Consider the following 72,089-nt stretch of genomic DNA (forward strand, 5'->3'; position numbering starts at 1 on the left):
CTGAACTCTAAGATGGTGAACATGAACATTGAGAGCACTTTAGCATTTAGCTCAAAGCATCACCATGCCTAAACCACAGACTGTAAATAAAGATGGACGTAGCCCCTGTGACGTCACCCACAGGTTTCTGAAGAGCGGTTTTGAAGCTCAGAGTGAGCTGCTCCACCGTCGCCATCTTGGCAGTGTCTGACTCCGCACCTAACTTGCAACTAATCCAAAAATGGGCAAAGAGGAAGGGAGTGTGTGGAGCTGAAACTTTGGTGCATGACGGTTTGTGGTAAGCATACGCTCACCCACTCAAAGAGACCATACCCTCAATTCTACAGAACTATAAGCCTTAATAAAATGTAAACAGGTGAGTTATATAAACAGTTGTCATGAAGGACGAAATTATCTCTAGGGACCCAAACAGTTTTTGTACCAGGCTGTAAACATGTTTATTTCTGCGGTAAAGTTGGACATTTTAACATGGGAGTCTATGGGGACTGACTCACTGTTGGAGCCAGACTCTAGTGGTCATTAGAGGAACTGCAGGTTTTGGTTCTTCAGTTTTGGCTTAATTTTTCTCGGAGCTTGCCGCTTCGCCTAAGCATAGCCCCACTAGCACGGTTGTAGACTTGATTTATACATCTGTGTGAAGGTTACAGCGTAGCTGACATGCGCCTCCTTGAAAATTTAACTTAACATTGAGAACTGTGAAAGAACTGTGGCTGCTGTTGTTTTCTAAGTTTCTAAGTTTCAAAGTTTTCGATCTTTTTACATCAATATTAGCAGGTACAGTATAAGCAGGTTTTTTAAACACTTTTTGACTGCTTTTACACTGCCAGCTGAGTTTGCTGGGGAGGACACACAGAGTGTCACCACATACAGTTACAGAGCACACACACACACACACACACACACACACACACAGATGCAGAGGAGAAAGAGTGAACTGGTACCCACTATGGAGGCTGGTAAAATGGATCCATCATCAGCGTCTTGATGCTCTGATGGTAATTATGTGTTTTCAAAACTTATTTTAGGGCTGCAGCTCACTCTTTCATCCTGGGGCGCAGTGCGGCCGCAGTGTTCCTGCTTCAACAACCACCATGCTGGGAAAAGAAAGAAAAGGGGTGGAAACTTGTGTGTTGATGTGTTTACATCACTGCTGAGTGGAACCGGAGCTGATAATTACCTGTGTCTACTGCAGAGTCATGTGACCCGGGTGTGAATGCTGATTTAACCCTTTTCCATTGCCAACAAAAGCCTGACGTTAGCAGGTCTTAGCAGGTTTTTTGACCAGTGGAAAAGGGGCTTTTGAGAGTGACGGCAACATAAAGGAAGTTCAACAAGGACTCAGTGATCCTCTCATTTTCACCAACAAACATCTGACAAAGCGATCGCTGGTCATCTCTCTGATGATGGAAAGTAGATTGCACTGCAGGCACTTTATTCAGCGACCAGACACAGAGAAGTAACGCCACCATCCTGCCTGATCATACAACACTTGAACCTAGTATCTACTATATTTACTTCCATTGAAAAAAAATTTCACTTTGAAACACAAACAACAAGTGAACTGTGCTCCTATTTGCTACTTTCTTTTTTTAATGAAGGATGTCCGAGACTCGTCTCCTCGGCGACGCCCTCCACTGTCACTCCGGCTGTTTAAGTCGTTCCTCCTCAGGTTTCCTCAGTGCCACTTCTCGGAGGCGTTTAATGACTTTGAGTGAGTCGACAGAGGCCGTGGCACTACCTGTGACTGGGTCTTTACACAGGTGAATATGCAATCCCAGGCTCAGTAAAAAGTCTTTATGTCCATGACATTTCCCAAATGGACTCCCTGTGGGCAAATCCTGCCGATTGCCTCACCATTAGTGTTGTCTCTGTGTTGTCTGTGAGGGTGGCTGCATTACAGACTGTTTTAAAAGTCATACTTCTCATGCAAAACAGAGCATCACCCCCCAAAAATCATGCGCACGGTGGCATTTAGTTCCACCTGAAAATTGGAATATGGAAGAGTGAATTAAGGGTTGACTTTTGGAACGCCTTTTATGTGTGTTTTCTGCTGTTAGGACGGAGCCAGAGGAGACCACGAGTGAGCGATCTGTGGCATCAGCTGACGGCAGCTGTTGTTCATCAGCACACAACAATTATCTGATAAAGTCATTAGTAAATATATGCAAATATTCTTCATACACACACTTACAGCTTATGTGGGTGGGCTATTGGGTGTTATATAGAGTGGAGGGACTGGCAGGGGAGAGAGGGAAGCTGAGCCGCCATATGTGTGGAAATGTTTCAGGTGACAACAGTCACCCCCGACATGTTCTCTGAGGTTACTGTGACGGTGAGGGGTGTGTGTGTGTGTGTGTGTGTGTGTGTGTGTGTGTGTGTGTGTGTGTGGATGGAATATAGGTCACCTAAACCTAAGCCATGCCAGGTCATCTGTCATAGAGGATCTTAATCACAGTTATTAACCAAAGAGCCAGCTGTCATTATCCGTTTTCTCACTAACTGGTAGAAAGAGCCTCAAAATAGCGATGTGTGTAATTTAGTGTTCTAAATTACACACATCCCCACACATGCCCCTCCAGAGGAGCAGATCAGTGCTGTTTCACAACACAGTGAAAATAATTCTCATGGAAATAACATTAACTTTTAGTATTGACTAATAGCTATCAGAGCTTTCAACCACATCTCACTCTTCATCAGTGAATACCCGCGCTGACTTATAATCGAGTCAGTTCAGTTGCTCTTACACGACATGAAAACTCTGGTCACATGACAGCAGGTGTCTGTATATGGCGGGAGATGGTAACTCCTGTCTCTGGTGTCTGAATGTCCTTCTTGTCGACTGACTCTGGTGGATGACCTTTGACCTCTTCTCAGTGGAGGCTGTGAGTGTTTATTTTCTAATGTTGTCTATTTTCTGCTGTTCATCCGGTCTTTCTTGAAAATGCTTTGTTGGTTGGAAAAGCGTCAGAAGAAGTGGATTGTTTTGTCAAACTGCTCTTCATGAGGGGAATGTTCACAGGTATATTAGACCTGATGTGACACCATCAGCCAATGACTCACGCCAAGTGAAATCTCCCTGCCCCACACCCTAAGACATAACCCCCCACACACACAACCACTCCAAATCAGTGTCCATGAATGACTTAGTTGGAAGGTGGTGATACAGATCTACCTGTTACAACAGGTATATTTGGGTCAAGTAGGACAAAGCCCACCCGTCAGCGGAAACATTGTGGTTTTAATAGCACTAGAGTAACTTAAAACGAAACTGGTTGGTTGTTCCATTTGATGTTTAGCTATATCCAGTGGCTACATCCATAAAAATTAGAGAGAGAAAAGTTGCCACAAAAATGGCAACAAGTGGGGGCGCCCTGGTGGCTCACCTGGTAGAGCAAGTACCACATAGGCTCAGTTAGTCCTAATAGCAGCGTCCATGGGTTTGAATCTGACCCACGGCCCTTTGCTGCATATCATCCCCTCTCTCTCTCCCCAACGTCGCTGTCTCTATCACAATAAACGCAAAAATACCCCAAAAAATAACTTCAAAAAATGGGAACAACCAGCCTCCATGCTGGCAGAAAATGACACCAAGGATTTGTTGCTGACTACTGATTGGTTGTCAAATGGACTAAATTCAGATAATATTTCTGTCTTCCTCCTGCTAGAACATAATATTCAAAACTATGAACCACCAACAGAAATCTTCTTCCTGTTTCTCCACTTGTGTGGACTGTGGCCTCTGCACAGAGCATCTAACAAACCAGCTCTAATAGTAAATGGAGAGCAGCCATGAACACACTAAAATGTCTCCCTTTTATTAATCATATTTTAATCCACAGACAAAAGTAATTCATGCAGCAAATAAATAAATAATGGCAGTCAACTCAGCACTCATTGTTTCCTTAAGGGCACATGAATTGCTTATGTAGTATTCATGTGGCTTTCATATGGATTTCTTTCATTTCTGTTCCTATGTAGGCCATTAAAGTTTTCATGGGGTGTTTGTTTTTGTCTTCTTTGTGATTTCTTTTGCAGAGGACTGATAATCAATCGTGTTCTGTCGGGTAGCATGGGCACGAAAAAATGGAGATGGAGAATGTGAATCACTTGTAACACAGCTCGCTTCCTGGATACGAGATACACAAGAGACTCTGGGTTTACAGTGTGAATACAGTGCATGTTTTCCAAAACTACAGTATTGAATAATGAAAACCAGGAGTGTTTTTGCGGAACATTATGATGTCACAGTGAAGTTGGCCTTTGAGCATTTGGATATAAAATGTCATCGCTTCATTTTATCCTCATAGACATTTGAGTTATAATTAATGAATGAATTTGTGAGTTATTGCTAAAAATGTGTTTTGTGAGGTCACAGTGACCTTTGACCTTTGACCACCAAATCATCTAATCAGTTCATCTTAGTGTCCCAATGAATGTTTTTGCCAAATTTGAGAGTTCCCTCAAGTTGTTACTGAGATATCGCATTCACAAGAATGGGACTGACGGAAAATCCAAGAACATAATGCCTCTGTCTTTGACTGTCCCCGCTGCCGAGGGATCAAAACACTTTATCAAATTCAGGCTAAAATATTTTGGACATGAGCTTTCATTTTGGCTGCCAGTGCAGTAAGAGATTCAGCTAGCAGGATTCCTAAAACAAGATCAAGTTATGTGAAGTACTGTTCTTGTTCCTACGTAATAAAATTTCACACAGATAATATCTGCAGAGAACCTTTCTCAAACAACTTTTTAATTTGCAATCTTCAAGTCTGGAAAGATGTGTGTTCTGCATGTGTCTACCTACGGCAATATGGATCAGTGTGCCCACCACTTTGGTGCAGACTGAAATATCTCATCAACTATTGCACTTTTGAACAGGGCTTCATGATCCCGAGATGATGTCTCTCAATGAGTTTCCTCTGGCATCACTGTGAGGCTGACCTTTTGGATTTTGAGTGAAATCTTTTGTCAACTGCAGGACGTCCGTGGAGATTCATCCAGGTCATGACAAAGGCAACTGCACTTGCTTGAGGTTCTTGAGGACAGTCAACCTTAAAGCTGCTTTTACTTTAGTTTTGTCTCTTCGCCAATGACTGTATATAAAGATGGCCAAAAAAAGAGTGATGCCAAAGATGCCAATGCCCCTCCATGTTAGCAGATGGGCCAATTAGTTATTTCATGCTATAAAAAGGGGATCTGATGTCTTGATTGACAGCTGTGATTGCATCGTGATTGGGTCAAGCAGGGTTATGGGTGGGACCTCAGTACTGTGGCTCCACCCCCTGATCACTCCTGCACAGACTCTGGCTCCTAAAGATGTCACCGGCACAAAATGTCAGCGCTCGTATCCGATATAAAGTTTTTGGGAGATGGTCTGTATGATTCGTATAAAATAATTCAGCGTCATCATCATCACACATCACCCCTACGCCATCATCCATCCCGCCACAGCTTTACTACTGACGTGCTGCAAGTGGTGACACACACACATCATCACAACCACATCATCACTACTGTCGCTGCTGCTTCTCACCGTCTCAACTTCAGTCACCATCATTGCCGTCACATAATTAGTGCACAGGTGTCAGGTCACAGCCTCATATCTAACACTCTCAGTCCTGCTCCCATGTGGCTTTATTACAGCCTCACAAACTGCTGTGCATACACTGGTGACTTATCCTCTCCACACATGTTGCTGCATGAAAACAAAATCCCAAAATATCACAAATAAAAAAAAAAAAACTAGAATTACCGCCTTGTGGTTGTTTCCTCTACCAACCAGCCAAGGTACAGGAAATATGGTCACAGTCTCTTCTTCCTGAGTTACAGTGTTGAATAATGGCCAGAAGTGTTTTTACAGGACATTATGATGTTGTTCTTTGACCTTTTGGATATAAAATTGATATAAAAGGTCATCACTTCATTTTATGCTTGTTTTGTGAGGTCAAAGTGACCCTGACCTTTGACCTTTGAGAACCAAATTCTAATCAGTTCATCCTTGAGTCCAAATGAATGTTTTTGCCAAATTTGATGAAGTTCTTTCAAGGTGTTACTGAGATATCACATTCACAAGACCAAAACTGTGTTTTGTGAGGTCACCATGACTTTAACCTTTGACCTTTGAGAAGCAAAATCTAATTACTTAATCCTAGGGTCCAAATGAATGTTTGTGCCAATTTATGTATAGATATACGGACAGACAACCCAAAAACAGAAAAATAGCTGCCATGACAGTGCACCCCCCCACACAGATACTGCACTAATCAAAGCACCATACTGACATCACCAACCAATAAACCACGCCCACTGGAGAAGGTACTGATATAATATAATATAATATAATATAATGGATTTCCCCCTCAGTTGGACCTTTAATATGCTAGCTTCTACTTTCATTAACACCATTACATTACCACCTCACACACATTCATCATTGTGAACTGCATCTTTCTAATTCCTTAAACTGTGTGAGCTTCAGTAGGAAGATCAACTAGATTCTCATGTCTTTACCTTCATTAGCAGACTGTTTGAAGATAACGTATTTTGCAGGACACTGAGGAGATAACTAATTGATCCCTGATGGGGTGAACCAGGGGACAACTGCAGTGAAGCCTAAACTACAAACCTTGACTTTGGCTACCCTCCTGTCAGGGCTTTAATAAGATGCCTAGCGACACAGTGTGTCATAGGGAATGCCAGGACACCAGTGTCTGGTGCCAGCATTGCCCGGAACCACAGAGGAGGGTTTGGAGAGGGTTCCTCTGACCTCTCCAACAGAACCAAGGGGGGACTGGCATCTGCTTTAATAAGGCTGCCCACTCTTCATTCACCGTGTCACCCCCCACTTCCCTAAGCTGTGGAATGGGCACTGGCACTGGGGGAGAGGTGGCAGAGGTAACAGCTGGCTGCAGCCGTGGCGGCATGGCCGTGGCATGACCACAGCTTTATTAGTGGCTTCCAGGACACCAGCTGATCCTCTCCCAGGGTCCCTGTCACACTGATGTCTTCATCCCTAAGCTGAGCAGACAGGCCAGGCCTGCAAGCCAGTGGAGGTGACAACAAATCCAATTACCTCCCCTCCATGGTGCCCGGACCAGACGAGGGGGGGGTTCAGTGGTGGATGTTGCCAGTATAGAGGATGAGGGACATGCAAGACAGGACGGCAGGACAAGAGGTGGTATACTGACACCAGACTGATGCAGAGGCTTTACGTTTGGCCTCTGGATGATGGCACAGAGTGACTGTAATTTTCATGTTGTAACACATCACACAAGAGCTGAGGGTGGAGAGCTAAACCTGGGGACCCAAACTTTTATTATATAGCCATACCAAGCGAGGGGAGGTGGAGGTACAGACCCAGTTTTCAAATCCAGCCACTGTCCTGCTTTTAAAAAGTTACTCAATTAAATCTACATATCACGCAGACTAGTTTCAGGTTGCATCCTTGTTTATCCAGAGTCATATAAAATATGAACCATAACTTTTCACAATTGCTATGAAGTCTTGAGTTAAGGCGGAAAAAGTTCCATCAAGGCATTGGTGAGATATCGTGTCCACAAGAATGAGATGGACAGACAAAAAAACCCCAAAACAATTTGCCTCCTATTCTGACTGTCGCCTGCGCAGAGGAATAACAAACTGGCTCCTTTTGATGGTTTAGGCGGGAACATGTTAAGTTCCGATCATCGTGGGTCAGTATCGATCTGAAATCAACGCTGCTGTCCCCTGTGTGGATTGAGGGGAAACTTGTCTGGCAGAGAGGATGGAGGGAGGGCCTGGAACAGAGAGAAAAGCAAAAAAACGAGGCAAACCGCCAAAGCAGAACCCCTCAGCCGTTATGTTTTCCCTCACTCCGTCAGTCTCCTCTCTCCACCAGAACCCCGCGCCGTGTTGGAGGAGTCTCACCTTATCATCCACAGAGCCTCAGTGTCGGGAGTTTCGCCTTCAGTCTGTGACTTTGGTGCCCAACCGGAGAAGATCATTCACCACTTCCTCTCCTGACATCTCTCCATACAGGGACGGGATGATCGATTCATGAGTGCAAAAAAAGAGGGGACGGTGGGACTGTGTGTGTGTGTGTGTGTGAGAGAGAGAGAGAGAGAGAGAGAGAGAGAGAGAGAGTGAGAAAAAGAGAGAGAGAGACAGACAGAGATGGTGGGGCTCTCACTTTTTAGAAGGTGGTTGCCAAGATCTAGCCAAGATATTTCATATTCATAGTTAAATATTCAGTGCACATGGTGGACAGGGGCAATTTCTGCAGTCAGCCCGCCATTCAAAAGTGAAAGGGATGTGGCTTGTGGATGAAGGGAGCGAGAGAGAGAGACACGCATGGGGCTTCATGGTAGTCAGATGAGAGGCTGCCAGCTGCTGATGGGTGACTGTTTGAGCGTGGCGCCTCAGGACATGCCCGTTGAAAGGCGATGCGATCCGATACCCCCACTTATGCGGGGCTTATATACATATGCCCCCCGCTTATGCAGAGGAGGCCCATATCAATTGCAGAACTTCCAGTGTTTTGGTCATTATGCCAAGTTGTTTGAGCGAGCGCCTTGCATGTCTGAATGGAGAATGTGGACTTACTGGGCTATGACCACTGAGAAAAGCCTCCTCTGCATAAAACGACCTTGTGGCTCCTCGAACATGTTGAATCACACTTTTTCCTGTGTGTCAGCACAGTTGCTAAGTGAATAAAGTTTTGATAAAGCTCCTTAGTTTCAGCACTGAAACTATATTTGGAGTATTACTGGCTGTTTGGCCTGAAAAAGATAAACTGTTCGATGACTACAGAGTGTTATACTAACTTTCATTCTTGTGAAGATGATGAGTATGTCTTAAAATTACAGAATCTAAACCAATACATCTTTGAGTTCTCTGTCTCAATCCAAAATACAGTGGAAGTGAATATACTGGTTTCTACACACTGAGATCTGTGGATTATCCAAGGTCACTTGGAGTCGAAAGCCCTAAAAAAGCTAGTAAGAGGACCTTTGAGTTGAGATTATATTGTCATTCAATGCTCAAGAATAAGTGTTGGTTTAGTTAAGTGGTAAGTGAGTTCAAGTTACAAAGATATTTTGTTGTGGGATGTTTCGTGTTAGCATCAGGGCTAGACTGTCAAATTAGGGGCCCAGAACCTCAGGGGCCCCAAAAGCCCCATGTTGATAATGTGTACTCAGCAAAATGAACAAATACAAAGCTACATTACATCTAATTTTAACACCTTAAAATATCATATATATTCTGGTTATCTATTATAAACCCTAGTTATGATGATGTCACTATGAAAGTCAATTAGCAGAAATGAACTCTTCCAGTGTTTCAACACTCCAGTGTTGGAGGAGTTGTTGGTGAACTATAAACTATTGCATATATTATTTACTCAATCTTAAGACTTACATTTTTTCTTTTCTTTTATTATTGCTGAGAACTATTTCTTTCCTTCACTTCATTTCATTGTATATTGTGCAATAAGGATAAGGACAATTCATTCATGTTGCAGCCAAAAAATGTACTATATGTTCATAGTTTAACTTTGTGTAGTGGGTCAGCTGCAGTGAACCACTGGAATGGGCAGATCCAGGATCAGTGTGAATAAAATGTAACTGTGAAGCTTCTCGAGGAGAAAACTGAGGGACAATCACATTTAAAGAGGTTTCAGATCCACCCTTGTTAACAGTGTGTGGTGAGTGTGCATAAGTTGTGCTGCAGCTTGACTGTTACAATATGAAGTGTTTCCTTGTTCCAGTTGTTCCTCCACCTCCGCTCAGTGAGAGGATAAAAACCACACATCCCTGCTCCCTGCGACGGTGCAGGTCACACTTCTTGGGTTGGAGGAGTGGGAGTGATTAAAAATGACAAGGAGACATGTCGAATGTTATTCTTCAAAGAGCTGCACCTCGCTCAGTATCAGAACCAGCCGGTCCACAGGGGGAACCGGGGCAGGGAAGTGACTCCGCTCCCCTCCAGCCCCAATCCAGACCCTAAAATGCTGATTCCCCCCCCACCCCCCACCCCCCGCCTCCACTCCCCTAACTACACGTCCAAGTGATTACACTACACCCCCCCAGCCCCTTGCTCACACACAAACACACACACAGGAGCACACACACGCTCAGAGGGGCTAATTAAGGCTTTAATATGCAAATGAGAGCCGCAGTAAATTACACAGCTGGCAAATATGCCTGTTTTTGCCTGAAAATACATCAGGAGTGCAGCGAGGAGTGTGTTGCTGCTGTTGTTGTTGTGTTTGCAGAGAGACAGGGGATTGCCCCCTCCCAGCAACCTCAGCCCCCTCTCCCTCCCCTCCCTCATCTGAGACTCATCCAGCTTTGTCCCTTTCAGAGGTATCAGGAGGAAAAGTCGACTCTCTGCACAAGTAATGTTGGGAGGGACACAACAGGAGTTCAGTGGCTTTGAATATTAATGTGCTGTTGACTGATATATACTAGTCTGTGAGGTCCATCTTTCACTAACTAAAAACTGTCTGGGGAACCTGATGTGACACTGGTGGGTGAGGGGTGAGGGGTGAGGGGTGAGGGGTGATGTTCTCAAAAAATTATATCATGATCTTTTTGAAACCCAATCACAATCCACAATCTGAATTCTGATCTTTTTACCCAATTTTGTTGAGGATATCCAGACTCGAATCAGTCTATGGACTTGTCTGTTTGCACCATTTAAAAGTCCCATAGAGTATAAAGGTCTCTGTCCATGTGTAGTTTGATTATAGATCAGGTCTAGCTTCTATATTAATACTGTGAAAGTATGAAAGCCTCAGTCCACAGAGAAATACACACAGCCTGTATTCAGAAACTGAGCCTTAAAACCAGCCGTAAGGACTTCTGGAACTTTGTGATGTCACAACAAAGCAGTCACCATCCAAACTTGCAGGATTTGGTTTCTCTGAGTTTTTACCTGAAATCTGCTATATTTTTATTGAATCACTCAGAAAAACAGTCAGCAAAACAGAGAAGAGGCTCAGAGCCTCCCTCTCTTCTGATTGGCTGACCGACCTGTTGTTACTAGAGTTTCAAAGAGAAGCCTGAGAGAGGAGATGTAAAACTACATTGAGATGGTTTTTGGTTCTTAAAACCACAAATATATCTTCTTATGGATCAACACTTCAAATACAACACAGGAGAAGAGGAAAAGATGGCGCTTTAAACACAATATTCCATTAAAGTCACTGTTTTCAAAATGGCAATCATCTCTTAACTCCCATGTTAACCACAACTTTGAACGGCACCATATCCGGCCTTAGTTGGACAGAACGTGAAGCCTCAGTCGCCTTTCCATCGTTTGCTGCTTTGATCACATTTGTTCAACTCAGTGATAACTGTGTTAACTGTTCATTTTTCAAGAGTAAAACCCTCAACATGTTCCTTCTTCCTTTTAGGGTGGTAACGTAGATTCTTCAGCTCACCGCCAGAAGTGCCAAATGTTTTGCCCTACAAAGTGTACAGATAATTTTGCTTTGAGAAATATCTAACCGTGTGTAGTTGCTCCGCTACGATACACACTACAAAATACTGAACCCCAAATTGCCCCCTATGTATCGGTGTGTGAATGTGCGTGTAGGGTAGGAAAGCGCTATATGTGTAAGGAAAAGCACTGTGGGTGAATGTGGCTTGTATAATAAAGAGCTTTGAGTAATCGATAAGACTTGAAAAGCTCTATATAAGTTCAGTTCCTTTTCTACAAGGCTGCTTGCTCACAATGAATTGTTTATCAGATGTCACACATGAAAGAGATCTTACCATAGAGACGTGATATAATTTGGCCAATGAGAGAAACTATCATCATTCTGTTGGTTTGTGAACGCAGCGTGCATCCATGTCATCAGTGTAGACTGACAACAGCTGGTACGATGGCAAAATGTTACAACCTCAAAGACTCGCGTGAAAAAAACTTTCAGAAAAACAGATTCAGCTAGGTTTTCATATGTCACAAACCTAAGGAACCAATCCTGTCAACTTGTGGGGACGAGGGGCGGGGCTAAATAAACGTGAAACTTTGTCAGTACAGAGAGAGAGAGATAGAGTTAGCATTAGCACAACCATTAACGCTGTCTCAGCCACTGCCAGTTACGCGCTAACAAACAACATAAACAAATAAAAGATGCTAACTACGCTAACCGTTCTGATACGTCTGCTAGTCTCTGCATGGAACTGCACTTCAGAAACCTGTGGGTGATGTCACAGAGGCTACGTCCATCTTTATTTACAGTCTATGGGTAGAACTTGAGCACCAACAGCCATGTGTGTATTGTAGGTTGCAATAGAGTAGTTCTAACTATGGTTAAGATACAGTAGGTGAATACCAGCAGGTCATCTATCATGGTTGTATGCATGCATAAATCCGCCTCGTCTGCCCCTTAATGTGGCACCATGGTCTGAGGTCGGGAGCCCTTCAGATACATAATAGAGTATGGAATTTTCTTTTTGTTGGATACTGTTGTTTAAAGTACTTCTTAATTAGAAGGGCGAATATTTTAATTCAGTGGAAGAGTTAGTTCAGTGTTAATTTCGGTATCTCTTCCAGGGTGAATTTCTTTAGTTAGGTCAGAAACTCTCTGGTGATTCACTCGGTTAAATAGTTGTTAAAAGTAGTTCTTCCTCTCTGCTCTCTGAGCTGCATTGTGTGCTGTGTTTCCAGCAGGTGACTGACTGATGTGGAAGCAGTGTGAACCCTGGTCTCCCGTGGCTGCTCTGAGCTGTTCCCCACTGCCCTCCGAGGCCTTGCCGGGAGGTTTGTTCTGCCTGGTTGCTGTTGTCTGCCTGCGTGCTCTATTCCCCGGAGCAGTGGTGTCATCATGATGTGAGCTGAAACCTGAGCGCCGACTACATGCATGGTCAGGCCGTCCTGTCACCTAGCCACCCTACTGGGACTGACCATGACAGGAAGGGTGCCCAAAAACATACCCAGAGACCTCTTTGTTTCACACGGCTCCGAAAATAAGAACCCATGCTCAGTGCAGAACATTTCCCACAGCGATCTCTCTGCAGACCCACACAAACACATGTATTTCCTCTCAGATGTCACTCCCATACCTCCCTCATTCATGCAAATGTGATCTGAAGCCAGGAAACTTAACTGAGGTGTGAACAATCTGTGTTATTGGATAAAGTAAAGACTGCAGATTGTTGATCTTTGTGCAGATATCAGCTGATATCAGATATCAACTATGTCTCTTTATGTACATTCAAAGCTCATTACATTGGGAAAAACTACAGGATGAACAGAGTAGGCCAGAGGCCCTTGGAGGCCCTTGACATTTGATTGGGAGTCTGCACTACAAAAGTACACTGAGATGATGAAGGCTTAAAGACAGGTCTCTCATTTTTTATCTCATCTCCAGGCCTCTTTATTGAGGGGCAGTGGGTGAAAATCCTGCTTTTAATCATTTCAGTTAATATCATCGTGCACTTTGAAACTGGTGGGCTTGTGAGGCTCTGTGTGACACTTTTCATAATGGATTCTTGAATGCAGCAGGATCTGGGGGTTCAACAGGGGCCCACAGCTCAAATTTGTCCCTGGGCCCCCGTAGCAGCTGTTCTAAGATGACGATTTGTTGTTGATTTTATGTGTGTGTAGAAAAATACCTTTCTTCTCACACTCTTATTATGTATGCATTGTAGTTAAAGCAAGTAGGTATTGAAAGGCTCGGTTTTCTGAGGGCAGGTTCTTCAGAGTAAATATGACCATTGTTTCAAATATGGTGTTTAAAGGCATTAAAGTCATGCACATTGAGCAGAATTTCAAATATGAAATGTCGTATGTATCCAGTATACACACACATATATATATATATATATATAATATATATATATATATATTTATATGTGCGTGTGTGTTGACATTAGATTTGATAGTTCTGTCATTGCTTTTGAATCCCTTCTTAAAACACAAAAAATGCCTTCATCTTTCTGCAATTTTGAATTTTATAATTCTTTTATTGTTGATTCATTCTTGTTTATATACTTTGGGAAATATTTTGTAACTTTTTAAGAAACGTGCAATTCAGATATAAGCTCATTATAATTATTATTATCACTATTAATTATTATTATCATTTGTGTAATTATGTTTTCTATATTCTTGCTAATATAGCTGTCGGTCAGAATATAAGCATGAAAAGCAGCAAGAAAGATTATGTGACACGGTCATAGAAGCAAATAAGCATCTTTATTGCAATTTTGGCAAAGACTATAATTATGCTATGATTATAACACAGAGTGAGGGGGCAAAAACTGGAAAAATGCACTGATGAGGTCAATGACCTCTCAAGGTCACCAGAGGTCAAATATATGATGCTCCACGTCTGAAATAAAACCTTGGAGTATGTAGATTGTATGCTAAAACTTTCATGCTTTAGTCAAACCATGCACAATTGGTTTGCCTGTCTGCCCAACTAATATATACTGTTTATATAAAGGCTTGACTTGTTGAGTTAAATGTCTTTAAACCCTGAAACCTGAAAATACTTTGTTGTCCTTTTGGCTTCCTCTCAAAGACCAACAACTGCTCCTGTTGTCCCCTCCACAGGACTACTCACACAAGACACTGAACCTCCTTCCTGTTGCCTTTCCTTCCTGCACACACACACACACGCACACACACACGCACACACACACACCATACTGCTGTAATTATCACTCAGTGAGACAACCACTCTCTAACAGCTACACCTTGCTGACACGCGACATTCAGGAGAGGACACTCTCAGCGTTATCACTGAACTCCTCTGCTGGAGAACAGCTGACAGGACGCTCACACCAGCCAAATCCAAATCCAAATATTTAAGCATCAGTCAGGTAAACAGGTTGCGAGCCTCCCCTCGTCCGACCCGTGATTAAGAGAGCATCGGGGGGGGGGGGGGTTTAGTTCAGTAGCTGGGCTGACAGAGTCCCCTGATAAGGATGTATAAACAGCTCCACCTTACAGTGGCTACAGAGAGAAGTTGCCCCTCGGAAACGGCAGATTTCCACTAGGGCCAGGGTGCATGAATATTTTATTAGGGTAAATAATTAATAATTAACAGCAAACAGGCCAGTGATCAAATGGAGCAGCGTGGCAACAGACATGAAAAATCAGACTCTTGTAAACAAAGACGAGAGGACCCAGATTTCCTCCCCTCTCGCCACCTTCTCTTCTCGCCTTTTAAATATGCGCATCCTCAGTCGCCCCCCCGCGTCGCCGTAAAACCACACACACACACACACACACACACACACAAATACAGGCACATGTAGGAACACACACAAACTCCATATCAGCGACTCCGTCAAACTCACACAAAGTGCTGCCATAACCCCCTCCGTCACTCACTCACATTCATACCCACACTTATTTTCCGTCACAAGAATGAAATTTTCATGTATTCCTTGGCGACCCGGGGAATGTGACTGAGCGAGAACACTTGATCTGGCCACCCGCTGTTTTCTGATGGAAAGATTTGCTTTTTAATACAATCGTCACTCCTCCCACCTGGATATGCCACACCAAGACAAATCCCAGCTGTGTGACTCCAAAACCTGACAGAGCTTAAAAATTCCCTTATTACCATTCCCTTAAAATACCCAGCCACACTAACTCCCAACAATGGAGGAAATGCTAATCACGTCTCTCGGCGGCTTAGAGGAGCATGAAAACAGAGCCACCAATATGGAGGCTTTGGTGCATGTACAAAAAGTAAGGAAGAAGAAGAAAGAAAGAAAGAAAGAAAGAAGAAGAAGTCCCAGCTTTAATGACACACATTCACAGAAGCGTCATGGCTCTTAAAAGCTGCTTCTTCAAAATCTGGCACATCTTGCCGCTTGACTTTAGCCAGAGGAGACATTTCATAAAAATCAGACTTAATCGTGTAAACAACACGCAGACAAACAGAAAACCACTGCAAACAAAAATAAAACAACTTTGGAAGCTGTGTACGGATCGCCTTCAGAGTTAATTTTAAAATAAGCATCCCGTTCCTTGGAGATTTTAATTAATGCTTTAATATGCAAATAAGTTAGCAGAGATAAAATCATGACAAACAGATGGCAAGTGTGGGTAATTATTTTGTGAATCCAGCAGGGGCATGTATTAAAGTTATGGCATCATTTTCCTCAGGCCTCTGCAGCCATGGAAGGTGGAGAGAGAGAAAAAATACCCACTGATGAACTGAGACACAAATGACTGACTGGTGTCTCCAAGTCTGTGACCACACTGAGTCTAAATATGTCACAAAAGACGAGATGTTACGGAGGCATAATGATCAAGTCACCAGTGTCCCTTAATTCAAAATTAGAGGGAAAATGTACATGAAAGCACCAACAGTCATTTGACTGAACTACAGACCTGAAACGCAAAGTGCATTTGACTGTGACAGCATCACTAGTAGCCTGTACTATTTACAGCAGACAGGGCAGAGTTCATGAGAGCAGGTACTGTTTGTGTGTACTGACACATGCCCATGTAGTAGCTGCTACCCAGTTTGCATATAATCAGATTTTCAGATGCCTATTTTTATGAGCACTTCCAACAATTTCTTGTCCATTTTGGCTTCAAAGGAGATAGACGAGAAATCCTTCAACCCAAGCAAGTGGCTCTGTGAGACTACACCAAAGCATACTGGTGTGGAGCTATTTGTGAGTTTTGCTATTGTTATACCGCCAGCTTTAGCATCAAGAGCTGTTTACTTAACACCAGTCTAGAAGAAACCTTGACACAAGTTCAGCATCAAGCTTCATTCACTAATTCGCCAAGAGTTGTCTCTAGTGGTGGAATGCAAACCCCATCACTTCTTTTTGTCTATTGAAGACAGCATGCTAACCAGCTAGCCTTGTTTCGTCTATTCTAACCTCTTGTAGACGCAACATTCGCTGCTGAGCTTGGCAAGTGACTTCATCAACACCGCCACCCGCTCCCAGCAAGAAACCACACTCAGCGACAGAGAACACATACAAATAGCACCATTGGGGTGAATGCTAGCATCGCAATGCTAACTTGCTCACAAAGGTAATGCTAACATGCTAATAGCCTATTAAGCAGGCATAATATTAACCATATTGTCCATCTTGGTTTAGCGTGTTTGCATGCTAACGTTAGCTAAAGCCAAAAGAGAGGTTCTGGCTTTGTTGAAATCACTCACTACTTCCAATGTAGTCCACTATGTGTGAATGTATAGTGAAAATGATTAGATGAGAAGGATATATTAATGTTTCAAACCCCTGAACTGCTGTTTTACATCTGGGGGGGGGGGGTCCAAGTCTTAACCAGTGGGGTCAGATTCCCCCAATCCTCACCATAATTCGATAATTCTATTGCGCTGGAAGAAAGAAAAATGGCCCAAACCTGAGTAGTGTCTGGAAGCTCACTATATAGTGACAAAGGGAGTGATTTCAGACGCAACCAGTGTCATTCATTCTGCAGGTCATAAACCAAAGTACTGGACAAATTTAATTTGTAAATGCTAAAGTTATCACCATTGTTATTAGGATTCATCTGTTGAGGCTCATGAACGTCTGATCCAAATTTCATGGCAGTCCATCAGATCACTATCGAGCCATTTCAAAACCAAATCACAGAACCTCATTGTTTTGGTAGATGAAAAAATCATTTAAAAGCACAACAGTTCGTAAATTTAAAATTAAAGAAATGTAACAAACATATGTATTTAATGGGACTTTTTGCACTTGTAAAATAAACTCATCAGTGTTCTGTAGTAGATAACAATGTATGAAAAAATTTCTATATAAAAAATATTTCAAGCATGTTTCTTGTTATTTATCACCCAACTTATATCTGTGATAAGCTGAAATCAGCTGATGATATCAGTCACACTGATGTTATCCATCAGGCTCTGGCTGCTTATCGCTGTCGTGTTGAAGCACTCTACTTTTTTCTTTATCAATGGTCTTGGTAAAGTCTAAAAGCCACTGTAGAAAATCTTTAAACCCAAAACCACATACAACGTTACCACCATGTAAAGTCCAGTGAAACATCATATCAAGACCATGATTCAGCAGAAGAGCCAATGTCCTGAAGACCAAACAAAAGAATGAGACCTGTAACTATGACAATAACTGCACCCACCTGCTCCTGTGGCAGTGCAAGGTCCAAATCCAGACTAGCAAGAGAGCCGTTGATCCTCAGGGCCAGACACAGGGCCATCAGGCCCCCGACCTTCACTTCGTTCTGACGGAGGTCCAGACGCTGAATCTGATGGCTCTCAGCGAGGAACTCAGCCAGTGCCACAGCACCTTCACCCGAGAAAACACACGTCAGAAGGTCAGAGGGTGTAGCTGCAAGGCTAGTTTCATTTTGGCAAACTAATCTCAGTAACCTACTTAGTCTAGATTGCATATTTCTATAAAAAAACCCATAGGTTCATCTGTGCGGCAGGTTATTATGACCCAAAGTTAAGTTTTGTTGCTAGGCGACATCTAGTGGTCATACTAATTATGACAGGAGCAAAGGGAAAAGTGCAGTGACGTAGTATAAATTGAGACAAATGTTCCATTCCCAGGTGTTTTATATTGTAACCATGACAACAAAGACTGTCTAATGTTAAGGAAGTACTTACTTTAACCCAAAATCACCATTTTTTCCTAAAACTAACCAAGCCATGAACGTTATTATAGTAACCATGGTGACAAAGGTAGGTGCGCTGCTATCAGCACACACAACGTGTGTTTATTATTGTAACCATGCCAACCAACTGTTTTAGGAGACACTCCTATCAGAGGGTTGATGGTTGTTCAAGTTGGAGGATGAGTTGATTCTTTACTAAACTAGACTTTGTAAAAATTCATTTACCTGCTGAATTCTTTCACTGTTCTTTGGTTTAAAGACCCTGGTGACAAAATCTATAGTTTGGCATGAAGATTTTACGTCCAGAATAACTCTGCCTCTGAGAAATGCTTCTAGAAATAAAATTCAAATCTGCTTTGCTGCTGGAAATGAGCTGGTTCCTGGTGAGTTAAACATGACGAGTCATTATAAGATACAGTAGGTGTGAAAAGCTTCTGCAGTACTAATGACACTTTACAAATTTAGGCCTAAATGTCAATTGGCTGAAGGTGGTTTTAAATGTCACTGATTCAAAAGGGGAAAATCACCAGTTTAAAAACACAAAATTTGACTATTTGTAGTTGATACAATTAGTTCAATTATTTATAATAGTTATAATAATAAATTTATTGTCAGTAATTTTTCAAGCATATTCCAACTAAATCATCAACTCAACAATTTTTGGGTTTTATTCGTCTTCTATAGTTTTAAACTGAAAATCTTTGGCCAAAACAAGCCATATAAAAATGTCAGCTTGGTGTCTTTTGCATTTTCACAATATTTTGACATTTTTTAGACCAAGAAGAAAGCAAACAAATTTTAACAAAATTTTGAAATTTAAATGTACCACAGCTCTATTACAGTAGATTGCTAATTTGGTCACAACTTGATTTTGAATATTTTACCAAATTCAATATTAAACATGAAAAATGACAGTATAATACGGTAAATGTAATTATATATCATATTAAAATTATATAAAAAAATAACAACAAAACATATTCAATTTTAATGGGCCTCATCTTGATGAAATGATCCAATACTTTTAATGGATCGTTGTACCTTCACAGGTGATACTGGCCTGGGCCAGGCCGAGCTGCAGCACTGAGCAGTTCACCATCAGGGGCATCCTGATCACCTGGATCCCCTCGTTCCCCAAGAAGTTCTCGCCCAAATCCAGGACCTGCAGGACCTTCAGCACGGGCTGCAAAACAGGGATCCTGAGGTCACATTGATTCTTGTCAGCTCTTACCTGGGACCAGATGCTGTTCAGACCAGGTCCAGGCAAACACTGAAGAATTAAAAGTTTGTCAGTCTAAGTGAGTTTAAATGAATCCTCTGTGTGTGCTGTGCTACTTTCAGCGGCTGAGAAGTTTTAATTATCATTATTATTATTATTATGCGGTGATTATTATTCCTTTTCAAAAATGTTTCCTCTCATGTTAAAAGCTCAGAACTTCTGTTTCCACTCTCCAGAGCCACATTAGCATTGAAGGTTGATTAGCTGGTGCATAAAGCTGGGGGTGTCTGGGGCACAGGGGGCCTATGTTGCCCAACAGCTTGAAGAGGAACGTGCCACCCACTCCTTGGTTGCCCCCTCGCCTCGCCACCCTTGTTAAACTCCTCTGGTCACTGCTCTGAAGAGAGAGAGAGCATGGGGGCGGAAAGGAAGCCAGGAAGGCAACCGACAGACCCAGAGAGCGTCTTCTTCTGAGTTAATTTGCACCGTGGTGACAACAAACACACTTGAGAGGGCCCCCCCCCCCCCCCTCCTTTTTTCCTCGCCGAGTCGCAGCACACAGAAGCACCGGCACATCCAACGCGTGGCGAGAAGCTTTCTCTGGCGAGGAGGGGAGGAGGAGGAGGAGGAGGAGGAGAGGGAGGAAGAGCTCCTCGAATGGCTATGCACGAGGGATAATAGCAGACAATTAAAGAGGCGACTGCGTGGTTGAGAGTGTGTGAGAGTCAAGCATGGTTGAAGCCTGTCAAACGTAAACCACGGGAGGGTTGGAGTGAGAAGTTTGAGGGGGGTAGGAGTGTGAAACCACCAAACACACAGTATGCTTTCACACATGACATGCTGGCTTTAAACAAAAAAAAAACAAAAAAAAAAAACAGCAGAAACACGCAAAGTGACAAAAAAAAAACAAAAAAAAAAAACAGAGCCCTGCTTAACATACCTCACCTCACCTCTCCATCATCATCTTATAAATTATTTTGAACAAGGAGTAAATTTAGATGTCATCAGCAAAATTTGAGAAATCAGAGTCAAGTGGATTTTGGCCCAGATCTGCCCCCCCCCCCCCCCCCCCCCCACATCTTAGTCCTTCAAAAGACAAACCAGGAGGACGGAGAACAGAAGCAGATACACCAAGCAGAAAGGTTAATAACAGCTCTCCTCGTCATCATATTCGACACGACCAGCTACGGCTCTAATTATCATCATTATGGCCTGCAAGGACATCTACTTATCCCCGTGACTGGCAGGCCGCATGAGCAGCCCTCCTTAACACACATCTATTATTTAATCAAACTGTTCCTTCTTTTGGTAGCACTGGAGGAGACGAGCGAAGTGTGTGTGTGTGTGTGTGTGTGTGTGTGTGTGTGTGTGAGCGTACGAGGCAGGCCTTTAATTTCTAGCCTTTTGACTTCTACAATCGCCACTCACATGACAGGAAGGTGCAGTTTATGCTGCCAATCAGGTGGAAGGAATGCATGTTATTAGGAGTGTACGATGAAACGTGTGGAGGCGGGACGTTATTCAGAGAAGGGAACTCTCTGGTTGAGGACCAACGCTCCTCATCTCCTAAATACCACATAGAGGAAAACAGGTATCAGAGCTGCTCCGCTCACTTCATGGTCAGAAATAGACTCAAAGTAGGTGTGTTCAAGTCTTTAGTCTTTCTGTGTGTAGGATGGCGTGTTGTTCCTGAGCTGCGGTGGAGGGACAGAGTGTGTTTCAATTCAGGGGCCACACCTTCGAGGGCCGCGTCCTCTGTCCTTCCAGTTCACCAATCAAGCTGTACCTTCATACCTCTGCACACAGAATCAGACCCCAGGGCGGTTTACAAGCAGTTCCAACACTAAGCATACAGAGGCCTGGATAGCTTTATCTATTGTAGACTAAACGTTCTGTTCTAACTTATAGTACAGTGTTTTATCCAACATCCCTTGCCATTGCATGGTCTTATAGGTGTGACTCATGTTGCTGAATGTACCTACAAACATAAATATAGCTGTCTCCCTTGGAGACAGGCTGAAGGCATCTCCTCTACAAGCAGAGTCCTGGACTGTATTAATCTATTGGCTTTCTTCAGTGTTTGATTTTGCTCCTCACCAGCGTCTTGGCCAGATGGACCATGCCTTCAGCAGTGATGTGGTTGTTCCTCAGCAGTAAGACCCTCAGACCTGCCGTCTGCCGCCTCAGACCATCACAGAGCTCCTCCAAACCTGGATTATTAAAAATAAATACATGGATTCAATTATGGTAATCAGCAGAACATGATCAACTTAACTGCTTGTCTCTGCTTGTGATTGTAAGCTAAATGGCTCCGACAGATGTTTAGTGGGAGTGTCGCTGCAGTGCTGCTTATGACTTCAGCTCCAGTAACTATGACGAGGGTTGCTATGTGCGTAACCTTTTCACATATGTGTATTAATTAGATAATAAACTGTGCAAGTTAGCATGCTGACAGTGTGACGACACCTCCCACTATATTTACCTATGAGGTTCCTCGCGGGCAAATGAGGTAGGTCATTCTTTAATAAAAAAAATTAAAAACTGATCATGGGTCTGATCACTAATTATTAGTAACATTATGTGTCACACTTGTGCAAACTTCTGCGGAGATTTGCTAACTCTTGTTCACATAATGGGAATGATAAATATTTAGGGATGCATGTCTTGACATAAAGTGCAACTTTTTGAGAAATACACTTATTTGCTTTAATGCACAGAGTGAGATATAGACATAGTAAAAACATGTATCTCCCACTAAAACCCATTTCTGTTTGTGTTCAGATTACACACATGAAAAACAACATGTTAATCGGTGAGATTTAGATGTGTAGCTACATGGATTTTTGAACCAGGCTCGTTGTTTTGCTCTTGGAAAGAATATTTCCTAAACATTAACTTACCTGAACATAGTTTTATCAATACTTCTAGCCAGACCATAACAGTGGGGACAGCCCTATAATCTGGAATGTCCCTGACTGACAGACTGACTGACTGACTGACTAACTGACCATATTTCCACCAGGTCCAGTGGTGGTTCAGATCTGGACTGTGAACCGGATGCCAACACCTCTTGTTACAGGTAGTCTACCAAGCTGCTCTGGTTTCCCTGCTGTTTGGGAACTGCAGGGAAGAGGAGGAGCACTTCCACTACACTGAGCCTCGCCTCCATTACAGCAAATACACTACTTTCATTACATGTATCATTATTACTAAGGGAGGCAGAGGAATAACTAAACATAAGACACACCGAGCAGAGAGAGCAGGAGAGAGGGAGAGAGAGAGATGTTATCAGTAACTGCTAAAGAAGCTAGCAGATCTGAATAGCATGTACAACAACAGAAGCAGCAGCATCTGGAAATGAGACAATACACTTACTGCAGCACAGCAATAAAAGCCCTGTTAAGACATAAAGGTTTTCTGCCCACTGAAATGTTGGAGGGCTTTTGATTACAGTAGTGTTGAGTTTGTATTAATACATAATGCAGTAACCTTAACAGATGGGAATGACTGAAAACAAGGTTTTGTACTAAAATACTGTTATGACCAACTCTTCATATCAAACAGAGGGAGTTAGACCTGCCTCTAATAAAAGTCTGTAACGTTTTGGAGTTGAAGTAAATAAAGAATAAACTATTGTGGATCCCAGACGGAGGCTGTGCTCTGTGTGACAGACTCAATAAGAAAGATAGTCTATCTCTTCTAACTTTAATTTATGCTTAGGGATTTTGTCAGACACTATGGTTTTAAAATGAGGATTTGACCATAGGCGGTTCAGACATATACTAGGTTTTGACCTAGTCTTGTTTCCAAAATGTTGAACCATTCCCCCCAAATGCAATCAAACAGGACTTCAGTCTGTAGTATTTAGTTTATCTGCACAAACTGAGGACAGTGTCTGAATCAATGGTGTTTGTTCTGTACCAAAGATGAAAATGTTACCAGAATCTGCCACAGCATTGTTGCTGAGCTCCAGAGTCTTTAAGGTGGTGTTGTAGCGTAGCAGGTCTCCCAGCTGCAGGGCGTCCTGGTAGCTGTTCAGCAGGTTGTTGGTGAGGTGGAGCTCTTGCAAAGCCCTGTTTGCCTTCAGTGCACCAACTACAGGCAGCAACAAAAGACAACATCAGGAATATGTCATCACTCCCTTAAAGTACAAGTATTCTCCTCAAACTGTTGAATTAGTCTGAGCTGAGAAAGCAGCAAGCAGAAATGCTACCAAAAATGTTTTTTCATTGCTAAATCCACTTTGTCAGAGCCTTTTCATTTAGAAGTTCAAAGAGGATTCCAGTATTTTTTATCCTTGATTTTCTTTTTGTAGCCACCTCCCTGATAGAAATTCAGTGAAAGACATCAGCAAGAAACACGTTATATCCATTGACATATATACATAGACACCGCATTGGCCACCGGATCCTACGTCAACGTTGCTGCCATATTGGACCGGGCAAGACTGGCCTGTTAAGACGCATCTCAGCAACGGGCTGAAGCGACCAATGTGGTGTCTATGATCATATCCCTATGCATCTAGTTTGACTTTAAGTTGGGCTCAGCAACAGGCTTCTGAAATGACTCATGAAGAACTGAAGTTTATTTGCCCTGACTGCGTTTTGCAGAATTCCACACTGGTTATCATGAGCCACAGTCAGAATGGTCATAATCATGAATCAGACCACATCCTTTCAAGTTTGTAACAGTGATTGATGAACTTTTGTGATTTTAACAAGCAAGTTATTCTTGGTTGTAAGGTTCTTCCCCAGATACAGTTCTTTGTTGGGGATCAGGTCCCTGGAGAAGCACCAGCAGGTTTTACTGGTTGGTGAGGGCACCTGCAGGTAGGGGGGGGTGGAGTCTGAGGAGATAATGTGAAGCTGTTAAGCACAACGGGTGAAGCTCAGAAACAGTCAGAGGACACACACACAGAAGTCCAAGAGAAAATCTGCTGTTCCAACTTGAGATGGAGAAGGTGGACCACACCCTGAACCCTCACGCAATTAAAACATACAGATATGAGATATGGTCCTCTAAGTTGAGGCCTCTGGATCGTAACTGTAGTCGTCTGATTGATGGCAAGTGAACTTGAGCATGAAACGACAGCACAGCAGGAATCGCCACCTCCTGAAATCACTGCAGTGAAGATCAAGTGGTACTCATTCAAACATGAAGGAGATGTGGCAGAGGTCAGAGCTGTGTCTCCTCAGACCTCACAAAACACCCGTCAAATTTCATGACCCTCTCTTACAGAGTGTCAGCGTGCACCTCCGTGTTTTCCTTCTTTTCATTTCTGAACGTCATTGCAGCTTTGAATGGTGCACTGCAGAGTTCTCTTGTGTTTTTTCCCCTGGCATTCCCTGTGCATTTGTGTAATGTGTACTGTACTGTGGTACACGTGTGTCTGTGTTGCCTGGGCCCTCGCTGCCCCTCGCATCCCGATCGATGCTGCAGATTTGATCAAGCCTGTTGGGCTGCATGTGGAATGCCAACATTGTCATTAGGCACAGTGGGGACCAAATGGTGGAATCGGTGGGATTGATCCGGTCGACTCCACCGCGAGCGCCCAATCCCGCAATCAGAGGCCCCTCCGATCGAAGGCAATGATCCTCAGCCAGGACCCCCTGTTGGGAGGGAAGGAGGGGTGGCCGCCGGCTCGGTGAAGGCAGAGAGAATAGGGTAGGGGTGGGATAAATGTGGGAGGAGGGAGGGTTGGGATGGGATGGGATGGGGGGGGGGACTGTGTGAGACTCTAAAATATCAAACTGATCCAGGAAGTGGCTGTTGCTGTTGTGAAGAGTGGGCAGCATACTGCGTCCATTTGGGTCTTTTTCTGCTCCCAGCTGAGAGGACCCGAGAGGCTGAGATCAGCATGTGGATGTTTGTGTCCAAACAAAAAGTCAGATTATTTCACTCTGACATCAGATCGTCTACCAGAGTTTATTATAGTTCATTCCATCTGATAATGAAAATTAATACACAGTGAGAAAATTGTGTGTGTGTGTTTGTGTCCATCCATATACAGCACTCAACCCCCCTCTGAGTGTTGCGTTCACCCGTGGTGAGTGAATTTATATGTGTGCATACTCAACCAGTAATTGTTTGCCTGTGTCTACATCCAATTCACTTGTGGGTCACATGACCCACCGATGCCCCTCTACCCCTCCTCCCCTCCTCCACGGTCACACACACTGTTCACAGATACAGCAGCAGCCAATCAGTGAAGGTCAGAGAGGACGGACCTCACTGACTGTTGGTGTTTTGTTAGATAGTTAAATTAAGTGTTCATGTGCTTTAAATGTGTGTGTGTGTGTGTGTGTGTGTGTGTGAGAGTGTGAGTGTGTGTGTGTTTGCGTGTGCGTGTGTGTGTGTGTGTGTGTGTGCATGTAAGTGTGTACAGATGATATTTGGATGTGTAAAAATATAGAAATGTGCATATGTAAGGTCATATTTTGGCTCAAGAGACTATACATGAATCCAATATGTGTGTGTGCGTGTGTGCGTGTGTGTGTGTGTGTCCTGGCTGCCAGAACCTTTATAGATGTGTGCAGTGGTGTGTAAAGTGACAGGTAAGAGATTAGGCCTCTAATCCGGGTCCAGACCTGCAGAGAGGGTCACAGGTCAAAATCTGGTCCTGCTGGCCACAGGACACATGCACACACACATACACAGACACACACACCTACACACACACACACATGCACGCACGCACAGACACACACACACACACACACACACACACACACACACACACACATTTACACATGCTTGTACACAGTCAACACTTACACATGAAGATAATTTAACAAACAAATAAGATCTTGGTGGTCAGTGTTCAGCAGCTGAAGCTCAGGAGTGCTCAGTGTGTGTGTGTGTGTGTGTGTGTGTGTGTGTGCGTCATACCCAGTGTGTAAAGTGGCATGCCGCTGAGCTGGGCATTGTGAAGGTGCAGCACTGTGAGCCGGCTGGTCAGCAGAGCTTTAGATAGAGACAGGGCTGGGTAGTCGACCATGGGCACGTTACACACATCTAGCCTGGACAGACACACACTCTGGAACACAGTGTGCAGAAATACAATGAATACAGACAAAGACACAGTTGAAGACACGTCTAATCTGACCAAAAGGAGAGAAAGAAGAAGCGAGGGGGAAGGAAAAAAAAAAAAGCTTTACCATATGCTGTCAAACACTCAGACCTGTCAGAAGAGGAGTGGAGAAGGTGGAGCTGCAGAGTTAGAATCTAACAGTGGACCAACCTGTCTGTCCACCCTCACATCAAACACTGAAGAAGAAACCAGGAAGAGGAAGAAAACGTGCCTGAGTGACGGGGCGGTCAGGTAGATGGGGCAGATATGGGGCATTGTGGGTCTGGGTTTGACATTAGATGTTAGGGATTTTGTTAGGTGTAGGATGATGCTGGATATTCGGGGGTGCAGAGGTAAACTAGATTCACCTCCTCATGGTCGTCTGCCTCCTCCACTCAAACTGTTTATCCAGAGTCATAAAATATGAACCATTTGTGTGAAATTTTGTCATAATTGCTGTGAAGTCTTGAAAAATGGCTAAACAGTGTTTTGTGAGGTCACACTAACATTGACCTTTGACTTTTATCCTTTAGCCACCAAATTTTAATCAGTTCTTTCTTGAGTCCAAATATATACTCTATATAAATGTTATTTTCGGTGGTTTAGAGTATGTGCGTAGGAGAGAGCAGTTAAACATCAATAATAGTTATAAGAGCTCGTAACTCAAATGAACTCAAATGCTGCAGGTTCACTTTTGGCGCAACATGAGATTTGATGCACTTTAACACAATGCTTGATTATTGTCCTACATGTGATCATATTCTATTCATCTCTTTTGGAAATAAAATTTCCTGCCTTGTGCTCTGTGGCAATTTTGTTTTATAATCCAATAATTGTGAGATCCTGATGTTTGGGTGTACAAAGCCAAGGACCTTTGACCCCAGAGACTGGGATTCACTTCCTGCCTCCTACTACATGTATATGTGTTGTTGGGTTTAGGCTTCCTTCAAGTCGGTGCTTACTCCCTCAGTATTTAACCAAGACCAACAAACCTTAACCCCAGCACTCTGAGTGAGGAGCTTATATTGTGGGAAAACTAAAATAGGTGTGAACAGTTTCAGATGTGGTCAACTGAAATGTTTCTCACATTATAAAAACCACACAGCATCACATTTGGATAATGCAGATTAGTTGGATATGAATGTAATCTGTAGGATGCGGGTTTGGCTGAAACTGTGTAAACTGGTTGTGAGACTTTGGTGACAGTTGGAGAGTTGTGGTCTGGTCAGACCAGCATTTATATAACCCTGATCAGACCGTCCACTCTATTTGTATTTTTCTTTCATGTTATCTTCTTTCAACATTTCAATCCTGTTTGTTTATTTGTGGTCAGTAAAGGAGGATTTATCGACCATGTGATATAAGTCCTTATGAATTCTCCTTCACAACTTTCCTTGACCTCATTCCATTGAGCGGAGGTGGGTAGAGAGGAGATTATTGCAGCCCATGACAAATTAAAAGTCCTGCTCAAAGTCCTTATAGTGATTTCCCTCAGCCTGTGTTTCTCCAATCACACAGACATGAAGTCAGTGAGCAGTCGGCTACGATGTATTCTCCACCGACTGCTTCTCTCCTCACAGCTGATCAGTGGTGCATGCTGTGCTGTAGTGACCCAGTGTGTGTGTGTGTGTGTGTGTGTGTTTTCATGTGTTTACACTCGTGTTTGCTGCGGGTGAAGTTTGCAACCTGTTCGCTCTGCCCTGCATCTCCAATCCAACAAACTCACTTCCCAGGATGTACATTATCCCCCGGAGAAAGCGTACAAGAAAAGATTACTGTTCCACTGCGTCAGCCAACCTGCTTTATCAAATGAGCGAGGGCCCTCCAACCGGATGTTCCCATACTGCCGTTGTCAGAAATGTCAAGATGGGTTGTAGATTCATAGTACAAAATCATATCCAGCAAAGACGATGCTCCCTGGAAGAGAAGAAATAGTGCAGGAGAAAAAAAATGAAGAAAGCGAGGCCTCAAATTTGACAGGAATGTTATGAAGTTCTTTTGGGAGGAAAAAAATAGCCTCTAATCTGATACAGGGTGAGGCTTGAATATGAAACTGTATTGGAATTGGAAGACGAAGATGAGGAAAATAAGTTTTGCTCATAAAACTCACATTTTCTTCCAGTTGGGTTGCCTGCAGATTGATGAAATCAAAGTGCAGCGATTTCAGGACGACTTCCAGAGCTTCACAGGAGCGGTGGTCTAATCGCTCACCTTGATAGAGGCAAGCAATCAAACACAAGATAATTGGGAGCCTGTTTGCTAACAGGCAAAATTGCACAGCTCTAAATGTGCTTTATCCTTTTTCTCTGAAATGAACATTTCAGCCAAAATCAGGAGAAAACAGCTTCCTCTATAGGCGAAGTTTATTTGAGTGTTTGTGTGTGTGTGTGTTTTCTTTTAATAAAGTTGTGCGACTTAATCAGAAACAGAGAAAGAGAAATAATGATGACAGCTCCAGTTAGAAGGAACTGGATGTTGTTTTTCATGATTGCTTCCAAAGATGGGACTGCTCGAGTGTCCATTGATTACCAACTGCCTGCACAACGTCGTAATCAATAAACTGACGTCCCTTTATAAACAACTCAACTTCTGAAATTCCTTAACATAGTCTGATTACTTTGAGATACTTCCAAAATCATACAGAGTATGGAATAAACAATTTAACACATATATAACAATGTATACATACATTTCCTATTATTAATATTTAGCAGTACCTACTGCAGTGGGTCCAATTCATTTCAGATGGAAATTTTATTGATTAAACCATCAACACTGATACTGACACTGATCCACCTTTCTGAACACTTTTAAATAGTATTGTATTAATATACTAATTAGGGCTGATCAATTAATTAATATATAATCACAGTCGCAACATGACCAAGTGCAACATCCAAATCGCAGGAGCTGTTATGTCTTTGCTAAAGGTAAAATGTGTGACAACGCTCAGCCTTCAAATCATGTTCTCCACACGTAAAGGAACGTGTTTGTGAGGCACAAATCCCAACAAAAATCACATAATCATCATATTTATATTTTTTTCAGTGAAAATTAAAATGACCATTGCAACTGAAATTGCAATATCTGACAAAATAAGCAGCAGTACTACTAATATAGTAATTTTTGTATGGTTTGTTTATTGCTTTTAATTTGAAACTTGCAGCTCCTGTATTTTTTGTGCTTAGCAACGTACCTTCTTTTTTACTACCACTAGATATACATACATACCAACATTAAACAGCGTAATGGTTACAGCAGAAGTATGACCAATGTAATGCTATCTAATACTTGCATTTTTCATAATGAATCACAAAATGTTATTTCCTGTTTCTTTTGTTTTATGAATATATCCCTTTTACTATATATATCAAATATCACAAAAAGAGATGCTTCCTGTCCTTTAGGATGAATAAAGTTGTATCTTATCTTCTTTCACTGCATAACTATCATCTACCATCTGTAGAAAGATGTGAAACAAACCTTTATTCTACTTAAAGCCTTTTCTTTCTTCTTCTCTTGGACATTATTTTTTTTTTATTCTTGTTATCCAACCATTAATCCTATTGTTTGTGTGATTTTTATGTTTTTAGGAATGATTATCAGGGATCACTGTTAAATTTAATCATAATCTGATTATTAGAATGTGTCAGTGCTTCATATCCGATAGTTTTTTTTGTTTCATATATTAATATATAAGCAATATTATGACTGATGTGTCTTTACTATTGGATTTAAGTGATTACAACATTTTGTAATCTGATTACTGTCGCTCCCCAGCCCTGATCAGAAGTCACACTCCAAATGAAACTGTGACTGATCAAACAAGACTCAATCTCCCTCTCTCTCCCTCTCTCTCTCCTGGGTTCTTATCTCCCCAGCCAAGAAGGGGGAAATGATAATTACTATCATAATTATTTCCAAAATGATACTTTTCTCCTCTGTTTTAACAATAATCACTTAACTGAGTGATGGCGGAGGGCGTGTGGGGTGGAAGGGAGCGCCATCTGAAATCCCATTTTTCTAATCCGCCCTGCGTCGGGGAGATAATAAGGCAGCAACACCCGCAGTCAGATGTCATCAGTGCGTGACGACAATGACGCCCATCATGGCATCAGACACAACTTTACCCTGCTGCAGTGTGCAGATGTGCCTGCTGCTGTAATGCTACACTGGTGAGAGCCGGCAAAGTTTTTTAAGACCTTCAGAGTGAGGACATTTTGTCCAGTGTTGAATTTGAATGAGAATTAGGTTTAGTTTAATGTAACAGAATCAAATTTAGTTTAGCACATCTCGCCTCGCGTTATCTTAGATGACGGGTAGTCCAGATAGCGTTAGCCACAGGCTTGATAATCAACCTGTCAGTGTTAGCCCAAGCATAGCCTCGTTGGAGGGATGGGTACTGAAACCCAGTAGTAAACGGGCCCCAGGGCAAAATTTTAAAGACCATAGTATCGATAATCTGCAGTGTTATTGGTTCTGCTCTCGGTACTGGAGAAATTAAGAAAATAGATTTCCTGTTTATTATTGTGACATAAAATTTCTCTTGCACATTCTATCTCACCAACTCCGTTTCTGATTAAGACATTCGTCTACGATGCATTTTCACTAGTTCATCCGTCGTTGATCCAGGTGTGTTTTGTATGCTAGCAGCCTGGAGCTCACACACAGAGTTAACTACTTTTTTTTTTTTTAAGTTATTTTTTTGGGCTTTTATTGATAGAGCAGTGGAGAGAGACAGAGAGAGGGGGAAGGACATGCAGCAAAGGGCTTGTCCGATGCTGGACTCGAACCGGGGGCCAACTGCAGCGAGGACTGGAGCCTCTGTATATGGGGCGGATGCTCAAGCAACGGAGCTATACGACACCCGAGTTAACTACTTTTATTATTATTATACGAACATGGGTTAATCATTTTAATCATTAATCATGAAAAGTAACCATTGGCCAGCTAATTGTTATCAGTGTATTCTCAAAACAAGGCTGTTGAAGTTTGCTAGTAAAAAATGTTAATTGAGTTGAAATGAGAAAATAAAGCAAAGCTTAATTTTTTTTTTCTCTTACAAAATTCCAAAAAATACCGATAAGAAAACTGTTGAAGTACCAGATCGTTAAGCAGTAAAAGTAGTATTAAAATCTTGATGATATCTACCCCTAGTCGCCGGCAAGTGGTGTGTTTATCCCTGTTGGACGGCATGGAAAGAAGCGGTTGTGTGGCCTGGTCTGCAGTCACCTCTGACAGGGTTAAACAATGTACTAGCAAAAGGGGACCCGCAACATTAGATTAGCATCGCCAGCCACTGTTCACTGTCTACCTGGAGCCAGAGCTTCCAGCGTGGAGGCCAATTTTAAAGTGCAATTGGCTGACGAGTTGCTGGTGATCAACACACTGGTTGAATTGGAGCAGATGTGAACATTATCTGCGAGGAGACCTTCCACTCACTTATCCCCAAAAGACCACTAGAGCCTGCAAATATTACACTGGATAGCCCAGGCAGATCCAGAACACTGTGACCTACAAAGGAACTCACAGCATGCGTTATCCGCAGACGCACCGTAGACATCTTCCTCACACTGCTGCTGCCTGTGACAATCTTGTGAGAATGCATGAAATGGTGCACAACAGAGGACACGTACAGACATATGGTCAGCATGGGACATTAAAAACAAGGCTCAGCCACATTCTGTACATGCAGCACCGTGCATACCTCTCCCTATGCTGCAAAAGGTAAAGAAGGAGCTCCAGAAGATGGAAATGGCATCATCGAGAGGGTGACAGAGCACCGTCGACTGGTGAGCATCCATGGTGTCAGTCTTGAAGCAGAACTCAGGCAAAGAGTGCATCTGTGTTGATCTCAACAGGCTCAATGAGTAAAGAGAACAGTATATCCTGGCTACAACACCGCAAAAGTAAGTGGGGTCACAGTCTTTTCTTCACTCAGTGCCGTCAGTGGGTTCTTCCAGATGACTCACTACCTTCATTAAGCCATTTGGCAGATTCAACTTCTACCGTTGTAGGATGAGCATTCCATATAAGGTGGTCAGTGACAATGGACCCTAGTGTTCAAGTTCCAGGGGTCTGTATGGCAGCTTGACTTCAAGCACTGCACCCTCACTGCCCACAAGGCAATGGGCAGGCAGAGATAGCTGTAAAGATGGAAAAGAAAATTCTCAAGCAAGAAGATCCTGTAATGGCTCTAATGAGCTATAGGTCTGCTCCCTGCTCCACCACAGGCTTCAGCCAAGCCAAGGTGCTGATGGCGAGAAAAGTCAGAATCACGCTCCCATCAATGGAGAAACATCTCCCACCAGAATGACCCAGCAGAACGGCTGTGAAAGAAAATAATGGGAGGGAAAAGGCTCAACAGACTCACTACTTCTTCCTTCGTCATAGAACCTGACCCCGACCTTCCCTTATTCTCCAAGTTGAACCACGAAAAGTCGTGGTCTGCCCCAGTGGTGATCTTGCAGTGGAACTGGGACAAAGCCCTATTGATACTGATAATGTTGACTTCCGAGATAATTATGAGATAAAACATAAATTTTCAGTTAAAGTGTTCCTTTGATTCTGTGTGTACCACAGTGAAGTAAGGTGGCTGTATAATCACCTTTTTGAACTGAGAGAAGAAGTGGACACATTTCTGGAAGCGCTTTGACACAAACTTGCTGATTTATCAGATATATATGACCAGTGAAATCTGATCATCAATATATCAATGTAAGGAGGAAACCGCACAGTGTTGGTTTCAGAAAAAATGGAGGCCTTCAAAAAAAAAAAGGAAGAGACAAGGAGGGAAAAACAGACATCTTTTCACTCCTGTGTGAAACCTTGGAAGCCTCTCCTTGTGTCAACATATCCAGTTCTGTAACCCAGCATTTGCCTCAGTTGTCAGGGAAGTTTGCAGACTACTTCCCAGATGACCTGCAACATGAAAACCTTTGGCTTCTGGACCTTTTCTCTGCAGCTCCTGCTTCAGAATACATGGACACGTCCCCTGTGTTGGGTAATGAAGTATCAGCAGACAGCAGCCTGAAGCTTCAGATCAGACAAGTTGACCTTGCTTCATTCTGGATACTGACTACCAGTCAATATCCCCATCTGTCAATCAAACCAAATTCATGTTGCCCTTCACCACCACCACCTATTTACGTGAGTCAGGGTTTTCCATTGCGACTGTCACAAAATCAAAAGGCAAAGAACAAACTGAGAGCAACTATGAGTGCTACTCTGCGTGTCAGCCTCTCATCCCCTCCACCACCACTCCATCTCATTATTTCCCAGAGGCAAACCCAAGTGTCTCACTGAGGGTGCACAGAATATTTATTTTGGTCATTAGCTGACAGTGTATATTTTCTCCTTTTATTTCCTGGTTTAGTTTAATGTTAATTCTATGATTTCAATTTAGTTTACGATCAGGATTTGGGTTGAGGTTTAAAATTTGAACTAGGATTAGATTTTGTTTAACGTAAAGGTTACGATCAAATTTAGTTTAGGATTAGGGTTTAGGTTATCATAACAGTCATATTAAAATTTAGTTCAGGATTTGGTTTCTGGTTTGTATTTGAAATGGGATTAAGTTCAGTTTAATGCGAGGGTTGAAATTAAATTTTGCTTCAGGAAGAGGATTGGGGTTTAGAATTTAAACTGAACACTTTAAGAATAGAATGAATTAGGATTAAATTTTTGAATTTTAACTAGGATTAGGATAAATTTGTAGTTAGTGCTACAGTCAAATTTAGTTTAATTTATTGGGTAATCTATTTAGAGCAAAATCTGGATCGTGTCTAAGATTGTGTTTAGTTTAGTTTAAATTTTGTATTTTAACTAGCATTGGGTTTAGTCTAATATAAGGGTTAAATTAAAAATGAATAAATGTGATTTAATAAATTAGGGTTAAGATCAGACACTGATTCAGGTTCCGATTAATGCTAGGGTTGAGATTAATATATATAGATTTCGGTTATGTTAGTGGTTCCCAACCTGTGGGCCGCAGCCCCCTGGTGGGCCACAAAGGTATTGCAAGTGGGAGGACAAATTCACTAGAATTTTGATGAAAAAAGTTACTATGTGTGTATGCAATGTAATTTAAAAGGTAAATGTATATGTAATAAAAAATAAATACATAAATAATAAATAAAAAAATGGTGTTTTCAAATATTTTAAATTAAATGATTTTTAAAAACAATAAAAATGTTTAAAAACCTTACATGTTTCCCCTGCTTTCAGTTCAGTCCTGTTTGATTATTATCATTAAAATGAATAGCGCTCTGAGAAGGCATTATTTGGCCTCCATATTATTACTGGGTCAGATGTGGGCCGCCAACATTTTTGAGATCTTCAAGTGGGCCATCATTTAGAAAAGGTTGGGATGGGATGTGCTATGTTACACATCCTGTGTTGTTTCTGGAAAATTCTTGAAAATTGAGAACCTGCATCAGGAACAAGTGGAAAAATCCAGTGATGACAGCTTTTTGTACAACAACGGAGCAGCTAGCACCAAATACCGCATTATTTTTTTTTTTTGCAAAAACATAATAAATAACAAACTGCAAACAAAGGCTGTGCACACATTTTGTTCAACAAGATAATTTCCACAAATAAACTCACTTGGCAAGTGTTTGAGATTTACAGCAAATGTAAGATATTGTGTGTGTGTGTGTGTGTGTGTGTTTTTACATGGATTAAAAATATAAAATTATCAGTGCTGATTTGAACTGTTGTCCCATATTTTCTACATATTACATTTTCATTGAACATGTAAAACATTTAGAAAATAATTCAGTGTCTCGTGTCACATAAAGTCCTCAATCATATTTAATAATGATGGAGTGAGGCGTTCAGCTTACCTTTGAGATCCAGACATTTCACACTGCCACCTACACACACACCCTGCTGAGAGAGACAGAGAGAGGGGTAGAAGCAGGAGGTGTGAGGGAAAGGCGCGAACACACACACACACACACACACACACACACACACACACACACACACACACACACACAGAGAAATATTTGGCAACAGCAGTGCATCATCCACCCTCCCTGGTCTCTTTCCGCACGGCCTCTCCATCCATGCCACACTGTACCGGTTTGATCAGGGAGGCTTATTGGACGCCAGAGCATGAATTATAAATTTCACACAGTTTACCGCCGCCGTTGATGGTGACACGGCGTCCTAATTAACCAGTGTATAATAATTAGAAACAGCTGGTCATCAGTTGATGTGTTCATTTGCCAGAGCCACTGTTCCACATACATCTAATTTGACTGCATCAATCACCGGAGGTGGCAGATTTGTGCGGATGGTGGAAAACACAGATTTTCTTTTTCTTTTTTTTTTTCACTGACAAGAAAAACAGAGACAGAGAGGATTTTATAGATGATTGTAGGGAGAGATTCAGTAACAGGGATCACTGGGGCTAAAATACAGCTGACTTTTTTATGAATAAAAGCAGGTTTCTCCTCTTGTAATGTTGATATATAAATATTTCTTATCACTCATCAGGGCAGGCGGAGGTCAACAGCTGCTAACCCTGAAACAATCTAATGAGTCTGGTTTCAATTTAGGATTAAACTATAAAAACACATTTCTGTGAGATTTGAATGACCCTTTATTTTGGTTTAGCATAATTAATTGTCAGGTTTTGGGAGACTGGATATCAGCATAAAATATCAGTTAGTGGAAGCTTCAGTTAAGGGCCCCTCATCCACCAGGGGGCCCCAAAAGTGAGCAAATTAAAACAGTGAAGTCGCTTTGGTTTCCCTCTGTTCATTTGAAGGAAGCCATACTGAGCACTGTCTCGTGTTACTTTATTTGACTGATTTTAACTGTAGTGAGCTGGTTTACACATTACAATGAAGATATTAAACACGGTAAACGATTGTTTTGTAAGGGAAAATACTGTGCTTGTCCTGAAAAACTATTTTCTTTTCTTGTTTTTGATTTTTGTTGTGATTTCTTTCAAACTTAAAGTTATTGTTTTGGCCGTTTTAAGCGGAATGACACGGGTTGAGCCCATGTGGTGTGCGTCTCGACCATTCAGCTCTCAGGTCTCCCCGGTTTCTTTTATACTTGTATGTGTTTAAGTTTGTTTTCATCCCTGTTTTGAACTCAAGTCCTGACAGGAGTTCAATCGACCAATCAGCTTCCTTGACACACAGGTTTCACCCTAGCGTTTTTCTCACTTGGTCTCAAGTGGGTGGGGCTCAGCTGGAAAAAAGGTGACATCACAGACTTCTAAGCACCAATCAAGATTCACCAAGATTTGAATCGAAGCGATTCTGGATTGTTTGCTAATGTCATCAATGAAAGCAGTTGAAACCACACCTACAAAGTCCTGATGGAAGTTTCTCATTGTTAAACTTTTTTATAAATAGTTCAAAGTTATTTTAATATTTTTGAGTTTTTCTTTTTTAAGCATTGTACAGAAAAACTCAAGGTTTGAAACCGAGCTGTTAGGAACTTCAATATCTTTTAAGCTACACCACATTTCCTGCATTCATAATATTAAACATTAAAAGACTATAAAACAATTATTCGTTGGGGTGTCCCCCTCTGCTTGGGGCCCCGCAGAGACTCATCTGGCCCCCGTCCTTCACCTCCACACCCCAGTGAAACCCTCACTCTCCACTCTGCACCGACTCGTCTTGGCTGCCTTGCTGAATTGCCGCTTTCTTGTTTTGCAAGAGGCGCCTCGTTTTCCTTCTGTCGTTGCTAAATATGATTCATTGTTCAAAGGGACACGGGGAGTACAAAAGGAACTTGGAAGGCTCCATGCGCTCGGCTCTGGTGCTGCAGAGTGCGGAGCAAGGCGGGAGACAAAAGGACAGCGGCCATAATGTGCTCCTGTTGAAAGAATTAGGCAGATCAATGGGACATAAATTGCACTGTTTATGTATACAAGAGGCTGGTGTGTAATTGGTAGAGGTGGTTGAATTTCCCCCTGTAATCATCTTAACTGACACACACACACACACACACATACTCATGCACAGATGTATCTACATGCACATACTCACTGTGAGGGAATGTGTGTGTATGTGCAGGATGTATATATGTGTAACATATACTGCTTCATATATATACAAAGGAAGGAGTGGAGATATAATTTCAACTAACCTGAGTTTGATTAATTTTCTTTAATTAGTTTGATACCAACACTATAACAAATTAAAATGATTCATGGTCCGGTTGATGTATTTGTAATCATTTATTTTTACTCCATGCATCCACTGCATCGCCCCCTTCAGACCGTGAGATCCCAGCTGGAGCGAAGGCATGTTTGGGTTGGTTATACCTTGGTCTATTTCACAGTCTTTGTATGCGTTTCTGTCACCTCTGAATTTTTCTCTCTGTCACTGCAACAACTACAGAAGGAAAAAAAAAAAAAAGGTGTGCTGGCGTCCGGCTGGCGACTGTTTGTGAAACTGGTTTGTTTGTGGCACCGAGCCAACGGATGATACTCAGTGAGAATGTGCAAGCAACTGGCTGGCTACCCATATGACACACACACACACACACACACACACACACACGTAAAGAGAAAGAGAAAGAGGGAGAAACACACACGCAAGCACTTCGTCCTCCTCACAAGGAATACAGTGGCGGCTGTTTTTCATCTTAATGAATTTCTGAACTTGTTCGTTCCCTCTCCGCTCGCCGCTGCCTCGTGGTGAAAGACGGAAACTGAAGACGCCGGCTGCCAAATCAATTGATGTGTCAGGAGGGAGAGAGGACAAAACGGAGTGATAAAAAGAAAAGCATTCCCTCTCACGCTCTCTCTCTGAGACACACGCAGGCAGCAGGAAAAGACGGAGAGAGAGAGAGAGAGAGAGAGAGAGAGAGAGAGTCAGAGAGAGAGAGAGGGGGGATCTGGTTTCCAAACTTGACTTCCACAGAAGTCATCTCTGGTGCATTCACTATTCTTCACTCAGCCGTCCACAGCTGCTCTGCCTCTGCGGGTGGCTTTGTATTAAAAACTGTTTCAGTGCACAATTTCTCTTCTTAGCCCATTTAATTAACTGACAAAAATACATATATATATAAATATATATATATATATGTATTTTTAACATGTATTTTCAGAGCTCTTAGGGGTTAAAAATCACCCCCACATTTTCCTTTCAGCATCTTTTCTGCAATAAAGGATAAATTATTTAAAATAACACGACCTTTTATCTCACACCCTTTGAAGGCAGCAAATTAAAAATGTAAATTGGGAGTTAATTAATATGCAAATATATTCATTCGCTGTTAACAATTAGCAATTAAAGCTGCAGTGTGAAAGAGCACAGACAAAATTAGTAACTTCATTTATCATTTAAAAAAAAGGGAGATCTAAAAATGTACATAAAATTCTAATTGACTTTCACAGTATTCGCCACTGTTGCCGCTTTTGTTCATCCGCAGCGCTTTTTGAAATACATGATAGCGGGCATTTAGTGACTTAATTAATGCCACTTTGTGTAAAATACACTGTCCCCTTAAATGGTTGATCTCAAAAATAATGTACACATTCATGTGTGTGTTTGTATGTGTGTGTGTGTGTGTGTGTGAACAGCAGCGTCGTACAGCCACAGAGCTTCTGCTGTCTGATCTGTGAGTTTGACTGTTTTGTTCATTTAACTCCCTGCTGAATTTCACATTCAAGTTTTATTTTTTTTTCTTCTATATGATGGCATCATCCCTAACATCGGAGGAAACAGAGAGACGGGTGATTGTGCAGTTATTCGAATGTGCACATGAGAAATATTTAGAATAACATGTATTAAAATAACAAGCTGGCCACCATAATAAATTTACGCTTTTTGCACATTCAGAAAATGTGTGTGATGCATTCTAAAATAAGCCGTCGTCTCACTCTTTCTAACAGCAGTGTTTACCAAAAGCAGTCTGACAGAGGAGGACGTCTGTGCTGAGCGATTCTGGGAGTCTTGCATCAACAGGGTTTGTTCTCTGGCACAAACATTTGGTTCCATTTATTTAAAATAAATAATCCTAAAAACAACTGAAACCACAAAAGTGCCAAAGTGCATCAATCAGTGTCAACACAGAGATGATAACAATGACCTCATATGTAGAGGAGTAAATTTTCACAACTATTAAAAAATGTAACAGACAAAAAATAAAAAGCAAGGGGGGAGGAGTCATACGATGATTCAATGTATAATTTATATAAATATGAATCAGTCATATCATGTGAAACACATTTCACATGTTAATCACTTGAGGAGGCTCCATTTAAAACGTGAAAATCACACATACATATAGACACATGGATTCTTCATGACGTTAAGATGTGAAAATATCAATTTCAAATCAGTGTGTCTCAGCAGTTCACATCTGATTAGGATTCAGTGCAGGAAGAGAAAAAATCATCAGGAAACTTTGACTGAACTTTTTGTTGTTTTGTAATTTGTGGTACTTTTTTTTTTTTTTTTAAATGTGGTGATTTGTGGTCACAGGGCGTCTCTCCTGTGTGAACCCGTCACTGAGTCCAGCTCTTCAATATTATACTTACAAAAGCTCTCATATTACTTGTGCGACCATCCGACCGTGCAAATTCAATTCAGCCTAATAGTGCACCACCAATAGTGCATCACACACGCCTTTCACTTTAACTGCTCCTGCTCCAATTCAATTAGAGGCAGAGGATGTAAAATAGACTCTTTTACATGTAGACAAGGTTTTATCCTTTTTCACTTATGCATGCTGTTTCCCCACACGGCGTTAAAGCCACATCATGTACAGCTACAATGTGTGTTTTAAATAAAGCATGTTGTGGCTGACAGTGTGTGTGTGTGTCTCAGTGACAGACTGGACTCGGTTAGGTCCATGGTGATCCTCATCCCGACCCCATACTCCCCACTTCTTTTATCTCCCCCCCCCCCCCCTATGTGATTGTCGCGGCCGTTGCTGTACACCATTTCAAATGCGCCACTAACCACCTCGTTACGCCGTCTCGGCCTGTAATGAGAGGAGCGACATATGTCCAGTCCCCCCGCTGGTTCCTGATAAGCCCTCACATTCAGACACATGCAGGAGCACTCCTCCACCTCCTCCTCTCCCTCCTCCTCCTCCTCTCTCTGCCTTTATTTCGCATGCAAAACCTTGCTAACAACCACCACGGAAAATAGTGTGGCACTTACTTAGTGACATTTACCTCGCTGCCGACTATTCCACACACGGGGGGGGTGCAATAACAATCAGCATGCATTTAATTTAAAAGAAAAAAAATGTTCCCTTTACAATTACGCAGGCAGGGAGAGATATAGCTTTCTGTGTACTCTGTGTGTGTGTGTGTGTGTGTGTGTGCGTGTGTGTGCGTGTGTGGAGGGAGCTATAACAGTTGTGCCAGCAGACTTCCGCAGTGCAACATTAATGCTAATCAAAAGAGCTGAGAAAGCAGCGGTGGTCTGCAAAAACAGATTTTCTCTTGTCTTTTCATTTCTGGAGGGATTCTCTCTTTTCTCCCCCCTCCTCCTCCCCCTTCCTCCTCCTCCTCCTCCTCCTTGGAGGGATTTATCCCAGGAAAATAATATTTGTAGGAATTGTATCTGACCCCGTGAATTTCAGAGAGGTGCATTGTCATGTAAGGCCGTTTTTCCCTGGCTGCAGGATAAATAATGAAAGTTAAGTTGTGGTAATTGATTTCTCTTCAGTCCACTCAACTGAATAATCTGCAAGGGAAACAACCACTAAGCTATTCATTAGAAGATTTGCCAACATGCAACTAATTCCGAGCTTATTCTCCAAACATCATGGAACGAATACAAACTCATAGTCAAAGCTTGCTTGATTCAGAATCCTTTTGTGTTTGGAGGGTTGGAAAACACTTCACTGGAAGCCCAGAAACAACAGTTTTCCCCCTTCTGTAAATGGAAAGAAATAAATCAATAAATAACCCTGAGCACATGAGGGAGGAAGGAATATTGAGCCAATCTGCCTCTTTTAACGCCACACAAACTGAAGCATGTGATCAAAATTCATACGGGATCAAGAGTGTACCTGGATAAATGATAAAAGAAGCGACGTGAAGTTGATAAATTCTCGTTTCTTTCACCAGATTTCTGTTGTGATTTTGTGAAAATGTTTCGGTCAACAAATTTGACATTTTGCTCTGATGTCTCTTATTACAATTATTTTCTCTCTGTTATTTCATCCAAAATTAAAAGATTAGCAATAAAAGTTTTAGGAAGGAGACAGTTCGGTTATAAACAGTGGAACAGCTTTTGCAAACAAATGCATAATAATGTTTAAATAATAATAATAATAATGTTTTTAATATCACATCATATTTGTTGTATACCTACATTTATATACAGTACCATTCAAACGTTTGGACACACTTTCTGATTCATTTAAATGGGAAAGTGTGTCCTAACGTTTGACTGGTACTATTAGTCAGATAATCTCTCTCTCTCTCTCTTGATAGAGAGAGAGATAGATAGATAGATAGATAAACAGATAGACATTGATTCATTATGTTGCAGCTGTGTCTGCTGTTCTGTTTTCAGTTTTAATATAATTGATTTTATTTAAAGATTGATCAGCCAATCAGGAAATAGTCCTCTCCCCCTGAGGAAAGGTGAACCTCATGGTCCCACCTGTATTAGCTCCTCGTGTCTTTCACAGGTAAATCTCTGTTTTTATAAGTCGTCATCATCATCATCAGCAGCTGTGTGATCTTCTCAGTTACCTCTATAACCACAGAGTGAAGCACACACAGGCCTCACAGTTGGCACGGTGACATCACAGAGTTTAAGCATGGCGGCCTTGGACCCCGCTGGCTCCAGCCTATTATTGTTTACCACTCCTATGAAAATGTCACCAACAGCAATACTGTTTTATCCACTTACAACATTTCAAAGGAGTGAAAAGGGGCCCAAGGGTGCAATAAAAAAAGCTTTAAATAGTCTTCAGTGCTGGTCCTCGGGGGAATCGCCCCTTGCCTGAAAAGACCTAATTTAATAAATTTGCTCTTTAGGCGTTCATCTTTGCGTTTTGCGTCGTCTTATTATGAATTCATTCGCATGCAGCCCTTTTGGTCTAAATATTGCCCCTCTTAGCTAATGCTTAACCATACATATTTTACTCTTTCAGGAGGACCACCTACATTTGTTTCCAATGCAACTGGGTTCATTAGCACCTCAGAGATAATACGCCGGCTGTATGCTTAATGTAAGCACTGCTAAGTCTCTAATTTTCCACAAATAATTCCCCTTGATCTCAAGTGAAATTTATGCAGAGGGGGTAGTGGGAGGGGGGGGTGGGGGGTGGGGGGGGGCAGCGTGCTTTAACATGGCTGGTCCAAGTAAAGTAAGTATGTACATAAAATGAATTATAAATGGCAGACTGTGTGTGGCTAAGAGAGAATAAGTGAGTTTATTTTATTGGAGAGAGACAGTGAGAGTGTGTGAGTGTGTGTGTGTGTGTGTGTGTGTGTGTGTGTGTGTGTGTGTGTGTGAGAGAGAGTCACAGAGAAAAAACTAGAGTTTACAAGTGCAACTGTGATGTATGTGTTCACAATTAGAGACCAATATATTTCTGCCCATATACTGTGGATATATCATGGTTTTCTTTTATTGTCTGTCATGTTGAATATTATAAAGAGAAAATAAGCAATTAAAACAATCACAGGGCTTTTTTCTAGGTGTGCTCATACAGAATATGAGACAGGTTTTGGACAGCGCAATAGAAAACCAAGTCAATGTAAAGACGAGTGTGGGCACAGTTATAGAAGCAAATTCACCTGGTTGTCACAAACTGGGATGAACAATATCTAAACTTCAGTGGAAACTATTTCTCCAGGTTTTATAACCCAAAATGGCAGAAACAGTAGGAGTGTGTAGGACTTCCTGCTACCAGCCAATGACTGTGTATAAAGATGGACAACATAGCAGCTCCGCAAAAGTGAAGCCAAAGCATCGCTGTGAAACGGGAGTGTGACGTCATGATTGACAGCTGTGGGTGTATGGGTGGGACCTCGATACTGTAGCTCCACCAACCAATTACTTCTTGCAGACTCTAGCTCCAAATGATGTCACCAGCACAGGATGGCAGCACCCGTATCTGATATATTTTGGTTTCATTTTTGTATGGTGGGAGGAAGTGGAGAGGCGTTGTCCATCTTTACATACAGTCATTGGTGCTAGCTTACAGCTAACGTCTGTGCAGTGGCTATTCTGTCTGTTTGCGACAAATAAAAGTGAAATGCTCAGTCCAACAGTGAAATGTAGGAAAATGACACAGGGTTAAAATTTGAAATTAGGGGCCACTGAGCCTCTTAACTTAAGTCTATGGCCCTTTTGCCACAAATACGTTTTTCTTATGGAAAACAACAGAAACAAAAGATCTATGTCAGCGAGGCCATGTGGCCTTAGGTAGATCCCTTTATTCCCTCAGACTCTTAAATCTCATAGAAGAATGAAGGACTACAGATTATCACATAGCTCTGGAAAATTAGCACGGTGGCCATAATTTGATCCCATAGATTGATGATGGTGAGGTACACTGCAGCCAAGAGACAGATATGGGTATAATGCTACCACATACAGTAAATGAAGATGGACGTAGCCTCTGTGACGTCACCCACAGGTTTCTGAAGAGCAGTTTAGAAGCACAGATTGAGCTGCTCCACCATCGCCATCTTGGCAGTGTCTGACTCCACCCCTAACTCCCAGCTAATCCAAAAATGGACAAAGAGGTGGGGCTTGTGTGAAGCTAAGACTTCAGTGCATGACAGTTTGTTGCAAGCATACACTCACCCACCTGTCACTCAAAGAGGCCACACCCTCAATTATGCAGAACTTGAAGCCTTAATAAAATGTAAACAGGTGAGTTATATAAACAGGTGTCATGAAGGAAGAAATTAGCTCTAGAGACCCAAACTGTTTTTGTACCAGGCTGTGAACATGTTTATTTCTGCTGTAAAGTTGGACATTTTAACATGGGAGTCTATGGGGATTGATTGTGTTGGAGCCAGACTCTAGTGGTCATTAGAGGAACTGCAGGTTTTGCTTATTCGGTGTTGGTTGAGGTTGATACTTCAATGGCACACAAAATCTCACCGTCATTTATAAAATTATTCATCTTATAATTGTAAGTCTTTTCTTTCAAGACGAGCACTTTTATGTTACGCTTCATAAATGTGTGTAACAGTTAATGTGTTTGTGGAACATGAACAACAATGCAACAGAAAAAAAAAATGTAAGAATTGCTAAAAGACAGAAAATAGATTATCATCATTGCTATGATAAATATCTATTAATTAATAAGCGACACACACACACATCATCCTGTGTGTGTGCTGCTGTTTATAGTTGTGAATTATTTGCATTCACACTGGGTTGAGCTGTGTGTAACAGTTAACCTGCTCTTAGCCTTTTGTTTGGAGTGGAGCTGCTGTTGGTGCTGCAGCAATGAGCCTGATGGAGGCTGATGGAACCACATGATTCAAATTATCCAGGGGATTTTAGTATGAGAGTGTGTGTGCGTGTGTGTGTGTGCGTGTGTACATACTCACTGAGTCAAAGTTAGTGTGGATGCATGTACTGCTGTTCCACAGTCGGTATGTATGTGTGTCTGTAAGCTTCTACTGTTACTGTGCATGAAACTGCTGTTTTAAATGAAATCTCAAGTTGAGTGTCAGATTCCCTCTGACATGCTGCAGGAGGGAGCGAGTGGAACATTTCTCTGGGTCCTGGCACCAGGTTATAGTGTTGATATTGATCCTTTCTCTGGGTGCTGTAATATCATTTACAGTTACAGTACAGTTATTTTCTGAGCAGAGTTGCTGATGTTGCATAGAAGAACAGGGTTACACACACGTTTTTAAATTTCAATTTGCTGGGCCGGTTTCCCTCTCTGTTGAAGTTTAGACCCTCAGATTGTCTCTGTTTGCTCCGTAAGCCTTTAAAAAAGGTAAAATTATCTCCTGTAAAATTCACAGTAAACAAAATGTTAAAGCTCCATATAGTATAGAGGCAGATTTCCATGTGTTGTTTGATTATAAAGCAGGTCTAGGTTTTATATTAATACTGTGAAAGTATCAAAGCCTCAGTCCACAGAGAAATGCACACAGCCTGTATTCAGAAACTGAGCCTTAAAACCAGCCGTCAGGACTTCTGGAACTTAGTGATGTCAAAACAAAGCAGTCACCGCACTGCTGTGATTTGGATTATCCTCTTTGGACAAAGGCATACATCAAATAAATAAAGTTAGAGGATAGGTTCACAATTTTTCAAGTCTGTCTTCAAAGAATAGTCAGGTGCCTTTGTGCCTATTGAATATGGTTGTTCCTACTATTATCATTATTGTTGTTTGTACAGAACCCCTTCTATTGTGCTTCAATGTAAGTGATGGGGACAAAGTTAATAAGAGGCTTCAACAGTCTGAGTTAGATACATCAAGTCAATCAATCTCCATCCTGACTAACAGACCTGAAAACGAACCCATACATGACCAATCACATACACTGGGCATGGGTCGGTGTAAACAGGAAGCAGATTGTCTACTCTGCAGTTGGTTAGTTGCAAAAAATACAATGAACAAGTAAGAGCTGTAGCATTAAAATGCAGAATTGAACTGAACAACAGCTGCTAGCAAAGACAACAAATTCAGTAACACTTGTATTTCATTATCATGTTGTATTCACCACTGGTAGTCGAGGCTGGCAATCAGGGAGCAACCGTGGGTGACTATGTCATCATTTCCAAGGGTGTCAGTTTTTAGGTGCTCAAAATATCTGAAGTAGTGTGGACGTCAGGAGTAAACACAGCAAAGTGAGTGAGTGAGGATGTAGCCGGATAAAACACATGTGTGGTCGTGTGGGCAAGATACCCTTCATGTCACACCTCTCCTCCCGAAATAAAAAAAAAATGATGCTAAAAGATGAACAAAAAGCAAAATAAGCATAAATAAGTAATAGATAAACAAGGTCAAGTGTTCTTCTTCAGTGCCCAATTCTGTTTTGGGTCAGAAAAATTTGGGTTGCCTAGCAACACTAATCATAGTCCACCTGTCATTGGGTGTGTTGTCCCTGTCTGGCATGTAGAGACAGAAACAGGTGCTGAACTGTTCTGCGACTCCTCACCATCCCCATGTTTACAGTCGGCAAAAATGTGCATCAATGGGCCAAGAGTCTGGCCCTCTATAGGCTGTTACTTCTGAACAGACGCCTTGTAATAACATTTATCTTATTATTACAAACCACACAACTTTTGCCCAGTTTGCCTGTTACCAGACACGTTTCTGAGATCTGAGATTAAAAACCCTTCAGTTGGCACCGAATTCTAAGACACGTCTTGACATCGCTGCGAGCTGTTCCAGGCCCTGCAACATTTTTCAAACATGTTTTATTTTATCGGAGCCAAAAGCAGAATGTGCTTGTTGTTGCAGCAACTCAGACATGAATCTGAGACGGGAGATGAGGAGTATCCAAAAAGAGCGCAACAGGAAAGAGGGAGACAGTGGACACACACACACAAACACAGACCCTAACCCTAAACCATAACCATACCTACTACTTGCCTAAACCTAACCTTAACCTAAACCTAACCTTAACCTAAACCTAACCTTAAATCAAGTCTTCCCCTTTTATAGTCCATGTGATTTAGTTCAAACGTTTCCCTTCCTCAGGGATGCATTGTGTGAAATACATAAACTTAGTCAACTCCACCCACAGAAACTCACACTGCAACAGTAAACCAACAGAAACACTCGCCTCATGCAGTTTGACATGTACAAAACTAGCGTTGATGTGTGAAGCCGTGTACCTGGAGCTGCTGCAGGATGTGTGCTCTGGGTTGGACCTGGTGTCTGCTGCAGCTTTGCTGGTAGGCCATCATTACCTCTGTCAGATTGAGGCAGCTGTCAGCTAAAATAGAAGAATACAATCATTCACTCCTTTAATGTCTGCGCGTCCCAGTGAGCCACCAGCAACCATTCACAAGTGCTTAAGAGGCACAGAAATGCCATACGGCAAACTCTGCTGTGTGTGTGTGTGTGTGTGTGTGTGTGTGTGTGTGTGTGTGTGTGTGTGTGCGTGTATACTACAGGGAAGATGGCAGTCAGTGAGAAGTGAGAAGGACATGAATGTCTGTCTAACAATAAATCAACCAATCAGGCAGCTCAATTTATCAACCATGGCCTTATGGGATGAGAAATTCCAGATGTGAGAGACTAAAGAGGATTTTTATGACTAAAACATGTAAACGTTTTGATCTCTGTGTATCCTTCAAAAAGCTCCAACGCATTTCATACATTTTTAGTTCAATATATTTATATTCATAATAAAACAAACATATGCATAAATGGGGTAAAACTGTGATCTATACTAATAGTTTCCTTGTGCACAGAAGACAGAAAAACCACACACCAAAAAATAAACATATTTATAAAACTGCACACATGGCGTGTGTCTCATATCCCGCCCACCACACTCCCACAATTAACCTTAAATGCTCAATGCAAAACAATTATGAATAATGATGTACAGCTGTTAACGCAGTCAGTTCAACATGCAGGACAATTCGAAAAACTAGAATCACTGCTGCGTGGTTGTCTGCCTCCTGTTTCAGGTTACATCCTTGTTTATCCAGTCATAGAAAATATTAACCACTTGTGTGAAATTTTGTCATAATTTCTGCGTGAAGTCTTGAGTTATGGCTAAATATTGTTTTGTGAGGTCACATTGACCTTGACCTTGACCTTTGACCTCTGACCTTTAGCCACCAAAATTGAATGAGTTCATACTGTGGTCCAGTTAGAAATTCCTTCAAGGTGTTTCTGAGATATCATATTCACAAGGCCAAAATTGTGTTTTGTGAGGTAACCACGACCTTGACCATTGACCTTTGACCACCAAAATCTAATTAGTTCATCCTTGATTCCAAGTGAACATTTGTGCCAAATCTGAAGAAGTTCTGTCGAGGTGTTAAGATATCATGTCCATGAGAATGGGACAGATGGAACACCCAAAATCAATATGCGTCAGGCTCTGGCTGTCGCCGGCGCGGAGGCATAATTAAATAAAATAGTCAAACACGGAGGTGAATACTAGGGATGACACAATCACATTTTTAGCACTGATACCGATAACGATCATCTATGAGTGAGAGTGGCTGATCCACGGGTGGTACCCATCATTTTTGGCATGCACTACAGATGGCGTCCATTAAATCAGTCTCACACACTTTGTAAAAGTTCCACCCGGCCAACATGTAGTTTTGTTTCGGGGACCTTGTCACGTGCCGGCGAAGTGAACAAGGTGGGACTACACTACACTACACAGCACACAATGCTGTGGTGATCGGTTTTAAGGTGATCGGTGACTAAAAGCATTATATTCTGATATTCTGATACATATTTTTAATGAATCAATCGTCGCAGTGAATATTAAATACCTATTGAATACCTTTAAATCTTTGCTCCACACTGCCACAGGACTGACTGGTTCACATTAGGGCCGGGCGATATGAAAAAAAATCTTATCACGATAATGTTTTTCAAATCAGTCGATATCTATATCATGATTTAAACCAAATCACTATTTCTGTCCAGCTTAAAAGGTTCCCTTTTACTCCTAAGTGAGATGTGAAGATATCATCAGGTTATTTTTGGTTTAAATATTATTTATTTCTGACAGAAGTTGAACGTGACAAATATAGTGTAGAACATTATACAACTGTGTTTCAAATAAATAAAATAGGCATATATTATAAACTAAAATCTTAACTCTGACCATCAAAAGCTTCGTCTGGGACTGTAAAGTCTTGCATTGTACGTGCTCTGTAGGATGGCACTGCTTCAGATGGTAAAAAGGATTAGTGGTATTAACTGTCTTTGTGGGAACATGCTTTTGACACAATTTGCAGTGCACGCCACTCTGCCTCTTATCGGACTTTAATTAGCTGAAGTATGTCTACACTACCCAATTCCTCTGACCCTTCGTTTCAACGATATCTTCGTCTTTAGAGACTTGGGCTGTGTCCGTTGGGGTGTCCTCTTCGGTAACGTTGTCGCTGGAGATTTCATTAACATTTTCTGCCGTCATTCTCTTTTATCCCTCTCCCACTCCTGACGTACAGGTGGGCACGGCTGCGGTAGCCCAAACACTAGCACGTGTGCCGGCACCAGCTGCTACTCCAACGCTCTGTGCTGTGGGCCTCAACTTAACCTGACGTGGCTGTAAATCTATTCCAGCCACATGATTGGTTCGGCGCAAAGGCAGTTCTCATTATCATTGGCTGTTCATGTTTTCTGTCGGAACATGACAGATCGACGTTGTATCGACCAAGTCTTATATTTCTATCGAGGAAAAGTCATTTCGCAATAATTATCTTTATCGTTATATCACCCAGCCCTTGTTGTCACCTAATGAACTTCTAACAGCACAATAAACACTTTATTTAACTCCAAAATCAGAGCTCACTCTCATTTTCACATTCAATCTGTTCGTGTAGGTGGTAAAGAGGTGTCAGGTGCAGATGTGCCTTGTCCCCAGTGTTTTCTGTGCACCTGGTTATCCTAACAGCATGGTCATGCTCCACCCCCACCATCTTGGCAGTGTTTAACTCCGCCCCTAACTCCAAATTTAATCCAAAAATGGACAAAGACGCGGGGCGTGTTTGGAGCTGAGACCTCAGTGTATGCCAGTGGAATAACTGTAGCAACCATATGTTCCTGTTAGCATTGTTAGCACAGCTGGCTATCTTGCTTATGGGTGAACCCAAAGCTGATTCATTTGCTGACTAATTAGCTGGTTAAAGAGTTAACAAGCCAGATATGGTGAGCGCAGACACTGATACCTGCTAATTAGTGCTAACATAACACCAACAGCACAAAGAAAATATATAAAATAATGTGTCTTTGCTTAATAAAGTGATAGGAGAAACTGAACAACAAAACAGGGTTTTTCATTATTTCAGGCTGCCACAGTCATGGAAATCAATGCATGTCATATTTCTTTAAGACCACCTTATTTTCATTTACTAGATCAAAATCCTGCCTCATCGTACTGGTTTTACAAGTTATTCTCTGTCCCACTTTCCATCTCGCTTGTATAAAACATATAGCATTTGCATGGGGCTGCGTAACATCTTAGAAACAACAGTTAACCAACATTGTACAGTAATAAAATATTAGTTTAACTGACTAGTATTAGATATACTGTAATCATTTGGTGTCTGTTTAATCAGTGTATAATATTATAAAATTTTGTACATATATCCAGAGGTCACCAATATGACATCATGATATTATCTTTATATTATATATATTATCTTAATTTCACTATTTATATTCAACTCGACCAGACACAGAGTTAAACAGCAGCTTACCCTTTCTGTCAGTGTTCCTGTGTTCAGCAAAGCCAGATACTATCTGTTCATCAGGGGGGAATGACACATGTTTTCCTCCCTTACTTCTCTTCATCTGGTTCTTGTTGACTTCTTCTGCGGTATCATCGCTCTGCTCGTCATTTTCTTTGTCACTACAGCGGGTCATCCCTTTGTTCAGGACCAAGGAGTTTTCAGAATTTGAACTTCAAAGCAGGAAACGCTGGATGTGTCAACAGCTAGTGTATCTCCTCTGTGGAACCATGGCAACAGTTCCTGATCCTAATTGAGAGAGGGAGCAGAAATGTGCGCGAGAGTTTATGTAAAAACAGTATTAGACACGGCATTTCTTGGATGTGAATTGCAGCTCTTTGGAAATACAAGGCACTGAAGAAACAATATCTTATTCATGAGTTGTGCGCCGGGTTGCAAGTGAAACCCAATACATTTGGATCCAATGACACATTCAAAACAGGTAGGGCTCGGCACATGTGCCTATTCAAATTCAGCATTTAGAGCACCATTCAGTACTATACAGGCAATAAGATGGGCAGGTAGAAAGGTCCACCTTTTTGAACTTTGGCTCGGTTATAGTAACAAACTCACAAATATAATATATTATTCAAATATTTTATTATATATTATAACTCAGCTCTGCAGCTTTTTTTAGCCTCTTTTAGCTACTGTTTTGGTATTCTGAACCACAAACTCCTCTCTTGTTTTTGGCTGCAATAAAATCATCGTGGCCATGATGACATGTTTCAAATTTTCTGAAAGTTCACGCCAAAGTTGAGATGTGTCTGAACCTCCTACAGGGTTTTTTCCTGCATAGAGAACTGGGAGGCGGAAGCCTCCGTCAAATTTCATGCCGCCTCCTGACACTTGTTTTCTCTGTACTCGGTGGATTTGACGTTTGTAACTGCAATTTCAGCTGTATGCCGCAACGGCAATGTAGTGGCACTGTATCGTAATCTGTGCATCATGCACAGCCATTCGAAATTGCCGAAGAAGAAGAATACGAACGCGCTGGATTTTTTGCCTGCGTAAGGAGGTGGCGACCTGATTTTGCGGCTCTTCAAACAGCTGAATAGGGTCGCCACCTGTATTAAAAAATAAAATGCTGCGTCCTGGATTGAATCAATATGGGAAGCCTCCGCCTACCAACAAAATTCTAGTACTTGTTGTCACGACCCGGCTCTAAGGCCGTGACATATAAGGAGGGAAACGCAGACCAAGATAAACAATCAAGATGAATTTATTTAACAAAAGACCAAAATCAACACCTAAACAACGCAAAATACGGTGGGATGTGAGCATCAGTAAATCTGTAGTGAATGTACGTGAGTGAGTGAGTGGAAGGCAATGTGTGTGTGCGAAAGTGTTGGATGTATAAAACAAAAGACAGCAACGCCGGGAAAAATGAATGGGGTGAGAGAGAGAGATCTGGTAGAATGAAGCCGAGGCTTTATAGTAGTGGCGACATCGGGCCCAGGTGTCTTCAACTACCGCTTAGCACCTCTGCCCACGAATCACCTGCAGACCAATTAACAATCAAGATGAACACAACAACACAGCCTGACAGCTGATGACGGAACAGGGGTCCTTAAGTGAACCCCGAAAACCCAGCTTAACATAACTACATTCAAAAAAAGAAATAAACCATCAAAATCCCACAAGAAAACAACCTATCCCCAAATACAATTTCGAATAACTTAAACCCTACAAAGAACCACCACATACCCTCAAAAAGGAGTCACAATACTGCCATTTACTTCACGATCAGTTTTTTCCCAAATGAGAACCCATAAAATCCCATAAATTACACTCAGTCTGGAATGAACCAGTGACGCCTGCTCCCAAGAGTCCACCATCTCTCGCGCCTCACTCCAACACCAGCAACCTATTGACGCCTAGGAAGCAATTTAAGAGGCCAGAGGGAGACAAGAGGGGATTCATGGAGAGAAACAATGTTACAAATCACAAACAGTCACAACTTAGGGTGCTCTAGACAGCGCGTCCGCAACAACGTTGTCAGAGCCCTTAATATAACGGATATCGAAGCAATAGGCTTGCAAAAACAGTGACCACCGGATGAGTCTCTGGTTAGGACACTGCAACGAATTTAGGAAGGTCAGTGGGTTATGATCGGTAAAGACCACAAGGAGTGCACTGCTTCCACCAACATACACATCTAAATGTTTCAAAGACAAAATCAACGCCAACGCCTCTTTTTCAATGACAGAGTAGTTGAGTTGATAAGCGTTAAACTTTTTGGAGAAGAAACTGATGGGCTTATCTATCCCCAAATCATCAGCCTGCATGAGGACAGACCCAGCACCTACATAGCTGGCGTCCACATACAACTTGTACAGGCAGTCAAAGTGCGGAACAGCGAGGACAGGCGCAGAGCACAGCAAAGTTTTAACCTGTTCAAACGCTTTCTGGCAGACAGGAGACCAAATAAGCAGGTCAGTAAGAGGTGCTACAACAGTGGAGAAATTCCGACAAAACCCCCGTTGATACCCCACCAGACCGAGGAACCGCATCAACTCTTTTTTGGTTGTTGGGACAGGATAATTTTGGACAGCCTGGACTTTGGCATCGACAGGACGCCCCTGCCCCTGCCCCACCACTCGGCCGAGGTAGGCCACAGTTGCCCTCGCAAACTCACACTTTGCGAGATTAACCGTGAGCCTCACCTCCGCCAAACGGGCGAACAGCTCCCCAATACGCACTAAGTGATCCTCTCAAGTGTCGGAGTAGATGACCACATCTTCCAAATACACCGCACAACCTTGCATGTCACCGACAACATAATTCATTAGACGCTGAAATGTGGCCGGCGCGTTACGAAGGCCAAAGGGCATGACAGTGTACGAGTAGAGGCCTGCTGGTGTAATAAAGGCTGCCATCTCACGCGCTCTCTGGGACAGCGGAACCTGCCAATACCCTTTCAACAGGTCGAACTTGCTCACATACTTCGCTGCGCCCACCTAGTCAATACAATCATCCACCCTAGGGAGAGGAAAAGAATCAGGTTTAGTGACACTGTTCAGTTTACGAAAATCTGAACAAAAACAAGGTGTACCATCTGATTTTGGAACCAGCAAACACGGAGAAGATCAGCTGGAAGCACAAGGCTCTGCAATGACATTCTCTAACATATATTTCACTTCTGCATCTAAGTGCTTGCGTCTGTCGGCATTAACCCGATAAAACCTTTGCTTTATGGGCTTAGCCTCCCCAACATCACTGTCATGCTCCAACAAGTGAGTCTGACTAGGCGTGTCACCAAACAAACAAGGGAAATCCTGAATCAGCGGAACCAACTCCGCTCGCTGCGCCACCGACAAGTGCCCCAACAATGTATCCAGGTTAGCCAACGCGGCCGCTCAACAACGCATGGTCCGCCGCGTCTAAACCATCCTCCTCCAACCCCAGTGAGGCAGGAGGCTGAACCGGACCTGGGCCAGCTGCACAGATCGCATGGGCCACAACATCTAACTGCGCACCACCCGGCCCCTCGAGAGTGCGTGCGTGCGTAATACGGTTTAAGGCGAGACACTACAGGTGAATAGGGTAAAATTTTCAACTAATAGATGTCACCATGAAACTTCTCAAGTTGATTTCTGACATAAAGACAAACATTTTTTGTATTACAACGTTTCTGTAATTTTATGTTTAAATATGCAAATTAGGCATCATCTACTTAAATATGCGTGATTTTGCATACATTTCCAGGACAAAAATCTGAACATTGGATGAAGCTAGGATTTAAATTCTTGTTTCATTTTGTTCACATATAAGATGCACAGGTATTTACAGAGGGGATTTTGGATATCCCTTTTTATCACTCCAAAAATCACAAAAAACTGTTAACGGTCCAAAAAAATCAATTTTCGACATGTTTTTAGGTGTAAAATGTTCTATAAATCAGGTTCTGAATGAGATATCAACAATCCCTTCTGTAAATATCTGCAGAATGTAGTTAGGAATACAACTGGAAAGTTTGGTGTATGTCTGTGCTGCTGAAATGGAGATTTCTTGCTCAGAGTGTGAGAAAAAACACATTTTGAGAAAACGGCCTTTAAAGATTTGTATTGTAAAATTCTATATAGTTTTATTGGAAACCAAGTATTAACATAAAACAAATCTATTAAATTTTTGAAATACATATAATCCAATCATATCAACATATGAAACAATGAAATATATTACTGAAAAACAGCATGTCTGCCCTATTTACATCCTTATTTCAACTAAATCATTCATCATCTACATTTATAATTCACTGTATAAACTTCGCCCACACACACACACACACACACACACGCACACCTGTCTGTCCTGCACAACTATGTCAGCCAGTCATGCCAGGCTAGTTGTCCATGCCTGCTCCATATGTCGGTCCCTCGCCCAGCTCTAGCTGATGTCTTTTCACTTTTTTAGCTGTGCCCAGACTCATGCGCTTACGCTTTGCACTTGTAGTTGCGATGGCCTCAGCTTTTGATACTCTGAGCGTATCAGTTTCCCTCATTGCACTGATGGTAACATGTGTGCTCTGAAGCCACAACCTCTCCATTACACTTATCATGGCAGAGGCACCTTCATTGAAAGTGAAGATGGCCATACTTGCTGCTGCCTCGAGTCTGGTTTTCCCCACAAACACCGCTTTTGGACACCGCGCCCATATAACGGAGTTGAGACACTCATTTGCATTTTGAGTGCCTCCATGCTGCATCCGCTGTAGCAGGCTGTCACTGGACATGCGGTGGTACACTGGAATCAGCTTCCTGCCCACCTCTCGTGCTCGAAAATTTCCAGCATGGCGTTTATGGCTATCAGGTGTTTCCCCATTCTCCTCTGCTTTCCTGTACCAACAGCAGGAGGGATCACACCTGGTGAGCAGGGGGTTGTCATCAGTGGACATGGAATGAAGGAGACATGCCCATATGGCTGCCTTCATCTGATCAAGGTTATTGAGAATTACTCCTCCGTAATAATTTTGCAGGGTTTTACACTTGTTGGCAGTCAACTTCCCCAAATAAATGTAGAGTGTGATGCTGCTTATCTTTGTCTGGTCAGGTTTTATTATTATTTCATCAATATCACACACACATACACACAATGCAAAAATGTCACACACCTTTCACTTTTTTAGTCGTGTCTCTGGTACGTCTTTATGTGAAGCCCAGGGATCCCCAACACTTTTGAGATTTTATTTAGCGCTGCATATCCCAGCCCAAGTTCGTGTGCCAGCAGCACCATCCTAACGTTCACGTCAAACGCAACATCCCTGCGCGTTTCTGCGTGGAGACGAGTGGAGGTGTAAACACCTTTTCTGTATCGATCACTGCTTTCACACAGACCGCACTCCAGCAGAAGGCTACTACAGAAGCCTTGGTTTTCTGAATCTATTGTTATTTTCAGGCCCGCGTTCCCACACACCAGACAGATCAGATCACTTGTCAGTTCATTCAGACGTGAAATGTGAATGACAAGCCACTGCTGAGACACGTACTCGTCTCCCCCTTCGTTGCCTTGTCGTAAGGACAATTTACGGCCGGATGAACTTACATAAGTCGGGTTTCCCGTCTCCTCTCCTTCATCTGTCTTTCTCCGATGTTTTCGTGCGTATTTTAGTTGGTTTTGTCTTCTTTTAGAAGACTTTATTCGCGGCTTGCCCGGCATTTCTAAAACCCCGCGGGAGACAGCAGCGAGTCACATGACGCTTCTGAACCAATGACGTTGTCAGAAACCGTCACCAACCAATGAGATGTTGAGTTTAGCTTCCGACCTGCCTTTCTACTTTCATGATTGGTTTCTAATACAAAGGATATGCCCATATTTGGATCTGACAGACGTTAGCAGGGGAAATAGAGCTTTCCAACGGTACCACATATGACAGGGCACAGACGAGGCTGGCGGAGCCTCGCGCAGTTTCAAAAAGCTGACTTTAGGAGAAATCTACAGGCGCATCACAGACAAAAGTGGAGTGAAATGAACACCTAAATGTGTATTTTGACCATATTTTTTTTACTAGCATGAAAGAAGACATGTAAAGGAAGCAAAATATCACAAAATCTCAAAATTGATCAGCGCTTGGGAAAACGCTGTTTTCACCTACCGTGTCTCGCCTTAAGCAAGTTAATGTGGCACAGCTGAGTAGGCTTTCTATGCTGAGGTGTTGAAATAATATAATTCTGCTCTGAAACCTTTTTGAGTACTGTGTGCGGACCAGTAAATTTAGCCAGAAAAGGTGAAGTCACCACAGGGAGCAAAGCCAACACTTGATCACCAGGGCTAAAAACACGGTACTCAGCCTGACGGTCATAGAACTGCTTCATTTTCACCTGCGCAGAAGCCAAATTGTCTTTAGCCAGCTCTCCAGCGGCATAAAGTCTGTGTCGGAAACCGTTGACATAATCAATCAAATTTTTAGGAGGCTGCGACTCCTTCCACTTATCCGCCAACGCAGCCAGGGAACCTCTTACACAGTGTGCGCAAAAACCAATTCAATCGGGCTAAACCCTGTACTTTCCTGGGTCACCTCTCTAGCCGCGAGCATCAACCAGGGCAAACCCTCCTCCCAATCCCTCCCCAACTCAGTGCAATACGCACGCAAGATGGATTTTAAGGTCTGGTGGAAGCGCTCCAGAGCACCCTGACTCTGAGCATGGTAAGCAGAGCTCTGCACGTGCTGGACACGGAGCTGCTTCAACACCTGAGAGAACATATGGGAGGAGAAATTTGACCCCTGATCAGACTGAATGACTTTCGGAATACCAAAGATGGAAATAAACTGAGAGAGCGCCCGCACAACAGAGCGAGTGGTTATGGTACGCAGTGGATAAGCGGCAGGGTAACGAGTACTCTGACACATCACAGTCAAAAGTTCAAACGGCTGGTTGACAGCAGGAATGGGACACAATGGCACTGGTTTTAAAAACTGGTTGGGTTTGTCGGTCAGCTGACAGGTATGACAAGTTTTAATGAACGCAGACACGTCCCTCTTTATACGAGGCCAGAAAAAGTGCCTCAACAGCCGACCATACGTCTTCCTCACAGCAGAATGACCAGACTCATCATGAGCAACCCGCAACACTGGCTGACAGAGCTTAGCTGGCAACACAATCTGCAATACAGGATCCCCCACAAAACCACCGTGCTGCACCCACCTTTTCACAAGCAGCGCGTCCTGCAAAAAATACCCACAAGCGCTGTCCCGCATCTCACTCTCAGGCCGAACCTGCTCAAAAAACGGTTTTAAGGAAGAGTCAGCCTGCTGCACTGCAACTAGCTCACTACGAGTTACTGACGCAGGAAAAGCAGACAGAGGCAAGGAGAATTTTTCTAACACTTTTCTTATCTAATTGAGACGCCACCTCATATTCTATTTTCGCCTTGGCGCGCGTCACCACACAGGCTGTAAAAGCCTTCGGAACATCACGTTCATTCTCATCCGGTTCTGACCTCACCAGTGGCCCCGGCGAAACCACCACAGGTGGAGGTACGTCTGCGCACACCCAAGCACCAACCAAATCATTGCCCAGATTGACTGACACCCCCGGGATCGGCAGCGCGGGCCGGACCGCCAGCTCAGCCTCCCCCTGAAACAAGTCACAATGCAGCATCACTTTGTGCACCGGAACCGATCACACATTTAGATTCATTCCCCGCACGGGAACAGAACTGCCCGTTTCAGACTTGTCAGACAGTGACAATCACCAGCCTGAATAAATGAGTGAAAAGCCCCGGTGTCCCTCAGAATCGTCACCGGCACTTTCTCCCCACCACCTACCACGGCCACGAAGCCCTGCGAGATAAACGACCGGTAGGGATCCCACTCAGCGGGACAAACATTGTTTACAGGCAAGGACACAGGACCAACAGGAGTGACCACCGGAGGAACAGGTGCAGCCAAACCAACACCTTTTACAGGCGCACCAACAGCAGCATTTCTAAGCTTAGCTCTCAACAAATGACAATCCACTTTCCAGTGCCCACGCTTATGGCAATAGTGACAAACCTTCTCTGGATCACGCACATTGCTGCCACCTCTACCTTCCCCATAGAAAGGTCTACCATAACGGTTAGATGACTCCACATCCACACTGTCCCTGTTTCCAAAACCCGCCCGGGCCTCACCAAAACTACCCCGGTGCATCAACACATAATCATCGGCCAACGCTGCCGCCTCAGCCGCAGTCTCTGCCTTCTGCTCCGTAATATAGGTAGCCACACGCCCAGGAACAGAATTTTTAAACTGCTCTAACACAATTAGGTCACACAAACCCTCAAAGTCTTCCACCTTTGCTGCGGAACACCAACGACTGAAATGGATGTTCAGGTCCCGAGCAAACTCGAGGTGAGACTGCTTCCCCCCCTTTCTCCAAGACCTAAACCTCTGACGATACGCCTCTGGAACAAGCTCATAAGTTTTAAGCACAGCTGATTTGACAGATAAATACTTTCGACTTTCTGCATCACTCAAAGCTGAACATGCTTCCTGTGCCTTGCCTGTCAGCACACACTGCAACTGTGGCTGAATTATGCCTCATCACAGTATGGAGAACCCACAGTACCTCTGCCTTTTGGATCTCTGGCGGTAAAATGAAGCTTTTCAAAGCCGACTGAGGGGTGGCGTCTGAATTTGTATCTTTAGCTCGTGCTCCGAACAACGCAGGGATTAGCCTGGCCCCGCTGTGGCTAGCTGCTGCCGCCGCATACCGCTGGTGCTTAACTTCGTTCATATGCGCCTCAACTGCTTTGACACCCATGGTCCCTAAGGAAAAAGTCTTTTTACAAAATTTGCACGTTGCCTTATTGTTATTTTCAGTGGGGGCCAACCACTTCCTAAATGAATCCTCCTCCATCCATTGCACTTTCCCATCTTTGCTTTTCGAACCGCACTTTGACAACCTCCGTGCGTACTGGCTGCACGCAGGCCGACGTCAGTCTGTCGCTGACGTACCGTAAAACGGCTGTTAATCGCAGATCTCTGATTTACAACGGTATTTGTACTAAGTTAAACAAATACACACTATGTTTTACGGTCATCCACCGTCTGGAAATTTAATACCTACAGCAAATTTATGGTAAATTTAAGACAATTTAAGACCTTAATTACCCGGATTTTAATTTAAGACTTTTTAAGGACCTGTGGGAACCCTGTCTTTTACATCCAAGCACACCCATCTTTTTGAAAAGTTTCCCTACATTAACGGTACGCTCATAAAGCGATTCTAGGAGCAACTACCTCTTTATCTCTCTCCCAATAAATGTGAAAAAATGTCTGACTTATTTGGAATGGTAATGCTAATTCTACAAATGTGGAAGCTGGACTCTGGACCCATATATGATTTGTGGTATATCACTTGGAGAGACTGAGAATTTTACAATGAAGATGGATGACGTGTTTGCTAAGATCTGGGACCTTGCACTGACATTCTTTTAGGGGTAGAGTCAATGTGTTGAGTCCAGTGTAAAACATCATGCTGTGTATTCTGTTTCCCCTTTTTTGTAAATATAATTTTGTTCTTTTTAAAAGAAACACTGCCTTTCACCTAATTTATCTGTGACTGTGGCCACTGTTGTTATGTATGATGTGTTATGTTTGTGTGTGTAACTGCAGACATGCATATATTATATTATATATGTATTATATATTTTTGTGTATGTGTGTGTAATGTCTCCTCAAAGCTTTTAAAGTGGCAACAATCAATTAAGAAACAGATATTTTCTCAGCAGTTGGTAGAGACCAAAAACTGAGCTAAAAGAAAGTCAGTATTGGACTTACAGTCATCAGGTGGACACAAACAGGACTCAGAATTAAGGATAATGTTGCTCTGTCTGCTGCACATGAGCCAAAATAATTTTATAAGGTAAAAATACATCAATTGTTGTGTTGTCTGTTGTTACACTGCCCCAAGTGGCCTAAAAATAAATACATGCAGCTTTAACAAATGTTTTATGTTTGCATTTAGTGGGTTTTACTCATTAATATGATCCATAAAAAGAGATGTGTAGTGAAATATATATACTGTGTATATATATATATACATATATATATACAGTATATATATATGTATATATATATCATTTTCTTTTAATACAAAAACACCCTTTGGCTGTCAATCGACATTTCAACTGTATGCATGTCTTTCTTTACATTTTGCCCAAATGAATTGGGAACACATTAGTCATAACAATGATTTTCATTTATTCCTATAGGGCAACACCATCAATGGGTTGATATTGGTTTGATTTGGTCATTTTATTTTGGCAAGCACACGCACCTGATGAAACCACCTGTCACAATCACAAAGCAATGTACCAGGATCACAGATGTAATGTAACTATATTTTCCTCACTAATTCCAAATTTTTTTGTAATTTTTTAAGTATTGATGACGATGAAGAGAGTTCATTACATATCTTCTTGAGGGGAACATAGATGGTTTTTTTTTTTTTACAATTTCATGGCAATTCCTCCAGTAGTTGTTGAGATATTATGGTCTGGATCAAAGCGGCGGGCAGACTAACACCTGTAGCATGAATATATTGGTAAAATCAGGTTTAACTGGTGCCTCACTGCTGTCTACTATATACTGTTGTTTTCATTTTGAACTTTTTTAATTTTTCTACTTCCATGTATGGAGATGTTCCACCACAATAACAACACAGTAAAATCAAAATGGTCACAATGTGAAGCAAAATTGTGATGATTCTGATTTCAAATAAAGGAGGTGCAAAAGTTAGTGAGACTGTTGACAGAGAGGCTTTTTCATCTTTGCTAAGTGCAGCTTTAAACAAGTAAACAAAATGTCTGCCTAAAATTGTTGCTTTTGGCAATTAAAAATGCAATTAACAATAGGTTATATTATATATTTCTCTTTATATTTCCACATGTTTTAATTTAACTATTTATTCCTGTTTGTATTTGCATATTTATTTTCGTATTGTTTTTTATGGCTCTCCTATCACTCCGTAGAAGACTACAGTACCCTATGTTGGATCACCAGCCGTTTGGCTAGGTCTCCAGGTTAACCGCAGTTAGTTGGTGATGATGATGATGATGGTGACTTTTGAGTTTGTTGATACAACATGGAAATTACTTTTATGTTTGACGTGCATTTGTAGAACATGTAGGTAAACATAACTCAGGTGAAAAGGCGTCTTCCTTACCTGTTCAGTAATTCCAGAATCTCATATTCCCATTAGGGGTTTCGGGAATCAAGCATGTACGCCTACGGGGAACGCCAGTCGTAAGTTACGCAGCGCATTTGACCAATAGAATAGCAAAGTGTCGTGACGCCACTTCCTGACCGGTAGTTTTGCGGGAAGTTTGGACCTAATACAGTTTAGCTCACAGTCAACGATAAACAACAAAGTGAAGGTGTGTATTCATCTTATATTTCAGCGAAATGTGTAACTGTCGCTTGCGTCGACAATGTCGCAGATATTCACAAGCGTTTGTTATCATACATCGTCACAGGACAGCTAACGTGAGACATCGATGCTAACGAGCCAGCGCAGTTAGCAATGTAGCTAACTAACGTTTGTAAAAACGTAATGTCACGATTCACCACCACCTTGCTAACGTAACGGTGGCTTTTCCCGACGTGGTCTGCCCACAAACGCCTTATGTTTAACGGCAAGAGGTTGTTACCTTTGCATTATACATACTGGTGATTAGTGTGTATTAAAACCTACAGTCTATGGTGTACGCACTTTACGTAGCTGTGAGTTAACAAGTGAACTCAGGATGTGGTTAGCTAACTTCACCAGTAAATCAATCAAAATACCATGTAAGACCGAGGATAAAACACTTGTTTGTATTTGTATTATGTCACAAGCGACATGAGGACTCATTGGTCCGTTCACAGTGTACAGTTAATGTATCTAGTTAAGGCTATGAGGCATGGAGAAGCACTAACAGCCCCAGATGACTTGTGTTTTAGATGCCCCCTAAAGCCAAGGCGGCAGGGAAGGGCAGAGCTCCAGTTAAGAGGAAGCTGGCAGAGGAATTCCCACCTGGTGAAGTCCTGACAGACACCGGGAAGAAGTCCTGGAAACTGGGGGTTCCAGTTGGCCAGGGGGGGTTTGGCCTCATATATTTGGGTAAGAACAGATGTGACACTGATCACCAAGTTCAAAAGTCAAACATGGAGTGTTAAAATACATCTATAGATAATTTGAACCCATTTTTTTTTTTATCATTCTTCAGATTTTGTTTGACTTAGGCAAAATGTTATACCTGAACTTGGGCTGGGATGCTAACATTGATAATACTTAGCTATTTAAAACCCTCTGGAGTCTGTCTGTATTGTAGTTTTATTTCCTAAATGTTTCTGCCATATTTGTATCTGTTAAAAATGAAACAATATTTTTTACTACCTTGAATTGTTGTATTTTAATACTTTGTGTGATTATCCCTGATGTCATTGGCATCTGTGTCATTTTCTTGTATTTTGGGATGCTGGCAGCTTTGGTAAATTGACAAAATGGTAAGTCAAACTTATAGCTAAGTTTGTGCTTAAAAAAGGACATCATCCATGTGGGGTACAGACAGGTTAAAAGGTGTAAAATACAAAAATTAATGCAGCAGAATGGGTCCCAGAGGGTTAATGTATTTAAATGCAACTTTGTACTGTACTGTTGGTACTACAAGATATAACCTAAGTCTAACATTCCTGTGATTTTTAAGTTTAGCTCTAAAATGATTCTTTTTCTTGTTCTCTAGCCGATGAGAATTCTGCTAAATCTGTGGGTGCTGATGCTCGCTACGTCATCAAAGTGGTAAGTCTCTAGACAACCTGAAAACATTAACTGAATTTGCGTTGTAAACATGTTTTCTTCTTTTATATATGTACATCACATGTGCACTTCCCATAATAAAACATCACACCTTGATATGTACACAGCCCACCTTGACACTTGGTTTTACACATTACACGTTGTTTTCAGTAGTTGATGTTTTGTTTTATGATGATTTTTTTTTTTTACTGTATGATAGTAAGTTTTAAGAAAGTTTACATAAATTTCTCTAAAATCATATTGTGAGTTGACTCTATACATACAGAGGTTGAGCACTATGGCCCAGCAAGTGAGAAGGTTTTTAGATCAAGGAATGTAATTTAGCTGGAGGAGTCCAGGATTTCTTCATTGGTTTATGACATAGTTAAACCAGTCTGGCTGGCTTCTCTTCTGTCAAAACTCATCAGAGTGAGATCTGACAGTAAAACCAGCAGTCTGAAGCAGTCAGAGCTGTCTGCCTGTTCGGTCTAGTGAAGCAGTGATTTCACCCATTTAGTGCAGTTTCACCTTATTTTCTGTCTCTGCCCTTTGTCATTTTGTTGTCATTTTCAACAAGTAACAGACAACAGCAGGGAGAGTCACATCAACCTTTCCAGTGCTGTACCTCTTCTTTTTATTTAGACATAAGTGGATTCTAAAATTCTATCCAGGCAGATGACTGTTCAACCATTGAACCGTTGAACTATTTGTTTTGGTTGGTTAGTTTTCTTTGAGTCTGTGTTATGTTATTCGGATTGGGAACACAGATAACCAACTAGGTATTTCCTCTGACTCTGAATGTGTTTACAATGTACATGTTTGCTGTCAGTTTGCCATTAGCTTTAGGCAGATTGATTTCATGTGTATAGGTAAAACCACTGTCTCAGACTGATTTACAGTCTAATGTTGGGTTGGGAAATTTGATAATATTCACTATGAGTGATTTAAATCTGTGAAATATCAGAGGTTTTGCTGGGCTGTTGTTTGGACCTTTAATACCTGAGTTCACTTGGTCATTGTAGGCAATGTATCAATAGAGAGGTAACAACAACTTTGCATGAACGTTTTAGTAATGCTGCGTTGTTGTTGCTGTGTGCACTTTAATGTAAAGCACATTAATGTGCTATATAAATAAAGTGACCTGGCCTTGTCTTACGGCAGTGTGGGATTTTATGTGATTTAAATATCAATGTGGAGAAGTGCCTCCATTTGATAGGTATGTCATTTGCTTGGTTAGCTGAAAAACAGACAATTCAGGTTGTTTTATCAATCTTCCAAAAATGTTACTATATTTGAGTAAATGTCACTATTGCCATATATATAAAATCGCATAAACAGCATCTTCTCTCCTGTTGTATGTGGTCTTTGAAATGTGTTCATGTTTATCTTTTAGGTAGTTAGTACACCAAACAACACATTCATTTTCACTGAGAAACAGTGAGAAACATAATTTAGACCTCTGTATCGGCACAGCTTGGACTCCAATGACAAAGCTCCAGAAAAACAGCCAACTAAAATGCAGGTCATCTGGCAAAAATATGTGAACATGGCTCAAGTTAACCCTAACATGGTAAGATGTCAACCAGCAAGGTGCTGCACTGGCCATTCAGATATGTTCAAGAACTCATTCCTTGTAGATTACTTTGTACATGAAAGGTGTAATTCTGTTTCCAGAGCTGTAAAAGTCTGTTTCATTGTATCATAACCCAATGTGTGTGATAAACCTTCAAACTCAAGGATCTATCTGTCACACTGGACCTTTTACCTGCAGCTGTAACAAGACATCTGCACTAACACAGCCCAGTGTTTTTGATCCAAACACGTGTTAAACTAAATCAGGACATAAATGTTGTTTTGTCCACAGGAGCCCAGTGAAAATGGACCACTGTTCTCCGAGCTCAAGTTTTACATGCGAGCTGCTAAGCCTGATCTGAGTAAGCCACATTATAATTCTTATAAACACGCACACACCCACACACACCCCCCTAGAAGTACACCACCAAACCATAGTTAGCCTTGTGATCACAGCACAACGTAGTCTCTCCCCATCAGGGCAAACAAATAAAAGAAAGCTAACTTTCTTAATTAAAAAAGACAGTCTTGTAGCAGAGGCATGGGGGGTCCTACAGAGGAAGGGAAGCTTTTGGTGGAAGCGCTGTTGGCCCCCAGGCCACAGCTTTGCATTTTATATAATAACAATCCAAATGTCAATCTCCCCTGACAATTAACTGTTATATTACTAAGGAACCAAAGGCTCATATTTTATTCATGCTGGAATCTCACGTTGTTGGTAAATATTTGTCCCAGCAGCAGATTAGCTCGCAGCCACGCTGCCCGGCTCCCCCCACGGAATTATACTCTTATTACTTTGAGCATCACAGCCGTCACCCACTTACACCAGCACCAGTTAGCAGTGTGTTCATACGCAGTTTCTGTAACCAAAGTGACTTTACATGGTATACATGTAGTACATTTACATACAGACTTTTAGGACATTTTAACCAGAAAAATCTCTTTAAAATTTCCTCTTGCCCTGCAGTTCAAAGCTGGATGAGGTCTCGCAAGCTGAAACATCTGGGGGTTCCTAGGTACTGGGGCTCAGGTCTACATGAGAGAGGAGGGAAAAGGTAAGGATCTGACCAAAAAGGCTCACACTTAATACCCATTCCCATTTTATTCTCAAGCAATAAAATTAAAGTTATATTGAAAAAAAATTTCATGTCCTATCAAACCTGAATTGATTTCTCACCAGAAAAGTAATAATATCTTTTATATATATATTTTACAGGACCTGCAGATATTGACAAAAAAGTTAAAATTTTTCTCTATGGCCTGAACAAACAAATTATGGTCTGATCAGTACAACAGAAAGCTCTGCATGCCATATATCTACTGCTTTTACTGCAGTTACACCAATAAGTAATGGAGCTTGAATGACACATCAGAAACATTAAAGTCTTGTTTGTGCGTTCCAGGTACAGGTTCATGGTTATCGACAGGCTCGGCACAGACTTGCAGAAGAAGTTTGAAGAGTGTGGAAAGCGGTTCCCCAGAAAACTGGTTCTGCAGCTCAGCCTTCGACTGGTTGGTTATTTCATGATCACATTGTTGATTTTGATTTAAGTATGATATACAACATTATGACATCTAATAATTTGATAATGACTTTCAGTGTCTTCAGTGGTTGTTTTGAAGTAGCGCTCTATTTAAAGCTGCTTTAGATTATTATAGTGAGTGCAACGTTGTGTCACACACACATAGTTGTCAACAACTGCAGTTTCTCTCAGCGGCAAATGTCATTTAATGTCTTTCAGCTCATTGTTATAGTTTTAAAGTTTGCCAGCGTGACTGTGTGGTTCATTGTGACATTGGTTTTTGCTTGAATGCGGTCTGAAAGTGGGCTTAAAGGGGTGTTCCTGATCACCCAACAGTCCGATTAAACTTAATCTTTTACCTCATTTACACCAGGTATTAAGTTGGACAATAGTGTCTAATCAGGGGTCTCTGCATTAACACCTAGTGTAATAAGTGTTCTTGATGTCTTGATTGTACCTGCACAGTGATATGGTCTCCATGTGGAAATTTGGTGGGTGATGGTGTGAACAAATCAAGGAAAGCAATGGCAGATTGTCCTGATGGGTGTCCTGTATGACCTGCAAGCTGTAGATGTTAGACTGACATACAAGTTGTTCAAATTAATTAAAACAAAACACACATAGCTGAATTATCAAACTACGGAGGAGAATTAATGTTCCAGTCACCGAGCGGCAACCTGACATTGCTGTAACGCAGATGTGTTTTACAAAGTCAGCAAACACCCTGAACTTTAGCCACAGTTTCTCCTCTTCCTCACTTTACTTCTCAGATGACTCTGTGTCAGGATTATTTGCTCTGCTCGGCTCACTAGAATGTTCCATTTTGCATTAATAAGGAGAACAGCTCAGTTTACTAGTAGGTCAACAGGGTGTCAGTCAGTGAATTACAAAGAGGTTTTGCTAACTATGGTAACATTAGTCATACTGTAACAAATTAATCAGAGCAAGACTAGACGCTATACCGGAAACACTCGTCACATGACCCTCGTCTTGCATGTTAAAGAGATCTCTCGAGAGTCAGGAAGAGCTCATCTGGTCACGTGACCCTTTAAGTTTTTGGCAGATTTCTTGTCCGAACGAATGTGGTCGATCAGATAGAGTTACATTCTGATTGTGATGTGTTCTGTGTGTGTTCACACCTGTGTTAACATGCTGTTTTCTTAACCCAGACAAGCTCTGTCCAGATACACATCATATCTCAAAGCTCCATCTTTTCCTCTTCTTCTCTGTTTTATTTGAAGTGTTGATCCATAAGAAGATATATTTGTGGTTTTAAGAACCAAAAATCATCTCAATGTAGTTTTACATCTCCTCTCTCAGGCTTCTCTCTCGAGTGATACTATAAAAATATAGCAGATTTCAGATAAACAGTGACTGCCTTGTTGTGACATCACAAAGTCCTGACGGCTGGTTTTGAGGCTCAGTTCCTGAATACAGGATGTGTGCATTTCTCTGTGGACTGAGGCTTTGATACTTTCACAGTATTAATATAGAACCTAGACCTGCTTTATAATCAAACAACACATGGACAGAGACCTTTATACTATATGGGGCCTTAATACCAGCTAGAAATTGACTTTGTCTTGATCTAAAACTGTTTTTCTTGTTTAGCTGGATATCCTGGAGTACATCCATGACCATGAGTATGTACATGCTGACATTAAAGCATCCAACCTCATGTTGAGCCACAGTGATCCCAACCAGGTCAGTAGAAGTTGAAGCATCATGACTTTATTTCTGTTTAGGTTCCACAACCTTACATTTTCAGCCCCTCGTTTCTTAATGTTGGGAAACTAAGGTTCTGCTCTGACCCTGCTGCTCTTCCCTAAAAGCAGGAAGATGATTGTGTTTTTTTGATCAAAAGACTATAGTGCTGCTTCATTAGATTAGATTCAATTAAGGCCTGAAGAGAAGGTGGTGAGGGGGGGTGGGGGATTAGATGACAGCAGCAAAGAGCTTTTTCTAGCAAACAAGGTAGGGGCACGGGCAAATATTTAATTTGAAGATTAATAATATATCAGTGGTGGTATTATTAAAGAGGTATTTATAAATAACAATTTAAAAACCGGCCCCTCAGGATTTTGATATGAGGTGTGTTTGTAGCTGTGGTGTTTTTGATGCTTTCCCCTGGAGTTACTGGGATGTAGGTTTGGTTTTATTACGATACATTTTTTTAATGTTTTTTTTTTTATTAAAGCAAATATGCATCTGTAGTGTATAAGCATAATGCAGACTAAGTAATAATAATAATGAAGCTGTATTAATTAATTTAGGTGGAATTACATTTTAAACTCCAAAGGCCTAGAGTCATCTGCTCCTCCTGCTAAGATTAGCTATCTCTGTGTATAGTGCACAGCCATGTATTTTCTGGGGTCCAAAAGTCTGTATATTTGTCTTGGTGTGAGCATGTCTGAATTCTTGTTTTTGTCAACTCCAGGTTTACTTAGTAGACTATGGGCTGGCATACAGATACTCCCCTGATGGTGTTCCCAAAGAGTACAAGGAAGACCCCAAGAGATGTCATGATGGCACCATCGAGTTCACGAGCATTGATGCTCATAAAGGAGCATGTAGGTACAAGTAGACCACAGGGAGTTTTCTGATCATAAAACCAAATGGCCAGATCTGTAATTGTAAAGGGAAGGCCACATTGAGATAACAGCATTACCAGTACATAGAAACTGATTCTTGTAGTTCATAGCATGAACGTCTCCTCATATTTAGATAAGCTTCCAAGTAGACAAAACAGAAGACTGGAAGAAAAATCACTTCAGAGGTTATTTAATTCATCATTTTGGGAAATACACATATTCACTTTCTCACAGAGTGAGATGAGTACTGTCAATGTCATGTCTGTGGGTTAAGTTCCTAGGTGGAGTCAGGATATGATGTTTATAAAAAACAGTTCAATCTCTCCTTTGTTTTTACCTTTGTGTTTGTGTGGATCAAACAAACAAGATATGACGTGTTGGTAGAAGAAGTTTTGAACTGTGTCTTTATGCTTGGTTATCTAAGCCAGTGGTTCTCAAACTCGTTCACGTTAAGGATCCCTGAGCGGAAATTAGACCACAGACCCCTGTCTGACAAGATTTTTGCTTTTAGATGTTTTATTACAGAAAGTGTTTGAAACCCATGACCAAAACACTCATACATCCTGTCATTGTGTTACTTATGGATGGAATTATAGTGAAAATAAATGAGTCCCCTTTTTGCCAGCCCTCAAGGATCCCTGGACCCTTCGTTAAGAGCCACTGATCTAGGTTAACCACGTCAGTTATCCAGCTTCATATGAGATTGATATTCTCATCTCACTTTGGGAAAGAAAACAGATCAGCCCATTGTAAGATAAAATACATTTATTCAATCACGTTATGGTATTCACAGCTGGATGACAGAACGTTTCCCCTGTATATGTTGGCATTGATATTAGTATCAGTGCCTAAAAACAGCTGCTCAGAGTGTTTGCTGCTGCTGATGCGGTTGTTGTCTCCAGCTGCATGTAGGCGGAGCGACCTGGAGATCCTGTGCTACTGCATGGTTCAGTGGCTGTGTGGCCGGCTGCCCTGGGAGGACAAGCTGCAGGACCCCCTCTATGTCAGAGACTCCAAAATCAAGTGAGAGAGGAACATTTGACAGTAGCAGTACCACTGTAGATCTGTGTTGTGTTGTGATGTGGCAAATGAAGGTTCAGGAGACAGTGCTGCGTCTATGGTCCTTTTATTGGCACTCTGTTAAAGATATTCCCAAGCACAAAAATCATCAGCTGTGTGTGTCTGGCATCAGGCTACAAACAGAAAAAGCTTATTTTTTCAGCTAATCTGAAAATACAGCCACAAAACTATAATAATACACATTGCAGATTGAATGTAACATGAGTAGCAAACAAAACTTTGTGTTCGTGCATGAAACAAAGGAAAGAAGAAGAAGAGGGGAGGTAGGGGGAAGGGGGCGGTGGGAGCAAGGCACGGTAAATCAAGCGCATAGTAACAGATAACATTAGCATCAACAGCTGTTTACTTAGAAGAAATGTTGCAAGTTCAGCATCAATCTTCATTCCTTTATTCACCAAGAGCTGTTTTGCTTCTATTTCTATCACTTCTTTTCTTCTGCTGAAGATAACATGCTAACCAGCTAGCTCCGTCCCGGTCAGCTCATCTCGTCACTTTCTGATATCGAGTGATTGTAGCGTCTAGGCTGCCTGTAAAAGCAGCGCTGCTCAGACATAATATAAGCTCTTGTCTTGCACACATGCACACACACATTGCAGGAGAGGAGATGTGCTAAAGCAAAAGAAATACATACATAAAATGATTTGGTGGAATTCAGTCACTCGTATTACCCTGTTGCACTTGCAGGTAAATGTTTCATACAAAGTTATTTTGCGGTTTTACTTTTTACCTAGATTGGTTTGTTTTAAACTTGTAGGGAAAAATCATGTGACTTGTTTCTCCCTTACAGGTGTCAAGAAAACATCTCCCAGTTTATGACCAAGTGTTTCTCCTCTCAAGACAAGCCAGGTGAGAAAGACCCACACACACACACACACAGGTGGCAAACATGGGTGAGTCATGACCATTAATAACATGAGAGAACAAGTAAAAATCCTTTTGATAACAACCCTTACCTTCAAGTTTCTCCGGCTGCTCAGTGGTCCAGTAGTACCGTACTGTTCGTGTGTCTTTTCCCAGCTGATGGCTCCGACAACTGGGTTAAACCTCACCATACAACAAATGTGCATCCATACACAGACAGACATAAATAGAGGGGAAAATGGCTACCAAAGTGACATCTTTCCTTTATCCTTATCCCGATCTAATTAGAATCTTTCAAAGTCAGACCTGCTTGGTTCTCATTAGGATGTTGAAGCTGTGGCTGTAAATGGCGACTCTGACGTGTGTCTTCTCACTGGGGTGAGAGTTGCCGTTCTAATGTTGGCACTTTGACCTGCAGGCAGAGTGTGGGTTCAGGCCGAGGAGACAAACACGAAGCGTCAAACCTCCT

General features: G+C 41.9%; 2 protein-coding genes across 2 annotated transcripts in view; one reads left to right on the plus strand and one right to left on the minus strand.

The window, feature by feature from the left end:
• Positions 1-16,831: 16,831 nt before the first annotated feature.
• Positions 16,832-51,365, minus strand: si:dkey-288a3.2 (protein phosphatase 1 regulatory subunit 37). Its single transcript, XM_056393924.1, has 11 exons — positions 51,200-51,365; positions 47,636-47,736; positions 35,708-35,753; positions 28,972-29,072; positions 28,659-28,778; positions 26,681-26,828; positions 23,732-23,887; positions 21,890-22,002; positions 19,615-19,756; positions 18,076-18,242; positions 16,832-16,903 (listed from the first exon to the last, which is right to left on the minus strand). Exons 1-11 carry the CDS (start codon positions 51,363-51,365, stop codon positions 16,832-16,834), a joined length of 1,332 nt encoding a protein of 443 aa, XP_056249899.1.
• Positions 51,366-62,477: 11,112 nt separating this feature from the next.
• Positions 62,478-72,089, plus strand: part of vrk1 (VRK serine/threonine kinase 1) — a 13,830-nt gene continuing 4,218 nt past the window's right edge. Inside the window, exons 1-10 of the mRNA XM_056392603.1 lie at positions 62,478-62,593; positions 63,159-63,318; positions 63,941-63,996; positions 65,858-65,927; positions 66,533-66,620; positions 66,969-67,077; positions 68,700-68,792; positions 69,526-69,658; positions 70,582-70,702; positions 71,547-71,605. Coding sequence (XP_056248578.1) covers positions 63,159-63,318; positions 63,941-63,996; positions 65,858-65,927; positions 66,533-66,620; positions 66,969-67,077; positions 68,700-68,792; positions 69,526-69,658; positions 70,582-70,702; positions 71,547-71,605 — 889 coding nt within the window. The 5' untranslated portion in view covers positions 62,478-62,593. The remainder of the gene's footprint in view (positions 62,594-63,158; positions 63,319-63,940; positions 63,997-65,857; positions 65,928-66,532; positions 66,621-66,968; positions 67,078-68,699; positions 68,793-69,525; positions 69,659-70,581; positions 70,703-71,546; positions 71,606-72,089) is intronic.

The sequence above is a fragment of the Seriola aureovittata genome, chromosome 13 (genome assembly GCF_021018895.1).
Source record: "Seriola aureovittata isolate HTS-2021-v1 ecotype China chromosome 13, ASM2101889v1, whole genome shotgun sequence".
In the NCBI taxonomy this organism is placed as follows: Eukaryota; Metazoa; Chordata; class Actinopteri; order Carangiformes; family Carangidae; genus Seriola; species Seriola aureovittata.

Bases quoted from the DNA above. Each gene is read 5' to 3' on its own strand.
- si:dkey-288a3.2 (XM_056393924.1), bottom strand. From the start codon at position 51,365: ATGACCCGCTGTAGTGACAAAGAAAATGACGAGCAGAGCGATGATACC. The intron at 35,754-47,635 runs GTACACGGCTTC...TGTCTCTCTCAG, and splicing joins ACATCCTGCAGCAGCTCCAG to CAGGGTGTGTGTGTAGGTGG. The intron at 28,779-28,971 runs GTGAGTTTTATG...CTTCTCTTCCAG, and splicing joins CAACCCAACTGGAAGAAAAT to GGAGCATCGTCTTTGCTGGA.